We start from the raw sequence: 72,089 nt of genomic DNA, 5'->3' as shown, positions 1-72,089 counted from the left end.
GGGATGTGATTTACAGAAGAGACATTTGCTTGGATTAGGAATATATCTGGGTATCCTAAAAGACTGTGAGCCCATTGTTGGGTAGGGACCATCTCTATATGTTGCCAATTTGGACTTCCCAAGCGCTTAGTACAGTGCTCTGCACACAGTAAGCGCTCAATAAATACGATTGACTGAATGAATTATGAGTGGGATTACTCATTTTAGTACAATGCTAAGCACTAAGTACAGTGCTCTGCACACAGTAAGTGCTCAATAAATACAATTGAAAAAAATCAAGGTGCAGGGGGATTATCCCTTAAGCCATGTGGCTCAGTGGAAAGAGCATGGGCTTGGGAGTCAGAGGTCATGGGTTCAAATCCCGGCTCCGCCGCTTGTCAGCTGTGTGACTTTGGGCAAGTCACTTAACTTCTCTGTGCCTCAGTTACCTCATCTGTAAAATGAGGATTAAGATTGTGAGCCCCACATGGGACCACCTGATCACCTTGTATCCTCCCCAGCACTTAGAACAGTGCTTTGCACATAGTAAGTGCTTAACAAATACCAAAATTATTATTATTATTATTATTAAATAGTGAGCCCCATGTAGGACAGAGCGCTTAGTACTCTGTGTAGCACATAGTAAGTACTAAACTAATATTCATTCATTTCATTCATTTAATCGTACTGAGCACTTACTGTGTGCAGAGTACTGTACTAAACACTTGGGAAGTACAAGTTGGCAACTTATAGAGACGGTCCCTACCCAACAGCGGGCTCACAGTCTAAAAGGGGGAGCATATCACAATTATTGTTGTTACTATCATTATTATTATTTTGGGGAGAGAATGAAAAATCCATTATCAGTAGTATTTACTGAATGCGTTCTGAACACTGTACTATAAACTTGGGAAAGAACACTAGAAGCAAAACACCCATTTACTGCCCTCATAGAGCTTCAGTATAATTGAGAAGCTGTGTGACCTAGTGGATAGAAAGTGGATTTTGGGGTCAGAAAGGCCTGTATTTTAATCCCTGCTTTGCCACTTACCTGTTGTGTGACTTTGGGGAAGTCATTTTATTTCTCTGTTCCTCAGTTACCTCATCTGTAAATTGGGGGTTAGACTGTAGACTAACAGTCTAGACTGTAAGCTCATCTCTCTAGACTGTAAGCTCATTGTGGACAGGGAGTGTGTCTGTTTATAGTTGTACTGTACTCTCTCAAGTGCTCAGTACAGTGCTCTGTGCACAGTAAGTGCTCAGTAAATGTGGTTGAATGAATGAGTGTAAGACCTATGTGGGACAGGAACTGTATCCAAGCTGATTATCTTGTATCTACTCCAGCGCTTAGTACAGTGCCTAGCACATAGTAAGTGCTTAACAAATACCAGAAAAAAAAACCAATGGAGGAGGCAGGCAGACATAATTTTTTTTCATAGCAAGGAGCAGAAGGAAGAATGAGGATATAACTGGGCCATATATCCCTTGGAGAAAGGAAGAATACATTTCCCTGCCACACACTGTTTGCCTGTGGAAGAAGGTTTATGCCCAACTGTTCTCCATCTTAGCAAATCCCAAACCCTCTCTCTTCAACAACAGCATTGATTGCACACCTACTGTGAGCAGAGCGGTCTACAAGGAGCACAGACTATATCATTTATTATAAACCTCTCATAATTTAGTTACTGTTTTCATAATTTGAGTAGGAATGATTTAGAGTCAGTTGAGTTAGTCGTGTGCTCATATTTAATGAACAAGCCTTATCCCTGAGGCATTTGAATAAATATCACAAGTTCGTAAACAAAAGGAAAAATGAAGATCCTAAGAACACATAATCCCCTGGATATAATTAGGCTGACCATATTATTTTTGTTGAAAACCAGGACTTCAGAACACTAGTCTTAGCTGTATTCTATTTCCCGGTGACTATGAGAGCAGAACAACGGGGGGAGGTTGGAAGAAATAAAATGTGTCACGTGAGATTAAATTTCTTGCCATTGTGGGATGCCGGTACTACAAATCCCCAAATGCCATGGGACCTCAGTTTATGTGCACTGATCATACTTCAGCCTTGACCTGGAAATTCAAAAGTCAAAAGTGACTAGATTGTGAACGCATCCACTAACTCTGCTACATTGTCCTCTCCCAAGCACTTAGTAGAGTGCTCTGCACATAGTAAGTGCTCAATAAATACAATTGATTGATTGATTGGGATGTGTCCAGTCAGGGGAGTCCCAACTCTAGAAAAATTTATTTATTTAGAAGTAGCATGGCTCAGTGGAAAGAGCACGGACTTGGGAGTCTGAGGTCATGGGTTCAAATCCCAGCTCTGCCAATTGTCAGCTGTGTGACTTTGGGCAAGTCACTTCTCTGTGCCTCAGTTACCTTATCTGTAAAATGGGGATTAAGACTGTGAGCCCCACATGGGACAATCTGATCACTTTGGATCAGGTGCTTAGAACAGTGCTTTGCACATAGTAAGCGCTTAACAAATGCCATTATTATTATTATTATTTATTTTCCTAAAATTTTCAGAGCCAGTCTATAAAATTCCAAGACCACCAACACTGAACTATGACCTATCCATCCTTCTGTCTCCTTACAGAAATCAATTAGTCAATCCTATTTATTGAGCACCTGTCATGTGCAGAATGCTGCTCGCAGGGCTTAAGGAGTGCTTCCATCACAAAGCTGACCACAAATAATAACCAAACTTTTTTATTATTAGAAATTCCTTATTTTGCAAAAATTATAAAGATAATGAACACCATGTACAAAACTGCCTATCCGCTGATGGTCAGAGAATAAGAATGATTTTAATTTCTTTGGGAGGCTCAAAGAGATAGAAACAATTGCAATCTTTAGTTAAGCTCTAAATGAGTAGGTTTCTGCTTACTAGGTGAAAAGCTAGAGAGGGTACCAAGGTTTTTTGGCAACACTGCTTTTTCCTGTGTAAGCAAGGGTTGCTAGTCATAAATTAAGATTTTTATGGGTGTCCCTAAAGGTTGGTTATTTTTTCCATCGTTAACACAACTGAATCCTCTGAATCACTCTTTCCAATGTGGAAACCAATATACAGCTTTTGAATGGCTCTCCAACCAAAGTTGTGCCTGGCTGCAATTCTTTATTAACATTTGACTCCAATAATGCCAAAGCTAAAAACCAGATGCAAATTAGTAATACATTCAGGCATTTTTGAAGTATGAGTCTGGAATTTAATATTTCAGTTCTTTTGTTAAGACCTGAGTGTTGGCCAGTGAGATTCATGATCATACTCGAATGAGGAAAAATATGACTGTCCCTCCTCTTCTTTTAGACTGTAAGCTTCCTGTGGGCAGGGAATGTGTCTACCAACACTGTTGTATTTTTCCAAGTGCTCTGTACACAGTTAATGCTCAATAAATGTGATCGATGGTAGAACTTTATTTTAATGTTGAACCAACCATAACGTTAATATGGTTCAATTCTCATTAAAGGTCCAGACCAAATTTCAACAAAACTGTTTTGAGGTTTCAAAAAAAAAAGCTTTAAGCCTGAGAAGCTGATGGGAAGAACACAGGCCTTGGAACCAGAGAATCAGGGTTCTTTCTAGACTGTAAGCTCTCTGTGGGCAGGACATATATCTGCCAACTCTGTAGTGTACTCTCCCGAGCATCCAGTATAGTGTTCTCCAAAAATTAAGTGCTCAATAAATACCACTGATTGACTCTAATCCCAGCTATGTCACATGTCTGCTGAGTGACCTTGGGCAAGTCACTTTTGTTTCTTTTGGTATTTGTTAAGTGCTTACTGTGTGCAAAGCACTGTTCTAAGCCCTGGGGAGGATACAAGGTGATCAGGTTGTCCCACGTGGGGCTCACAGTCTTAATCCCCATTTTGCAGATGGGGTAACTGAGGCACGGAGAAGTTAAGTAGCTTGCCCAAGGTCACACAGCTGACAAGTGGCTGAATGGGGATTTGAACCCATGACCTCTGACTGCCAAGCCCGCGCTCTTTACACTGAGCCATGGTCTTTGTGTCTGGTACCTCATCTGTAAAACGGGGATTAAAACTGTGAGCCCCATGTGGGACATGGACTGTATCCAACCTGTTAAGTTTGTGTAATAATAATGATGGTATTTAAGCGCTTACTATGTGCCCAGCACTGTTCTACTCCAGCAATTAGTATAGTTCCAGGCACATAATAACCATTTAATAAATGACATTCATATATGATATATATTGTAATATATGCAGAATATATATAGTAATAATAATGATGACATTTATTAAGCACTTACTATGTGCAAAGCACTGCTCTAAGCACTGGATATATATATATATATATATTCTATATGTATTATATATAACGTATAATATATAGCACATACTATATAAGATATTTATATGTTTTTTTCTCAAGTTCCCCGAAGCTATGTTGGACAATACAAATCTGGACAATATGTGTCTTTGATCAGTTAGATTGTAAGATCCTCAAAGGCATTGCTCGTGTCTTTTCACTCAATTGTAGTATCCCAAGTGCTTAGTACTGTAAGCTTGTTGTGAGCAGGCAAAGTGTCCACCAAGTCTTGCAAACGCTTAGTACAGTGTTCTGCACAGTAAGTGCTTAATAAATATGGTTGATGGGTGGATTACTGTGGACATGGGAGCTACTTTGTAAGTACTACTGATTGAAATTTTTATTTACTGAAATGAAATATCTGCCTGAGACATTGAATCTGGGCAAAACAAAGATATCTAAGGAATCCATTGCTCTGGCGATGGGGACATTGTTGTTATTCTTAAGATTAATCAAAAAAAGGCAAAAAATGCACTGCCAGAGATGAAGAAAAATTTTGAAAGATACGGAAGGGCATAACAGTGAAATAAAAGGCATGCATATGGGGTTTTTTTTCCTTCAAATAGGATTTTTTATCTGTAAATATCTTAGGAAAAGGAGGATTAAACATTTGTTGGAAAATGAATATTTCTTCCCCCTAAAATGTGAAAAAAATTGCCTTTAAAAAAATCTCTTGGAGTCTTTAACCCAAAATAAGAACTTTAAAACTTCCCAAGGTCAAAAGCAGAGGAAAAATGGACTCATTAGAAGTATTTTTCTCAGGCAAAGTGGTAGTGGTGATGGCATTTAGTATTACTCAGCACTTAAGCACTATAATTATTATTGTACTGCACTTTATATCTTAGAACTGTTTTGCAATCATTTGTTAGGTGTGAGTAAATTAATGAACGAAAAAATATATTTACAAGGATATATTTTGGCTGAATCAGCCACTTGAAGAGAGGTCACCCACAGTACACATTTTTTTCATACCCTGAAATTCTAATGAGCCAAAACCTCAATTTTTCATTATTCCCAGATTGCAACCTAACTCCCTTTTAAGGTATACTGTGCCTGTGAGTGGTCGAACATTTGTTATTTGATTTTTTCAGACTTTCATTAAAGATCATTTTAATCGAAGAAATAGAACAGAAAATATAATTATAACTATTCTATAAATTGATTGCCTTAGTGCATGGTTTGGAAGCATAGCAGAACCCACTGAAATAAGTAGAAGGATCTGTAAGAGGCAGCATTGTGGTGCATCATTAATCACATGATTCTAAACTGTATTTTCCTATTGTTTCAAACAAGATTATTAACCATTACGACACTCCTCTTTAAAGTTCTTACAATAGGTAAATGGGCAACCTACTATTTCTTAAACAATACCACGAATGGGTTGTTCCTATTTCTGCAGAATATTTCCAGTTCTTCATGATCAAATTGAAAGTACAGTTTCTGTGTGAATGCATTCTGGTTTTTTTGTTTTGCTTTTTTTTTTTCTGAATACTTCAGAAAAAAAGTGCACACAAACACAGCTTCCTGAAATTACAACAATAATTATTCTACAGGGAAAATACACCGACTACTAAATTTAAAATACCTTAATGAGTTCACTGGTGTTTTTGGATGCTTGTGAGCATTTCTAGTTTACAGGACCATTGATGACTGATCATTTCATTAGCTGTATTTTAAAATATATATTTTTTTTTGCTTGGGGAGTATCTATCTCTACTACAGTCTCTCCTGAGACCCAGAAATTGTCAGCAGATCTAAATCACATGGATTTGAGCCATTTGGCACAATGAAGGAAGGAAAAATCAAAATCTATATATACTTTAATCAAGTCATTGTGCTACTGGGACAGATTTTGAGTTTTAAAAGGAGATTGTGAAAGTTGGGGCCAGACTTTGAGCCCACCTTCTAGACTGTGAGCCTGTTGTTGGGTAGGGATGGTCTCTATATATTGCCGACTTGTTCTTCCCAAGCACTTAATACAGTGTTCTGCACGCAGCGCTCAATAAATATGACTGAATGAATGAATATGTATTTTTTTTACTCCCCAGGAAAATCTACACCTGTAACATTCCTAGTTGTTTGACTTAATCATAATAATTGTGGTATTTGTTAGGCACTTACGATGTGTCAGGCACTGTACTAAGCATTGGGGTAGATACAAACTAATCAGATTGGGCAAGTCACTTCACTTCTCTGGGCCTCAGTTCCCTCATCTGGAAATTGGGGATTAAGACTGTGAGCCCCCTGTGGAACAACTGGATCACTTTGTAAACTCCCCAGTGCTAAGAATAATACTTTGCACATAGTAAGCACTTAATAAATGCTATTATTATTATTGTTATTATTATTATTGGACACAGTCCCTGTCTCACGTGAGGCTCACAGTCTCATTCTGCATTTTATAGATGAGGTAACTGAGGCACAGAGAAGTGACAATACAGAGTTATACTGTTTATTAAGTGTTTACAGTGTGCAGAGCGTTGTGCTGAAAACTGGAGGAAAATATTCCCATAGGCATTAAACATGGTCTCCATCCCTTGTGAGCTTCACAAACCAAATATCACAATGGAGTTCTATGATTCAAAAACATTCTCTTTATCAAACATCTGGTATTAATTCAGGCAAATTGAATTGATAGTTTCATCCAAATTTTTTGGGTAATTACACCTTTGTAGACCGAGCCTTCGGCCACATCTTCAACGGCGTCGACCGAGTGGCTCATCAGGAGTGAGGGATTAGTCTCAGTGTTGAAACTGCAGGACAGGGAACCAGCTTGGAGGAATTAATTCTAGTGTTAGTGGCTTGCTCAGGAACTCAACCTCTGTCGTGTCTGCTATTCATAGTCCCACTGAGGCACGGAGTTCAATAAGCGAGTAGGTAGGCATAGCCAGATCTAGAACTCAGGTCTCCTGAATGCGAGAGCAGTGATCTTTCCCCTGGACTAACAGCAGGACCTCAATTGGCATTTAAATTGTTGAAGAAATGCACAGATGCTTTCCAGACCTTTCAAGCAGGTGCATCTTGAATGCAGGGGAAATTTTGCAATGAAAATATTTTTGAAAAGACGAGGTGTCCCCTAAGTGCACAAACATGTTTCTAGATATTGCTTCCAGGTGAGCACTGACACCCGCAATCATTTTGGAGACTATTCACACCTGGAGGGGGAATGGCTGGACCTGGGAAATCATTATAAAAGAGTTGGCTATCCTATCAGCCTCGAGACAAATGGGTTCTTTTTCTGTTTTTATGAAATGATTGATAAAAGTGCTCCAGTTTTGGAGGTATGTTCAAACCTGTATGCACTTAAATATGTTAAATATATATGTACTTAAATTCAAGCTCCAAAACAGTGATTGAATTTAGAAACACAAATCCAAGTTCATAAGAAGGACTTCCTAGTCTGTTAATAGAATTAAGGGACTATTCATTTATCTAATTAGCCAGAAGCATCTATGTGCAACTGACAATCCATTTTTTATGGCAAGGTGCTAGAGATTCTTATTGTGCTGATTCATTTGCTGTTCATGAGTTTGACGCTGTTTTTCAAAACTGCAGCTTGGAATTTCAGTCTTCAAAAAACCTCTGCTCAAGGTAAGTAATTTTTTTCCTGATTGTGGCTTACTAGCAGCAGCAGTAGCATGCTCAGCAGAACTAGCATGGCTCAGTGGAAAGAGCACAGGCTTTGGAGTCAGAGGTCATGGGTTCAAATCCCGGCTCCGCCAACTGTCCGCTTTGTGACTTTGGGCAAGTCACTTCTCTGGGCCTCAGTTACCTTATCTGTAAAATGGGGATTAAGACTGTGAGCCCCCCGTGGGACAACCTGATCACCTTGTAACCTCCCCAGCGCTTAGAACAGTGCTTTGCACATAGTAAGCACTTAACAAATTCCATCATCATTATTATTATTACTAGGCTGGACTGTCTGCTGGAGTAGTCTTCCATGAGCTTACTCCATATAAAATTGTTTGGGACTATGCTTTACCTTGTCTATAAATCCTTATTCTGCTTTTCCTGCTTGCAGGTGCATCCTCTCATTTCTCTTTTCTGCAGTTGCTTGGGTAGTCATTCATTCATTCAATCGTATTTATTGAGCACTTACTCTGTGCAGCAAACCCACATTCTCCACACACATTCACCCCAGTGAAGCTGTGCTGTAGTGACCATTGCCTCAATGCTGAGCTGACTGTATTCGAATACTTCTTTGGTAGTAATCTGTTCTAATAATAGTAATTAACATAGCAGCATGGCTTAGTGGAAAGAGCACAGGCTTGGGAGTTGAAGGACTTGGGTTATGATTCCAGCTCTGCCATTTGTCTGCTGTGTGACCTTAGGCAAGTCACTTAACTTCTCTGGGCCTCAGTTACCTCATCTGTAAAATGGGGATTAAGTCTGTGAGCCCCCCGTGGGACAACCTGATCACCTTGTAACCTCCCCAGCGCTTAGAACAGTGCTTTGCACATAGTAAGCACTTAACAAATTCCATCATCATCATTATTATTACTAGGCTGGACTGTCTGCTGGAGTAGTCTTCCATGAGCTTACTCCATATAAAATTGTTTGGAACTATGCTTTACCTTGTCTATAAATCCTTATTCTGATTCTCCTGCTTGCAGGTGCATCCTCTCATTTCTCTTTTCTGCAGTTGCTTGGGTAGTCATTCATTCATTCATTCAATCGTATTTATTGAGCGCTTACTCTGTGCAGAGAACCCACATTCTCCACACACAATCACCCCAGTGAATCAATCAATCAATCAATCGTATTTATTGAGTGCTTACTGTGTGCAGAGCACTGTACTAAGCGCTTGGGAAGTACAAGTTGGCAACATATAGAGACAGTCCCTACCCAACAGTGGGCTCACAGTCTAAAAGGGGGAGAAAGCTGTGCTGTAGTGACCATTGCCTCAATGCTGGTGAGCTGACTGTATTCGAATACCTCTTTGATAGTAATCTGTTCTAATAATACTAATTAACAATAGCAGCATGGACTAGTGGAAAGAGCATGGGCTTGGGAGTCGAAGGACTTGGGTTATGATTCCAGCTCCGCCACTTGTCTGCTGTGTGACCTTAGGCAAGCCACTTAACTTCTCTGGGCCTCAGTTACCTCATCTGTAAAATGGGGATTTAAGTGTGAGCCCCACATGGGAAAACCTGATTATCCTGTATCTATCCCAGTGCTTAGAACAGTACTTGGCACATAGTAGGTGCTTAACAAATATCATAATAATAATAACAATAATAATAATAATTTGTTAATGGCTTAATGTGTCCTTAGCACTATGCTAAGCACTGTGGTAAGTACAAGACAATCAGGTTGGATGCATTTCCTGTCCCACATGGGGCTCACAGCAGAGGAGGTATTGAATCCCCATTCTACAGATGAAGACACCGAGGGACAGGCAGTTAAGGGACGGTTTTATAGATTTTTGACTTGGTATAAAATTTATTGCTCCATTATCCAATCTTTCTTTGTCCCCAAGTAGAGATGGTGGAAGGGAAAAACACAATCTCTTTAGCGAACGAAAAGCAAGTCCTAGGATTTTTCTTTTGCAATTTATCTTAGACTAAAGACTCAGAGAAGCTAAACAACTTTCCTTTCCTTTTGAATCCAGAGTCTTTCCCCTGGACCACAGTATTGCTCACTTGCTCTGTTCTCTTTTAATGTGGGGCTCATGTCCTCTAACTCTCTTGTACTCTCCCTAATAGTAGTAATATTTATTAAGCACTTATTATGTGCAGAGCACTGTACTGATTTCTCTTTTAGTACAATGCTCTGTATTCAGTAAGTGCTCAATAAATTCCGTTGGCTTGATTGCATTGTGTTCTTCCAGAACTCTGTCACAGAAAACTCACATTCCAGAGCTCACTCCAGAATGTGACTGATCAATTCTTCCAACACTGCACTGTGCTATGCCCAGGCAGGCTCTCATTTTCAGGAGAAGATTCCTAAATTCTTTCACACTCTGGCTGAAAACTCATTGTGAAAACCCCATTCTGGCTCAACTGAGAACATGCTGGCTTCTTTAGGAAACACACAAACACACACATCTGGAAAATTCTATAGTCATTTAGAACTCAGTCCCTTTTAAAGTTCACCTCTCCCTCTAGAGAAATAGATATTTTTGATAACCGTAATAACCGGACAGTACCAGAGTGATGCTAACATAGGGGGTTAAGAGCTTTCACTGGTACCAAATACTTGAAGTCAGTCAGAAAGCCATTATTATGACCTTGTGCTGACCACATTCTATGAAGTGTTACATGATCAGGGACAGGGAAGTTGCTTAATGGAAGTTATATACTAGCTAGATGTATCCTTGTCACACTTCATCTAAACTGATACATTGCAATGGTCCACACTGCTCAGACCTGACAATTACTGCCCAATTCCAATCTATTCCACACTGCCACTATAATGAAAAATAATTAGGAGCCTGAAAATGAGTTTTCACATGAAATGGTTTCAGTGCTTGGACACAATCGCCTTTGGCAGATGGCTTTGGGTTTGCTTTAATATAATAAAGACAGTTAATCATCTCTAAAGAGTGCCCTGAATGAATAAACTTTTCACACTACTTTCTATCCTGAAACTCTTATACTGATCAAATCTTTAATGCTTAGGGATTCGGGTTCCTGTGGTCGAACAGTTTGAAACAAACACATGAATCACTGCTCATGGGTATAAATTAGAGAAAAACCCAAATCAGGTCAAGAATCTATTACCTGCATTTGGTGTGACAAACCCCAATGAAACATGAATTTTAAAAATGAAACCCTTTCCCTAAAATATTGAAAATTTGTCTATTGAAAATTGTTGAGGTCTTTTCTCTGCCCCACCTACTAGAATTAGTTCTTGGGCAATTAATGGGAACAGGTAGTCTGGTGATACCGGTGATGAAGGCAAATCAAAATGCTCTGTTCACAAGACTGTATGTGAACAGTGCTCTGCACATAGTAAGCGCTTAATAAATGACATTATTATTATTATTATTATTATTATTAAATGCTAGGGCTAGGATTTAACAGTTAAAGACAGTGAATAAGTGAACATAAACAGTTATCAGCTTTCATTGATAACATGTTACAGGTGCATTAGGGACTGTCTCTATATGTTGCCAACTTGTACTTCCCAAGTGCTTAGTACAGTGCTCTGCACACAGTAAGCGCTCAATAAATACGATTGAATGAATGGAGAAATATATTGCTCACTAGAGAAATGAAACCATAGCAATATATTTTGGTAACCCAATTGATTTATTAATTGTATTCTTGTATGGCTAATCAATATGGAATTCCACTGTGGGTCAACTGTAATCAAGAAATGCATCTTGCTTGCTCCTAAGACCTTGTTCATGAAGAAAGATCTGTGTATGTCGATGACTTCGTGGTTTTATTAAAAATCTTCTTTCTTAAACCCGAAATGTTTCAGGACCCTGAGCCAGGATTCATTCTTCATATTCACATGATTTGATATTTTTGAGAAAGAACTTTGAACACCTTAATAGCATCTTTCCAACTAAATAATAATTTTAGCTTTGCAGCACATAACACACCATGCGAAAAAAAAGTTTCAGATACTCTATGAATAATAGACCACTAAGTGACCCAGAACTTAATTTTAATAAAAGCATTTAAATCTTCTTTATGTAACCTTTTTGGGGGTGAGATCACTCACTTCATTGTACTCCCTGGCTGAGCTGGAGATATTGCTACAGAAATGGTGCTTTGGTACTGCAGTTATTTCACTTTCGTAGTTTTTCACTAAAAGGTATTTAATATCACATATGAAAGATTCATATTGTTATGAAACAAATTTGAAAATGTGACTACAGATGAAATGATTAATTTCATCTCATGTTTTCCATTTTTAAAATGTTTTATTAGAATCAATTGTCAGACATCCTAGCATTTATGTTAGGGAACATGGAGTGTATTAACAAGAGTACATGACTGGTAATGTCATTTATCATTTACATTTGCAGTTCAGATTTTAATTTTATTTAGCGATTGCATCTGTTGAGGTTCTGCTTTGCTGATTTTTCAAGAAACATCAACTTTGGATCTCTGTTGTTTAGGTCATGTCTATATGAAGTGATTGTATACATATGTCTCACCAAGTAGAACTCTTATTTTGGTTTGTTTCTGGTTGTAGAAGTTTTCATTTTGACATGCTTCTGCTGATTACCCTTCTAGTCTACTAAATACCCAAGTTATGACTGTAGCGTTTTTTCCTTTCATACTAGTGCATCCCATGATAACATTAAAACCAACTTAAAGACCTATTTAATAAGGCTATTCGAGGACGTATTGATTTTGTATGTTGTGCTGACAGGCATTACTTAAAAAAAAATTTAAATGGAAGTAACAATGCAACTTCTCCTGAGGGAAGACAGCATTGCTCAGAAGTGCTTATATTCAAAGAGCCCTATCTCAGTGGATTTATGTACCTTTATGTTGGGGCAAGGAGGAAGAGAGGAGAAATTGTCCCTTGTATACTGAATTGTGTGCTACTGTATCACAACAGGCCTAAGCTTTCTGATTTATGCCTTAAAGAGGAAAAGCCCTCCCTTCAACCCTTATTCAGTCATTTGACTCTGATTCAATGAGCTCATCAATCAGTCAGTGTTATTTATTGAGCACTGACTCTTTGTAGAGCAGTCTACTAAGGGCTTGAGAGAGTACAATACAACAGAGTTTGTAGACATGTTACATTCTAGAGGGGGGCACAGACATTAATATAAATAAGTTACAGATATGTACATGAGTGCTGTGGGCCTGAGGGTGGGGTGACTATCAAGTGACCAAAGGGTACAGACCCAAGTACACAGGTGATGCAGAGTGAGAGGGAGTCAGGGAAAAGAGGGCTAACTGGGGAAAGCCTCTTGGAGGAGATGTGACTTGAATAAGGCTTTGAAGGTAGGGATAGTGATAGCCTGACATACATGGAAGGGGAGGAAGTTCTGGAACTTCCAGAGACCAGAGGGAGCATGTGGGAAGGGTGTCAGTGGTGAGATAGGCAAGATTAAGTTATGGTAAACTGGATTAAACAGGGAAAGGTACAATGCTGTCTGCTGCTGTTGAGGTTTCAGAGATATTCTGTTCTGTAATCACAGAATATACCCATTCCTTCTCCTATCCATCCCCTTAATGGGCCAAGTAGTTGGGCACAGAGGAACCAGTCTAGATTGTGCCAATGGCCCAATGCAATGGGACCTATTAGAAAGACCGTGGGCCCGGGAAGGGTGGAGGGACATGAGGGAGGCGACACTGAGGGGCCTGCCAGTGATCTTGGGTAAATCACTAAATTCCTTTGAGCCTCAATTTGCTGTAAAATAGGTGTAAGACACCTGCTCTTATTGAAGGCACATCTCCTCCAAGAGGCCTTCCCTGACTAACCTCTCCTTCCCCCTTCTCCCTCTCCCTTCTGCGTCACCCTGACTTGCTTCCTTTGCTCTCTGCCTGTTCCCAGCCACACAGCACTTTACATACATATCTGTACTTGTATTTATTTATATTACTGTCCGTCTCCCCGTCTAGACTGTAAGCTCATTGTAGGTAATAATAATTGTGGTATTTGTTAAGTACTCGTTATGTGCTAAGCACTGTTCTAAGAGCTGAGGTAGATACAAAGTAACCAGGTTGGACACAGTCAGTGCCCCACATGGAGCTCACAGTCTCAATCCCCATTTTCCAGATGAGGTAACTGAGACCCAGAGAAGTAAAGTGACTTGCACAAGGTCACACAGCAGACCAGGATTAGAGCCCATGACTTTCTGACCCCAAGGCCCGTGGTCTATCCACTAAATCATGCTGAATGTGTATGTTATATTGTTATATTAAATGCTCCCAAATGCTTTGTTCAGTGCTCTCCACACAGTAAGTGCTCAATAAATATGATTGACTGACTGACTGACTATTCTCCCTACCTGGGGCTCAGGACTGTGAGCCCTGTATGGGACAGAGGCTGCATCTGATCTTGTATGTATCCCAGGACTCAGCACAGTGCTTAGAATATTGTAACTGCCTTATAAATGGAATAATGAATTAGATCCCTAGAAAGTCTATGGGCATTTCTGCAAAGCATTTAAGAATTGGCTCCCCATAATGTATACATAGGGATAACAAGAAAATACCTAAAGATTAGCAAGGAAAACAAACCACATATTAAATATTTCCCTGTAGACTGTAAGCTTGGGTCCCCATAATGTATACATAGGAATAGCAAGAAGGTATTTAAACATTAACAAGGAAAACAAATCCTGGCTCAGCCACTTCTCTGCTGTGTGACTTTAGGCAAGTCATTTAACCTTTCTGTGCCTATTACCTCATCTGTAAAATGGGGATTAAGACTGTGAGCCCCACGTGGGACAACCTGATAACCTTGTATCTACCCCAGCACTTAGAACATTGCTTGGCACATAGCACTTAACAAATACCATTGTTATGATTATTATTATCACATATCTAGTATTTCTCTTTAGACTGTAAGCTTTTATTCCAAACTATAAACTCCTTGTGGGCGGGGAATGTTTCTACCAATTCTGTTTTATCATACTCTCCCAAATACTCATTATAGTGTTCGGCACACATTAAGCACTCAATGAATTGATGGATTCCCTTGAGCAGTAGAGTGGAAGTTCAGGACCTTAGGGGAGAAAGGGAACTGGTTGTGACAAGACTTGAGTCTCTCCCTGGCTACCAGATACTCCTTTTATCAGAGACCTGATCAGGTCAGTCCTGATGGATTCACCCAAAACATCTAGTTTGTGTCTGGTAATTGAAGTATTTCACTGCCCTCTCTAGTCAAGCCCCTACACTTGATACTGAATTAGGCTATGGAGGAGCAATCACTAGTATTCACTGAGTGCTTCCTGGATGCAGAGCACTGTACTAAGCACTTGGGGGAATGCAGCACAATAGTAGGACTGATCCCTACCTTCAGTGAGCTTACAACCTAGCCACTCTTCCGGTAATTTATAAAAAGGATGTTTCCCCTTACACACTTTGCTCTTTTTGTTCAAAGAAGGGCTCTTTGGTCCATCATCTGAAATCTTCCATTGAAGTTTAAAACAGTGCCTGGAACATAGTAAATGCTTAACAAATACCATGATTTTTTTTAAAAAAATTTTTATGTTTCATTTCCAAACCATCTGCTCCCGATGGAGAAACAGTCAGGAGATTTATGGGAGGTGATAGAGTCGATGGCCAGCTCCACACATTTCCTATTTGTTCCTCAGAGGAAGATCTCAGATGAAGAACCCTTTTAGTCTGGAAGCAATGACTTTTTAAAGATCAAAGGTCTTGCTTCCTTATTTCTAACCTCCCCCACCTGCCACCCTACCCATATCTCCAAGTCACAGTGGTAGAAGGGCAGGAGAGATCAAAGGGGCCGTCAGCTAGCTGAGACTAAAGGTGCCTCTTGCTTTGCTGGGTCTCAGCAGTGGATGCCTTTGATCTCTACTAGTACTGCCAAGACAAAGGAACAGGCAGCCCCAAGAACTGGCACGGTGAGTAATTGCATGGAAGCCATATCTGTTTTCTATTTTTTTTAACTCCACTTATCACAGCTTTTCTTAGTTCAACACACAGGTAGCTGCCAGCATCATATCCTATCAAGTGCTGAGTGAGCCAAGTAGCCATACACCTATTGGAAAGTATTTTCCGTCTTTTGGGATCCCCTTTTATCATTTATTTTTAGTTAGGCTGCTCCTTCCCTTAAATTGGTGTTATCGGTTAATTTCATCAACACATTAGGAAGATAACTGTGGCAGCCCCCAAAGCTTCTCAACTTGAAACTCACCATTTATCATTATCTATTTTTGTATTTCCCGGGCCAACTTAGTAAACCAGGCAGCAAAGTGTTGGTCCGAGGCTATGGGAATTTGTCTTCCAAGCCAGTGTTCCTGAGATGCTACTTCAAACGTTCCTTGCCTTCACCTTCCAAATTTATAATTCCACCCCGAAATGTAGACAGCTTCATCTAACGTGGTTTGGTCTCCATAGTCTAGTTGCTAATAAGATTTTTTTGTACCTAAATAAGGCCTTTAATTATCTTCCTCAAAAATATTTGCCTTGTTTATTTTAAGACTTGGGTAGTCTTCCCACCCAAATGCCTCATCCAGAGGTAAATCGAGATATTTGGCAGGGGTGATGTCTTCTCTTTCCATCTGGGTTCTCCACTTTAAATTAGCCAAAAGTCATAGAGGGTAGTTGATTCTAGCAAATGTTTAAGCTATCTCTTTGGAGAACACCGACAGACTCTCTGAATCTATTTACAGAGACAACCCTCAAACTCTCTTTTTGGGACTGTAAATCATTGCACACCCTCCTCTAGGGAATCCCTGGGGAAGTAGTTTTAATTTATTTTTATGCCTATCCCATCCCAACCTGAAATTAGAGTAGCACTTTTAATAATAATAATAATAATGGTGGCGTTTATTAAGCACACTTGCATGGGGATCATTATCTAGGAAGGAAGGAGAGCAAGTATCTTAATCCCATTTTACCAAAGAGAAAACTGAGACCCAGAGAAGCTAAAAGACTTGCCCAAGGTCACATGGTAGGTTAGCGGCAGAACCCGAATCTCCTGTCTCCCAGTCCCATGCTCTTTTCACTGGACCCTGAGGTTATGTCCTAAAATGTTGCTAGACAGTGAGTGACCTTAGAAGCAGAGGGCTACTATGTCAGTTACTGGTCTCCTGTATTTTGTGAGAAGAGATGGAAAGTCTCCTTGCTCCTCACTCTTTCTGTGATTGTAAGAACTAATAGTCAATTTTCCCAGTTCCTCATAATCTTGTTTCAACTACTCCAATTTTCTGAATTCCTCTTTTGTTCTCCCCTTTAGTGGTAATTGCTCTGGGTTTGGGAGCTGTGCTTTCTTTGGACAGATGATGCTCCTGATGGTGAAATCCCACCCACGGTTGGGGTAGGGCTGAAAGAATTGAGGTGAGATGATCGCCTTCTTCCCATTCTTTACATCTGAATATATTCTTGGTGTGCTGATCCATTTGTCCTTGTTTTGGAGCCTGGCTCATAATATACATATTTTCACAAACCCTTTGGTCAAGGACAGCAGTCCCTCTCTTCACTACTGCCTGTCAGGCTGGTCTCTCTACTGCAGTGTTCTCATAATAATAATAATTGTGTAAATTGAGGCATCTGTTAGTGCTTACTATGTGCCAAGCACTGTTCTAAGCACTGGGAAAGATGCGAGATAATCGGGTCAGACAAATATTCCCTGACCCATATTGGGCTCACAGTTTAAGTAGGAGGGGGGAAAAGATATTGAATCCCCACTTTCCAGATGAAGTAATTGGGGCACAGAGAAGTTAAGTAACATGGTTGCAGTCACACATTAGGCACGTGGCAGAAATGGGCTTATAATCCAGGTCCTCTGATTCCCAGGACAGTGCTCTTTTCCGTAGGCTATGTTGCTCCTCTTTACAGACCAGTACTATGTTGTGATGTTGGAGTAGGTGATTTGTGGTGTCTTAACATCATATATTTTGCCTTTTTAGTTTGGATGCACCCTCTTTCAGTTCATCATATAGAAACTGCCTGCAAATCCATTCTCTTCATATGTCTTAGACCAGCAGAACAGTGTTGATGTGAGCACTGTGTCCGCTTCTGAGCTGAATATGTTGCAGGACTTGGTTATAAGTTATCTGTCCCCATATTTCGGCTTGTGAGTGCTAGCACTGGTTCTACATTTAATTGCTTTCTCCAAATGCAAACCTGTCACAATTTGAAAACAGTTTCTTGCATGCCACCAGGGACTGTAGGGAGATGTCCATTGACAACTGTGTCTGAATTTGCCAAGGCACAACTGAGGCAGCAATAGTAGCTTTTTAACAGAGGGGTGAATTTGAGCATGAGCCGGACTGATTGTTTCCATTAGCACAGCTTCTCTGGTCGAGACACGGGAGGTGACTAGATGACAGCAGGATACCGTAATTTAAACTCCCTCTTGAAGTCCCCTCTACACTATAAGCTTGCTGTGGGCAAGGAATATGTCTGTTTATTGTTATATTGTACTCTTCCAAATGCTTAGTATGGTGTTCTGCACACAATAAGTGCTCAGTAAATACGATTGAATGAATGAACTGTTTTGTTTCAAGAGTCCCAGTTTTGGTGGCCAGCTACTCTCCATTCGATGTTTGGAATCAGATTTAGAGTTTCAAGTTCAACTGCAAAGGAGCTCATTTTCTAATTTACAGTTGGGTGAATGGAACTGGATGGGATACCCTAGGATTGAGGCTCTCTGACTTCTGCTTTTCAGGGCAGGAGTGTTCTGGTTGGATGTCCTGGGCATACCCATATTCTCCCACTGGCACTTCAGCATTTTTGCATGCTCTAAGAACTCGAGCACTTCCCCTGTCTAGGTAGCAATTATGCATATATAGTTATACTCTTTTTATGACCTCCTGTCTATAATTAATGTAAATGTCTGTCTTACCTGTTTAGACTGTAAGCTCTTTGTAGGTATGAATCATGTTTACCAATACTATTGAATTTTCCCATTCATTCGGTTGTATTTATTGAGCATTTAACTGTGTGCAGAGCACTGTACTGAGTGCTTGGGAAAGTACAATGAAACACTGAACAGTGACATTCCCTGCCCACTAGGAGCTCACAGTCTAGAGTTGGGGAGACAGCAATACAAGTAAATGAAATTACAGATACGTACATAAGTGCTTTGGGGCTGGGAGTGGGAAAGGACAAAGGGAGCAAGTCAGGGTGATGCAGAAGGGAGTGGGAGCTGAGAAAAAGTGGGGCTTAGTATGGAAAGACCTCTTGGAGGAGATGTGCCTTCAATAAGACTTTGAAGTCGGGGAGAGTGATTGTCTGTTGGATTAGAGGACGGAGGGGGTTTCAGGCCAAAGGCAGTCATTTAGTAGAGTGTTGTGTACCCAGGAGGTGCTCAATAAATACTGTTGATTGACTGATTGATTTAAGGAGGCTGGTTGAGTGGCAGTTCCTTTAGGTCCTATATTATTAAAATCCCAGACCAGAAATTCCCATCACTTCCTTCAGCCATCTAGGTAGTGGAAGAAAGTGGAAGAAAGGGCCAAAGGGCTAGATTAATGAAAGGAGAGTGAAAATCAAGATTGGAGGCATGAAAAGGACTTTTTTAGAAACTGACTCAGAGAGAAAAGACTACTAATGCAAATAGAGAAACGTTCATATAAAATTTTCTTTCCATTTAAATAGTAGCAGTGACTTTCAGAATTCCTTATTTGGTCTGACATGTACTTGAAACCGCTGGATCAGCTTTTAAAATGCATCTGTCTCCAATGTAATTCTGCCTCATCACTGGGATTGAATTGGGTGAAGGTTTACAAAGGGGCCATAACTGTGTTCTGTTGACACCAGAATGCAGGAAACTTTACATGCATAGCCAATAAGCATGTAATAAAATAATGGCTGGAAAATGTCAGATTGCACTGCCTATGTCCTGGCAAGGCACTCCCCTAGTCTATTATGATACTTATTAATGAATTCTATCCTGGCAAATAAGACAGAATTTGAGAGAATGAAACCAGGATTCCTATTTTCCATCTGAGTCCAAATCCTGCATAAATATCTGAAATTTTAGGATGCCCGTGTAGTAAAACATGCCTTCAACTCCTAGTGGTGTTTCAAGGATCATCAGGATTCTTTAGTCACAAAGATGAATAACCTGTTTCAGTGAGGTACTTGCATAAAGACTGGAAATAAGTACATTTTCTTTCTATCACAGTGTCTAGTTTTACGGGACGTAATTATGGCTAGTAGTGTTGTATTTCTATGGTTGTCACTTTACATATAATATCCCTACGTAACACCACCCAGCAAGAAATGCTATGCATGTACATACAGCAACATGATATGGTTTCTTAGGTTTAAAGGTTAACACTTAATTTCAAATTCCGTACGTTCAATTTCAATTCCAAATGGCTGGTTTGAGGAGAGCAAGGTCTGGGTCTCGAATCTTGATTATTTTCTGTCACTGGGCCAAAATTTCCAAACCATCTCAAGTGGACTTTTCTTTCCATATGTACAATCTCAAGTGCAGTTGAAAGAAGGGCTGAGATTATTGGGCACAACCTCAAAGGAGCGAGGGAACAGTTGACTTTGTAATTTGCCGGTTGTGGTTACAGCATTCCTGTGCCCCAGAAAATTTAGAAAAATATTTTTCTGACTAGTTTGGGTTAACATTTCACATGTAAGCTGATTTGTAGGAATAGAAGATCTCCTTTTAAAGTTGGACTGCTTAAAGAAGGATCATTAGATGTATACTGCTAAGGCATTAGGAAAAAAGGCTTACTCATTCATTCATTCATTCAGTCATATTTATTGAGCGCTTACTGTGTGCAGAGCACTGTACTAAGCGCTTGGGAAGTACAAGTTGGCAACATATAGAGACAGTTCCTACCCAACAGTGGGCTCACAGTCTAGAAGGGAGAGACGGAGAACAAAATAAAACATATTAACAAAATAAAGTAAATAGAATAAATATGTACAAATAATAATAATGCTGGCATTTATTAAGCACTTACTATGTGCAAAGCACTGTTCTAAGCGCTGGGGAGGTTACAAGGTGATCAGGTTGTCCCACAGAGGGCTCAGAGTCTTCATCATCCCCATTTTACAGATGAGGGAACTGAAGCGCAGAGAAGTTAAGTGACTTGCCCAAAGTCACACAGCTGACATTTGGCGGAGCAGGGATTTGAACCCATGACCTCTGACTCCAAAACCTGGACTCTTTTCACTGAGCCATGCTGCTTCTCTATTAGGCTTTAGCTGGTGTTTTAGAAAATAATACATTTAGCAGCAAATAAGACAGTCCTAAGGGGGAAGAACAATCAATTAATAGTATTTATGGAGCACTGGAACTAAGTGCTTGGGAGAGTACAATACAACAGAGTTGGTCGACACATTCCCTGCCCACAAGGACTTTAGAATCTAGAGGGGGAGATAGATATTATTATTATGAATGAATAAATAATGTATTTTAAATAAGTGCTGTGGGACTGAGGGTGGGGGTGAATATCAAGTACTAAAATGATACAGATCCAAGAGCACAACCGGGTCCCAAAGGGAAAGTGAGTAGGGGAAAAGTGAGTTTGAAAGGGGAAGGCCTCTAGGAGGAGATGTGATTTTAATAGGGCAGTGAAAAAGTTGTTACCACAATCTCTCAGTAATAGTACATGCCATTTCCCTACCTAAAATCCTTTGCTAAGCAACATGGCTGTCCTTTAAAACTCCACTAATGGCCTTGTCCCTTGGTGACTCCTTAGATTTTTTCAACCCCCCAATGATCTTGTTTATCTTCTCCCTTCATGTCTCCATCTTGCACAACTGCATCCATTTCCATTTTATAGTATTTTTGTGGTATTTGTTGAGCATTCATTATCTGCCAGGCACTGTGCTAAGTGCTGGGCTAGATACAAGATGATCAGCTTGGACACAGTCCATGTCCCACATGGGGCGCACAATCTTAACCCCATTTTACAGATGAGGAAACTTAAATACAGAGAAGTTAGGTGACTTATCCAAGGTCACACAGCCGATAAGTGGTCCCAGGCCCAAGCTCTTTCCACCAGCTTGTATTGCTTCCCTCAAATCAAATGTTTTCTATTCTATTTTAAGGTTTGGGGGCAGAAAAATATATCCTCTTCTTCCTTGTCATAACATGTAGAACAGTGCTCTTTGCCCAGGTACCTTTAATGAATATTGTTTCACCTGACTAGTCAGGCCCCATTGTCTGATGAGCCAACTCTTAGGAATGTTACCGATCTTTCTGAGAAGAAACTCTTCCCAAAATGAGAGAAGCACTGAACATAGAGGAAGGGCAATAAATGGGCCCCGGGGCCCTTGAAACACGTCTTCACTTCCCAAAATGTGAGCACCGTGCTTCCCCAAAGACACTTGCTCACAGGATGCCTAAGCCTTAAATCACCTTCCCCTGGACTTGTAGAACTCCAGCTAAAACAATCTTCCACCCAAGTGTTGGTTATAGTGACAAATGATAGTGACTGTGTTAATGACTCCAAGTCAAAAAAGAAAAGGAAGACTAATGATTCTATTTGACTTTCGTGGAGCAAGATTAGAGATGTCCCATCAGCCTCACCCTTGGAGATAATCTCCACCCTCCTTCACATTTCTGGATGATTAGAAAGAAAATGTGTCAAATAATACGGGAGTAGTTCTAAAGATGATGTGGTTTGATAGTCAGGAAATCCAACAGAGTATTTGGAATAATGCAGGTTATTAATGGATTATCTTGGTGGTATCATAAACTGAGCCACAGAATTTCCCAGACAGGGGGATTACCTTTGGAAATGCCTTTAAGATAATAGGTAGCTGGAAGAGAGTTTGTTAAAAGTGTAAGGGAAATATTACTTTCCCTGCTTTGAATGCTAATGTTGCATAAATATTTTAATATCGGTTTCATCCTTATTTAATTTCTAATATTTCCTTGTCCTCCCCCCCACCAAAAAAAAAGTTTGAAAGAGGAACAGGGACAGTGATAAGGGAGAAGTAATAAAAATCAAATGTACTTGATTAGCATGTGATGTCCTCAAAGAATAAAGCTCCACAGGCAAAATTAGCAAGAGTCCTATTAGTAGTGAGATTGCAGGCCTGGGAAATGAATACGTGACTAGCCTCTGTATTTGGAGAAGATAATGCTGGCAGTGAGGGTGTGGATGTGATCGCTTGTCCCATTTACAGCATTATGGCTCAGAGGAAAGAGTCCGGGCTTTGGAGTCAGAGGTCATGGGTTCAAATTCTGGCTCCACCAATTGTCAGCTGTGTGACTTTGGGCAAGTCACTTACTTCTCTGTGCCTCAGTTACCTCATCTGTAAAATGGGGATAAAGACTGTGAGCCCCCCGAGGGGCAACCTGATTACCTTGTAACCTCCCCAGCACTTAGAGCAGTGCTTTGCACATAGTGAGCACTTAATAAACGCCATCATTATTATTATTATTATTACTTGGGAGACTTCAATAGCAGTAGCAGACACAATCCCTGACTCAAGGATTTTACAGTTTAAGCTTAATTAAAATCACATCTCCTCCTCCAAGAAATCTTCCCCAAACAAGCTTTCATTTTCCCTACTCCCTCTACATTCTGTGTTGCTCTTGAACTTGGATTTGTACCCTTAAGCACTTGATATTCACCCCATTCTCAGCCCCAGTGTGAGCAAAAATCTGCAGGAAAGCAATACTGGTGGTGGTGCCTTGCTAGTCTTTATGGCCGCATGAACATTGGAGCTTGTAGCTGGGGGTTCTTGCTTCAATAGAACTGCTAGGATGTTTCCACCGAGTATCTTGCAGGTGTTTTGATCCTGCAGCACATTGGCACTAAGTTGCCTGGTTAATTTGGGTGTCATTTTTCATCATTGCTTTGATTGCTCCGATGAATTTGGAGTATAGCAGACCAAGTCAATCCAACACTTGGCTCTATGTATAGCGGAAGTGATGTGTACATCTATTAAATCCCTTTCCCAGCAAGGAGAAAGCTAATGCAGGGTTAAATTGAAGTTGAATTAGTAGGCAAAAAGGCTGGTCCTGAATAGTGGTCAGATGTGAAATAAGTTGATTTGGAATAAGGTGAGCAGTGGAAAGATCATCAGGCAATGGGGAACAAGGGATTCATTCTTTCAATCATATTTATTGAGCACTTACTGTGTGCAGAACACTGTACTAAATGCTTGGGAAATATAATTCAGCAACAAATGGGGAGGAAAAGCAGAAGACCTTCCCTGACTAATCTTTCATTTCCTTAACTATTGTTCCTCCCTTCTGCATTGCCTATGTACTTGAGTCTGTACCCTTCAAGCACTCTGATTCTCACCCCACCCCAGGGTACTTATGTACATATCCTTATACACAGTTGCTTCCCCTATTTGTAATGTATTTTAATTTCTGTCTCCTCCACTAGACTTAAAACCCCTTGTGGACTGGGGTCTACCAACTCTACTGTTTTGTGTTTTCTCAAGAGTTTAGGACAGTGGTCTGCAAACACAGTAAGATGAGATCAGTGAATTCCAATGATTGGTTGACTGGATACAAGGAAGTCAGTCATCCCTGTTTCATTCATTCAGATTTATTGAGCACTTAATGTGTGCAAAGCACTGTGCCAAGCGCTTGGGAGAGTACGGTACAACAACAGACATATTCCCTGCCCACCATGACCTCACAGTTTAGATGGGGAGACAGACATTAATATACACAAATAAATAAATAAATAATAACATACATATACATAAGTGCTGTGGGGCTGGGAAGGAGGATGAAGGAAGGGAGCAAGTCAGGGCAACGCAGAAGTGAGTGGGAGAAGAGTAGAGGAGGGTTAAGTCAGGGAAAATTTATTAGAGGAGTTGTGCCTTCAGTAACACTTTGAAGTAGGGAGGGCTTTCCAGGCCAGATGCAGGATGTGGGTGAGAGGTCAAGGCTGAGATAGACTAGACGAAGGTACATTGAGAAGGTTAGCATTAGAGGAAGGAAGTGTGTGGGTTGGGTTGTAGTAGAAGAGTAGTGAGGTGAGATAAGAGTGGACAAAGTGATTGAGTCATTTAAAGCCACTGGTGAGAATTTTTTGTATGATACAGAGGTGGATGGGCAACCACTGGAGTTTCTTGAGTGGGGAAACGTGGTCTGAACGTTTTTGAAGGAAAGTGATCTGGGCAGCAGAGTACCGTGGCTCAGTGGAAAGAGCATGGGCTTTGGAGTCAGAGGTCATGGGTTCATATCACGGCTCCGCCAATTGTCAGCTGTGTGACTTTGGGCAAGTCACTTTACTTCTCTGGGCCTCAGTTACCTCAACTGTAAAATGGGGATTAAGATTGTGAGCCCCCTGTGGGACAACCTGATCACCTTGTATCCTCCCCAGTGCTTAGAACAGTGCTTTGCACATAGTAAGTGCCTAACAAATACCACAATTATTATTATTATTATGAATTGGAGTGGGAAGAGACAGCAGGCAGGGAGGTCAGCAAGGAGGCTGATACAATAATCAAGGTAGGGTAGGATAAGTGCTTGGATTAAAGTGGTAGCAATTTGGGTGGGGAGGAAAGAGCAGATTTTAGTGATGTTGTGAAGGAAGAACTGACAGGATTTAGTGATGGCTTGAATATGTGGGTTGAGTGGCAGAGAGGAGTCAAGGCTAATGCCAAGGTTACAGGCTTGTGCCAAGCATACTGTGCTGAATATCCAGAGCCAGAATGGAGGTCTTGGTGTGGCATTGATCTGACTCACTTATGAGATTGCTCTCATTTTAATATTGCTACTAAACTGGATCCTAGAACTCAAAAATATTCACCATCTTCAAGGAGTGTATTGGAAGTGTTCTGTCATTCAGGAGGAGCGATTGTTGTCTCAGATCTTCCTCCAAATTAATGGGAACGATGACTATAATGTCATTACTCCAATTAGCATTTCAAAAGTGGGTAGATTGCTTTGAAACATTATTGTGGCAGCTAAACATGAGCATTTAGATCTACCTCTAAATTTGGCATTTGTGATGTCAAATGTTTTCACATTAACATAGTGCATTTCATGTAAATATTACTAAGGCTTCTTAGAGACAGTTACTATTATCTCAACTTTATTGTTTAATAAAATTAGTGGACACAAAAGGATTCCCAGGTAGTGGACTGGTAAAATTGGCCAGGTTCGGTTCAACTTTTTAATGGCTTTCCCTTCCTTTATTCTTTTCTCTTTTTAAAAATCTCTGCCTCTTTAAATCTTCTTCTCTTCTCTCCTCCCAGTCACTTCCTCCCCTTTTTTCATCTCTTTTGTCTAACCCTGACAATGCAGTCCCTTCTCATCTGCAAACAATCATTGAAAATGACCATTTTCATACGGCTCTTGGATATGCAAGCAGAAAAAACAAGGTGGCATCACTAATGCAGTATTATAAACAACCAGTGAACTTATTTCCCCCCTCATAAGCTTGGTTTCTTATCAAGAAGTGCAGCATATTTTACTGAAGGGTGGTTTGCTCCAGATATATCAAGGATATCCAGGACTGTGTGAAAAAAGCAAAAAAAAAAAAGACAAAAGAAGTAACAAAGCATTATGGGTATTTGTGTCCCACCTCAGGGTATACAGAAGCAATCAGTGAGGGAATAAAAGACGGCTCTGCAGTGCTAGTCAAGTAAGTGAAGATCTTGGATGTCTTTCAAATTAATATGCCAGTCCAGATATATTTTTGCATAATGAGAACATCTTTCATGTGTCAGAACTGGTTTTGATTATAACTAAATAACCGAAAGCAGGGATATGTTGATAAGGTGACCTTTATTGTAAAGTTTGGGAAGAGTTGTCTAAAGTATTTTCAGAATAGGCCCTAGTCGACGGGGGATAAAGGGAGTCATGCGGCAAAGCTGATTTTTGAGGCAGAAGTAACATCTCTTTAAAAAATTGAGAGTCTTAGGCCACCACCTAAAGAGTTACTCTTGCTCACTAGAAGTTTACTATTCAGCTGAATCACTCTTTGTTCCCACAAGCACATCTGACACAAAATAAATTATAGTAATTGGGATGACAGTTGTTACGTAGTGTGATAGCTACCTCACAGAATTTCTGTTTTCCTCTTTCGTTCTTGCCAGTTATAACCACGTGTCTGTGAAAATACCCTTGTTAATAGTCTTGCTGAGACTCCTGAAGCTGCTGCTTTGGAGAAAAGGCAAATAATAGTACATCGCAAATGGTATTCAGTTACTTCTTCTATAACAGGTGTTTTCACTGCACATTCTGGAGAGAAGGCTTTCAAGGAATTAGGGCTGATTATCCCAACAGTGCCTGTCTATCTGGACAGAACTGATACAATATTGGAAGAAACAGGTCATTTTTATGGTATTTGTTGAGTGCTTATTATGTGTCAAGCATTGTTCTAAACAGTGGGGAAGATACAGGCTTATCAGATTGGACACAATTTCTGTCCCACATGGGGCTCACAGTCTACATTGGAGGAAGGAGACTGAATTCCCATTTTGAAGTTGAGGAAATGGAGGTACAGAGAAGTTAAGTCACTTGCCCAAAGTCACACAACAAAGCAGTGGCAGAGTCGGGTTTAGAATCCAGGTTCTCGGTTCTCAGGCTTGTGGTTTTACCACTAGGCCATACTGCTTCTCAGTTATGCCTAGATGCATGGGGGTTGCTTTTAATAAGAATTTTTTCCAAGTTTGTAAATTCTGTGCTACCAAGGAACTGCTTTCATTACTTTAAAGCTATGGTTATTAGAATGACAACTGCTAATATTATTATTCTCATTCACTCATTCAGTTGTGTTTATTGAGTGCTTACTCTCTGCAGAGCACTGCACTAAGTGCTTGGGAAAGCACAATACAGCAATAGAGACGATTCCTACCCACAATAGCTCACAATGTAGAAGGGGGGAGACAGACTTCAATACAAATAAACGGACAGGCATCAATATAAATTAAATTACAGATATATACATGAGTGCTTTGGGGCGGGGAGAGGGGGGAAGAGCAAAGGAGCAAGTCAGAGTGATACAGAAAGGAGTGAGAAATGAGGAAAAGTGGGGCATAGTCTTATTCTCATATTTGGTGACTGTGAGCCCGTTGTTGGGTAGGGATTGTTGCTAGCTGTTGCCAAATTGTACTTTCCAAGCATTCAGTAGAGTGATCTACACACAGTAAATGCTCAATAAATACGATTGAATGAATGAATGAATTTCCCAATTAGAGTGTAAATTCCTCGTGGGAAAGGAATCCATCACTTGTTGATTTTGTACTGCCAGGCACTCAGTGCAATGCACAGGACCAATGGGCATTCAATAAATATTAATACTACTTCTATTGAACAACCTTTATTGTATGATCCAATATTCATCCCGATAATGATCTTTACAAGAACTTGATGATGTAAAACCATCTGGGTTCTAATCCCAATTCTGCCACTCACCTGCTGTGTGAACTTGAAGTCACTAAACTTCTCTGTGCTTCAGTTCCCTCATCTGCAAAATGGGGATTCAATACCTGTTCTCCCTAATACTTAGGCTCTGAGAGCCATGTGGGACTTGATTATCATTACCCCAGCACTTAGCACAGTGCTTGGTACATAATAAGTGCTTTACAAAAAGCACAATCATTATTATTATTATTCCCATATACTAGGTGCCACGGCCAATGATGGACCAGAAAATAAACCAGGGCTTTGGAGCAAGAGTGGCAGGGTCTTATATAGTCAGATTAAGTTTTTTGCTTCATAAAAATTTGTTTCCATCACATTGAGGGGATTTGGTACCTGGAACATGGGTAGTTCAGTAATAAAGAGAGAAGAAAGACTGGTGAAGTTATAGATGGAGCCAAAAAACCTCATGAAATAGATAATTCATCCGCAAGAGGCATCCCTATTGCTTTTCAGCTCTTCTGAATTACACAAAATGTCCTAGTGGCAAATGTTTCCAATGTAAGCTGACTATTAGAGTCCGTTAATATTTTAAACATATTGCTGTGCCCACTAGACAACCCTCACATGGAAAATGACTTCCTGAAGCTTTCGGGAAAAAAATGGGCAAGGAGTGTCCTTAAATCTTAATGACAGAAGATGTGAGGTGAAAACACACTCTAATATACACATAGCATCCTAATAGTTATTTGTGTTATCCAAGGGATAAAAATCCTGCAGCGAAGGAAAATTAAAGAACCCATCCATGTCTCCCAAGTTACCTCATTTACATGTCTCCTCTCTTTTGTCTTTTCTTGATAAATAAAACATAGAAACATCTCACTAAATTGGCATAAATGCTAGCAAGACAACATAAATTCCTGAAAAAAAAGTTTGTAACAATGGTATCTCTCTGCCTTCTCATTTAGCTGCAGCATTTATTTGAAATTTTAACTGTGGGTGAGATCAAAACCTTCATTTTAATGATAAAACCTGCCTTAAGTGGTAATGGGAAAAAGTAGTATGAAAATATCATGCCCAGATTGCCACAAATTTGGGATTAGTGAATTCCTTATTAAGGAGATTTGACTGAATCTTTGTTTTCTTTCTATGACATTCGTTCATAAAAATGCACAGGGAAATGTTAAGTTATTGGTGATTTAGATAAGAATATGGAAAAAATGCAGCACAAACCTCATTCTACCTATTCTACCCCACAAAAGCAAATTCCTGTCTCCAGTTACGTGTTCATATGGTTTTCTCTACTTTTATTTCACCTATAAAAACATTTTAATTTAAAACCTGTTGAGGACTTAAGTTCAGAGAACTCATTTAAAAGACATTTTGAACTTGTTTGACTTTATCAGTTCTAGATTACAAAGGGAGGTTTACTTTCTTCCCTGTTAAACTGACTTTGTGATTTGAAAACATGTGAATTCACCACTACACAGATGTATAATAGATTTGTAGTAATTGTAAGTGTCGGTATCAGAAGGTCATGGATTCTAATCCCAGCACTGCCACTTGTCTGCTGCATGAGCTTGGGCAAGTCACTTCATTTCTCTGTGCCTCAGTTACCTCATCTGTAAAATGGGGATGGAGACTGTGAGCCCCATATGGGACAGGGACTGTGTCCAACCCAATTTGCTTGTATCCTCTTGAGCGCTTAGTACTGTGCCTGGCACATAGTAAGCACTTAACAGATCTTGTCTTATGCTGTCGAGGTGTTTCCGAACAATAGCGACTCCATGGACACTTCTCTCCCAGAATGTTCCACTTCCATACGCAATTATTCTAGAAGTGTATCCATAGTGTTTTCTTGGTAAAATTTCAGAAGTGGTTTACAGTAGCCTTCTTTTGTGCTTAACAAATACAATCACTATTATTGTTATTATCATAGAAGCATTAATGGTAAAGATGTTTATTGAGCCCCTACTAAATGCAGCGTGGCTCAGTGGAAAGAGCACGGGCTTTGGAGTCAGAGTTCATGGGTTCAAATCCCGGCTCTGCCAATTGTCAGCTGTGTGACTTTGGGCAAGTCACTTAACTTCTCTGTGCCTCAGTTCCCTCATCTGTAAAATGGGGATTAAGACTGTGAGCCCCCCATGGGGCAACCTGATCACCTTGTAACCTCCCCAGTGCTTAGCACAGTAAGCTTAATAAATGCTATCATTATTATTATTATTATTTCTCGGTAGCCCAAGACAAGTGCTTTGTCCAGAGGAGCTTACACTTTAGTGAAGAAGAGAGACTTAGGAATATTCACAAGGAGCAGGATTGTAATAAGTGAAATGGAAAGTACAATTGAATGAATATCCATATATTCACACACACAAATGCATAAATAAATATGCAGTGCTAGAGGTGGTGGAAGAGGTGATAGGATTTGGGGAGCAGATGATCAGTTGGAGAAAGTTTGATGGAGGAGGTGAGATCCCATTGTCTTTCTGCCAATAATTCACCTTTTGTCTTGAGTTGGCGATATCTAGCTCATTCTTTACTTGTGGTTATCTCCTAATCATATCTTAGTTTAAGAGCACTGGGCATTTCGTTGACAAGTCAAAGAAAGTGACATGTTGCAGGTTAGGATCAAAGTGAATAAGTAGAAATTTGATTTTACGAGGATCATATTTTTTTGGAGATATTGAAGATGTGGCAGATCAAGGAATAAAATGGGAAACATCTCCAAATCCTGAACTTCACCAAGCTAGCTCTCTTCCTCCCTTCAAAGCCCTACTGAGAGCTCACCTCCTCAGTCTGGCCTTCCCAGACTGATCCCCCTTTTTCCTCTCCTTCTCCCCATCCCCCCGCTCTACCTCCTTCCCCTCTCCACAGCACCTATTTATATGTTTGTACAGATTTATTACTCTATTTATTTTACATATGCATATTTACTATTATATTTATTTTGTTAATGATGTGCATCTAGCTTTATTTCTATTTATTCTGATGACTTGACGCCTGTCCACATGTTTGGTTTTGTTGTCTGTCTCCTTCTAGACTGTGAGCCCCTTGTTGGGTAGGGACCATCTCTATATGTTGCCAACTTGTACCTCCCAAGCACTTAGTACAGCTCTGCACACTGTAAGTGCTCAATAAATATGACTGACTGAATGAATGAATGAATGAACTCAAAAAACAGGACCGTAGTACTGCCCCTCACCTGTATTTCCACATAAGAGTCTGGTTTGGGACCTAATTCTGTTTCCCTATTGGGATAGTTGCATCCTGACCTCTGAACTCTGATCCGAGCCATTTCTTAGGCAACATGGAAAGTGTGATCTGGGAAGAATGGCTTTTGCCTGTTCTACAGGCTGGCTTAGGCAGGTAGAACAGGACTCCCTCCTACATTTAATCCAGTCAGAGATAATCTGGGAATGGGCAGAGAAAAAAGTTTTGTTTACCTTATCCACCTCTTCAGTCTTCTTCACATTTGTTCCGGGTCCCTCTTTTCTCTATCTCCTGGTCCCGTTTTTCTTCCAGACAGGTCAACCTATTTCATCCCTTTTGGATTCTCCTGGTTGTCCTAAATAACAATAATAATGATGATAGTATTTGTTAAGCGCTTGCTATGTGCCAAGCACTGTTCTAAGCGCTGGGGGAGATGCAAGCTGGTCATGTTGTTCCATGTGGGGCTCACAGAATTCATCCCCATTTTCCAGATGAGGGAACAGAGGCACAGAGAAGTTAAGTGACTTGCCCAACGTCATACAGCTGACAAGTGGCAGAGCCAGGATTAGAACCCACGACCTCTGGCTCCCAAGCCTGTGCTCTTTCCACTGAGCCAGGCTGCTTCTCTGCAGTCCATGCAGTGACAATCCTTTGGGGTTGTATATTTATCATTCAAATTAAAAAGAAAAAAAAAAGAAATTCTCCTCTTCCCCACCCCAACATGGGTGGGAGATTTTATCACAGCTAGAAATTGAGATGCCTGGAATATGTAATTTCTGCTTGTAACAATTTATATCCAGCTTTGTGAAAAGCAGTATTTGGCAAAGCATCAATTCTTCTGCTTGTTTTCTCTTTTGTTTGAATAAAAGTAATTATGTTTACAACAAATTAAGCTTCAGATTTTTCCTTTTGGTGTGTGGTAGAGCCTTTCTTCTTCAACTGCCAGTTATATCATTAAATATGTCTGGTTTTCATTCTGGTGCACAGAAAGCCTACAATCATATTTTTAAAATTATAAATTTATAGAGTTCATAGTAGTGGATTCTTAATACAAAAAACAAGGCTAGACAAATTATAATGCTGGAAGTGATTCTGTGCATGCATCCCCAAAATAAATTTGCAAGAATAATTCAGTGGAAACTAAAGTGAACTTTAACTGAATGTAAAATGAGAAAGATAGAATGACGTTCTAATATTCCCTCTTGACAGTTCTTAAAGCTAATACTTTTTTTTTTACCAAAGTACAAATGTTCACCAATAATCATTTACAATTACCTCATGAATGAAATGAGCCAGATGGAGAATTGACCGTCTATTTTACTCAGCCTTTTCCTCGTATCAAAAACTGCTATTACTATTTATGACTGTGAGCAAACCTGCAAGGTCACATGGAATTCACAGCAACTCTTTATTTGTCATAGTTCCTGGCATTCGATTCAAAAGTGATTGTAAAAACTCCAGTTTTCCTTCAGCCAGAGCCTTTATTTGCTATCATTTTCCCAGGATCCGAAAAGGATTTTAAGTTTGACAAAGACGAACTCTGCTCTTTGGACCAAAGCATTTGTGTTACTGAAAGTGAAAACAAACGAACCCTGATGGAGTCTGGGATTTGCAGCACAATCCAACTCCAGGTCTCTTTCACCACTTCATTTTTTATTGCACAATGATATCCCTTCTACATTTTTCCCTTTTTATGGTTGAAAAGCATGGAGAATTCTGTGCTATGTTTAGTCTCATTTCAAAGTTCCCTGGTTCACCCTTTCAGGACGGTATTTAGTACTGGTGCATTCTACTTGTGTTCCAGTATCTACGTAAGTTTTCTCGGGAAGTTTTCTGATGAAATCAGCATATTTTGACTCTTCCCTTGATGGAGTTTTTTTTGCCTTGGATATAATGTGGAAATACAATGTCAATAATTATCTTTGTAGCCTATTGTATCCATGAATAATGCATGTGATATATAATCATTCTTACGTGAATTATATTTGCAGAGAAGAAACTCTCAAGCAGAAGTTTAAAGACTGGTTACAGTGTATCATGACCCAATCGACTGATATAAGCTCAGAGCGTAGATTGTTTAGAATCCTAGTATGATTATCGGTTTTTTTCCCTCTTTTGGGAACTAGGATTTCTTGGTCATTCCTAATTCTATTTGTAGTCTAATGCGCATCAGATTCTGGCTGCCAAGTCCGTGTCAGGCAATGGTATTTTGGACTACTGAATTTTGCTAGCCATATCCAATTGAAGATTCAAGACTCTACCACCAACCAAAATGAAATAGCTGAAGACTAATTTGTGTAAACATGAATTTATTTACTCAAACAGCAGTGGAATTGAGGCTTGTGTAGGGGTAGAAATTTTCATGCACAGAAGGCTCACTGTAGAATACAGGAGTAGAGAGGAAGGTAACACTATTCTGTGTCCAACAGCACTATCGTATTATACACTTCAAATCACTTAGTACAGTGCTCTGCTCACAGAAAGTGCTCAATAAATATCATTGACTGATGCTGTGGGTTGGTAGTGTCATTGGTCTCATAAAGACTCTACAATGAAGTTCCTGGTCTATTAGGTGTTTCCATTGAATCTCTTCAGGTTATTCGTTCCCATACAATTTGTTGGCTATAAATTTGTATATATTATAATCCAGGTTCTATTAGGCCTCCACTAGAATAATAATGCTGATAATTATGTTATCTCTTAAGCATTTACTATGTCTTAAACACTGTACTAAATGCTGAGGTGGAGTTAATCAGGTCGAACATAGTTCCTGTCCCATTTGAGACTCACAGGAGGAGGGGAAAAAAAGGCATTTAATTTCCAACTTACAGAAGAGGCAACTGAGACACAAAGAAGGTAAGTGACTTGTCCAAGGTCAACTAGCAGGCAAGTGGCAGAGCAGTGATTAGAACACAGGTGTAATTGTAAGTACCTAGTATGTAGGGAACCTGTCTACCAAGTCTGTTATATTGTACACTCCTTAGTGCTTAGTACAGTGCTCTGCATACAGTTAAGTACTCATTGAAAATGATCAAGTAATTGAGGTCCCTGAATCCTAGGCCCATGCTCTTTTCACTAGATTCCTTCTCCTTATTAGGCATTTATCATTGTGAGCATGGATGAAAGCAGACCTTCTTGTGTCAGCCATAGACTTAGAATTATTGGATTCTAGTAACGTGCCACTAGATAAAATTGAAAGATTTGATTGTAAATTATAGCGGAGAGATGCAACAAGTGGGGAAAACACAAGTAATTTTAATGAAGTGAATGTCAATTTGGAGCACAGCGGAAAATTTGGGGAGAAACAATTTTCAAACTTCTGCCTTGCAGTCTGAGAAGGCTCACCCATCATACCTGGTGGTAAACGCTATCATCATTTAGGTTCCTTCTAGTAGGGTGTGTATCTGTGTGGGGGTGTGATGACGGGACGGGGGAGGAAGTCTGCACTCAATCCTGAGTGATAAGATGGATGGCTCCTTTCTCATTAATTTTCCCATTCCTGGAGAGCCCGCTCTTCACTGGACAACAATGAATTGTTCCCTTGCTTCTAAGAGCACTGTTCTAAAAGTCTTTGTTGAACTCTGCATCCTTAACTCAGGTTAGAACATTCACTGCAAATAGGAAGCAGTAGGATATGTGCAAAAGAGTGGCATTTTACAAGGGCTGGTAGAATCACTGATTTTAACATGAGCTAAATTCTTGCCCTTACAATGATATTGAACGTCAGCTAGTGTTCCTCATTGCATCCAAAATGATCCTCCTATGAATTGTCTTGAAACTATGAACTTATGAATGTCCAATCTTTTTATGGAGAAAATCCTGCCACTAACTATGAGAGATTCATTAATTTCTTTTAAGAGAAATACCTTCTTTACATGCTCTCTTTAAATACGGAGATGATCATTTTACTTCAGAAAGAGAGAAAATGAGATGTCAGACCTTTCATTTAATGGAAGAACCTCAAAGACCTCAGTGAAATATCAGAAATGATAAGGTCAGATGTCTGTCTGCAGGCAAACAAAAATATGAGTCTTCCTGTCCATAGGATTATTAAAGTAGTCGGGATTATGGATTCCTGATTTTAGTCTCATTCCTAGGATGACCCTGTATTCTGGTATGGTCAGGACAGTCATGGAATTTTGAAGATTGGTTTCTTATTATTTTTAGAATAAAATCTGCAAATGTTCCAGAATTGTAATTGACCTGGCTAATCTAGTCAAACACTTTGCACCTATCCCAGAATGACTCATCCTCATTGTAATTGTTTAGATTTCCACACCCAGCCTGGAATAAATTCAGTACAGCATTGTCTAGTGGAAAAAGCACGGGCCTGAGAGTCAGAAGGACCTGGGTTCTAATCCCAGCTCCGCTGTGTGACCTTGGACAAGTCACTTCACTCCTCCGTGCCTCAGTTTCCTGATCTGTAAATTGGCAGGACAATACTTATTTTCCCTTCCAATTAAACTGTAAGTCCCTTATGAAACTAATAACAGAATAGACCTGATTATCTTGGGTCTACTCCTGAGCTTAGCACAGTGCTTGGCATATAGTAGGTGCTTCCAGGTACCCCGATTTTTGTTATTAGCAAAGACTTTTGGCCTAGTGGGATTCAGGAGACCCTACTTTTAATCCCAACTCCATCTCATACTTGCAATTTGACCTAGAACAAGTCACTTAACGTACCTGTGCCTCAGTGTCCTCCTCTGTTTTCTCTCTCAATTAGACTGTGAGTTTCATGTAGATAGAGACTACGTCTTTCTGGTTATCTTGTATCCATCCCACCACTTAGAACCCTGTTTGGCACATATTAAGTGTCTAACAAATACCAAAACTATTATTATCATTATTATTACTATGTGGTTGACACTGCTAAGAGTTGGAGTAGATGCAGGATAATGAGATCAGCAGCCCTTATTCCATATGGGGCGCCCTAATGGATAAGGAGAATAAGAATTTAATTTCCATTTTACAGGTAAAGAAAATGAGGGAAGTTGTGACTAGTCCCTGGGCATGCATAGTAGGCAAGTGGAAAAGTCACAAGTAGGACTCAGGTTTCTTGCCTCCCAGTTCTGGGCTCAATCCATGAGACCGTGCTCTTTTACAGCACCTGAAAGGGAAGGCAAGAGCCTTCAGGCAGGGATGTAGCCCTGATGTCTTAGATTTCACCACAAATCATATGGACATCCAGTTCACCAAATGATATCTGATGGCAAGGGAAATTATTCAATTAGAAGTTAATTTAACGAGGAAGGGCACCTTGGAGAATAACTTCTCATGTGCCTTGCCGGCTGGGCATTGCATTCCCGGGATCCATCACTTGGTCAATGCCAGCTGTCTCAATCAATTTCCTCCCAGCCAGGAATACGGAGACTTGCACATCTGGGAAATTTCCAGTGGTCTATTTGTGCCAGTGGAAAGTAAAAAGGCCTTTCCTGCTTCAATGGCATTTCCAGATGTTCATGATACTGTACATATGGAAGGAGCCACTCTTTTGCAGTAAGCAGGAGCTGGAGAAGAAATGTGCTAGTTAGAACTGAAACAGAATGGTGAAGCCCAGAGATTGGAGTGTGGATGGGCTCTATTCAAACTTCATTTATGATGCTGACACCCAGATACCATCACCCTGACACCTCTGGGTGAGCCAAACAGCTCCAATGTAAAAATCAGTTTCAAAGGTACTTGTGTTGTGGGGCAGGGATTCAGTGTCATTATTAGAAAACAAGTTTGCTTCTCCATAAGTGTAAGGGCCTATGTTGTAACCTAGCTCATCTGGCAAGAAGGAGGAATGTCCCAATTTAAATACTAGGGATTGTAAAGACGCTTCTTGCTTTGAACATGAAATGTGGCAGTCTCTGTTCGATGTTTGTCGACACCGAGTCTAAATTGAGAAGCAGCATGGCTCAGTGGAAAGAGCATGGGCTTTGGAGTCAGAGGTCACGGGTTCAAATCCCGGCTCTGCCAATTGTCAGCTGTAAGATGTTGGGCAAGTCACTTAACTTCTCTGTACCTCAGTTACCTCATCTGTAAAATGGGGATTAAGACTGTGAGCCCCCGTGGGACAACCTGATCATCTTGTAACCTCCCCAGTGCTTAGAACAGTGCTTGGCACATAGTAAGCACTAAATAAATGCCATTATTATTATTATTAAATTGTAACTCTGTCCTCATCTATACCATTCAGTTACCTCTTTGTTCCAATTCCTGACAGAGGATGTGAGAACAAATTTAAGGCCAGCTTGGAAGATATTAAAAGAAAAGAAAAGAAAAAAGGAAATTAGAATACTGAATTAAAAACAGTTGGAGAATAGGAAATTAAGGCCTGATCTTAGCGGGCCTTATAAAGGGAAGAATTGTGACAATTATCTGCATCATTCTGGGCTGCTTGCTTGAAAAGTACATATAATTGAAGGAATTATTTGGATAATTGCCTCAGTTCTTCATAGTATTTTTTTATTCATAGAGAATGGGTCTTAGAAAGGTGACAAGAAAATCTAAAAAAAATATTTTCTTTGCTCCTGAAGAGTAAACCATGGAAGGTAAGAGACACAGGTAATGGAAAATATGAGGAATGGGCTAATAAACAAAACTATAATCACAAACCAAGGAAAGAGAAAGGTGAGAAGTAGCGTGGCCCAGTTGAAAGAGCATGAACCTGGGAATCAGAGGAATCGGGTTCTAATCTAATGGCCTTTAGCAAGTGTCTTAGCTTCTCTGTGCCTCCGTTTCCTCATTTGTAAAATGGGGATGAAATATGTGTCCCCTAAAGTCATTATGACAAATGTGAAAATATAAACCAACTTTCTAGATTTTTCAAACAGTGATTATAGGGATGTGCTTTAAAGCTGGACAGTAATGAGAACTGGAGGTGGAAAAATAAATGGTTAAAAACTTAGAATATAAAGTTTGAACCGGGAGAAAATACAAAAAAAAAAAAAAAAAAGATGTAATCCCCTCTTCTTTGTATCCACCATGAATATCTATTTGGTCTAATTGTGTTCATAGTATTCAGAGCCACAATGATACCACATTGTTGATTTTTAGTTTAATAATTTCTATTCTGTTTCTTTGATTTCTCAAGTCATTTAGTCCTAGCAGGATGCATAGGTTTTTTTTTCTTTATCTCTCTTTTGGGCACTATTGTTCTGCAAGCAGTTGTGATGCCAAATGGATTAGAATAAATATGGTATTGATACCACTGGAATTAAGCCAAAGAGCCTATACACTGCAGATGCTTTGTCTATGTAGACTGGTTACTAGTTTCCTAGGGATCTTAAGCTGACACCAGCTTCTGTGCTTTTGTTATTATTATTATTATGAGCTCATTATGTGTCATGCATTGTTGTAAGCACTGGGGTAGATACGTGTTAATCATGTCAGACACAGTCCCTGTCCCACAGTCTAAGTAGGAGAGAGAAGAGGCATGGAAACCCCATTTTACAAATGAAGAAACTGTGGCATAGGTAAGTTTTTGATAATCAATATAATTTGTCTTTACTTAGAGAGTGAACGGAGAGGGTGGAATTCTGAATAATGTACAATTGAATATTTTCTCTCAACACACTTGAAATCCTACCACGTAAACTTAGTGGGCACTCAGTTTCTTCATCTCTTAAAAGGGGAAAAGGTACTTGACCTCCCAACTTCTTGGATTGGAGCATATGTGTGAAAGGATCTGTGTCTTAGCCGATACTGACCCATACTTATCATGATGCTTGATGCATAGTGCTTAATAAATACCATCATTAGCCGCAGTAGTAGTAGTGTTGTGTAGTTTGAGAGATTGGACAATTTTTTTTTTAGTGGATTTCCATCAAGGTACCAAGACACAAAGGAATAAGTTTAGTGCATCTGTTGAGAGTATTATAGAGGAGTACGAACATATTTCCTCTAATTCAGTCTCGTGGATGAAAAAACACAACTGAAAAAAGGGAAGTTTTTGTAAGCTCCTTGTAATAATAATTTTGGTATTTGTTAAGTGCTTACTAGGTGCCAAGCACTGTTGTAAGTGCTGGGGTAGATACAGGGAGGTTGTCCCACGTGGGGCTTGCAGTCTTAATCCCCATTTTACAGATGAGGTAACTGAGGCACAGAGAGGTGAAGTGGCTTCCCCAAGGTCACACAGCAGACAAATGGCGGAACTGCGTTTAGAACCCATGTCCTCTGACTCCCAAGCCCGGGCTCTTTCTACTACACACACTGCAGGGATAGTGTCTACCAACACTATTGTACTGTATTTTCCCAAACATTTAGTAAAGTGCTCTGCATGAAAACATAGCACTGATTGATTGTTTGATTGTTTTCCACTGGTCCAGCTCCTTTGATTCAGCTACAGAAGTGGAAATTTGAAAATGACCCAGTTTGCATCATTGAAAATTCTAGGGGCATAGTAAATAAACAAAAATTGATTGCAAACTGCAAAGGTGTAAAGCCATGTCCTACACACTTGGGGTTCAGGTTGAAGAACACCAGTCAGCTCACTTTCTACTTAGTTGGACTCCCATATGATAAGTTTTTAGAAAATTGTGATGGACTGTAAGATCACTAGGGGAAGTAACATGTCTCCTAGGTGCTTAGAACAGTGCTCTGTGCATAGTAAATCTCAATAAATACCATTGATTGATAAATTCATGAATGAGGGATCCATAATAGGTGACTATAAAGAAAGCTGGGGAAAGACTGGGGAGGTTGGATGGTTCATCCCTAAGCATTAGTTTGGGTTATTAAGAGCATCTTGTCGCCACTGATAGACTAATGAACTCAATGGACCATAGATTTTACCCAATAGTGACCTTGCTCATTTGCTCATGGTCTTATTCCATATAGTATATGAAGTATATGTGTGTGTATGTGTGTGTGTGTGTAGTGTGTACACATCATATATAATGTACTATGTATGCATGTATATATTGTATGCATATATATTGTATGTATATATTGTATATATATATATATACACACGTACATAGATATATATATATATACATATACACATATATATATATATATATATACCATTGTTATTGATGGAAAGACTTAATTCTGGTATATCCAGGCTTGCTGAGGGAATTGAAGAATTTGAAGATTTATTGATCATGCGACGGGAGACAGTTGATCCCCAAAGTTTCAGGCAATGTTCAGGCTAGTGTGAAGGCTAGACTGAAAGGGGAGATGGACATTTCAAAACCTTTCCTTAAACTAGTGAGAGATGGTCTGAGCTTTAGTTTTAATTTTTCCTTTTCATTAGTGTTTTGTTTTACCTTGACATTCACTTGGGGAGAAGGGCCAGGATGGAGGGGTTTATTCAATAATGATTACAGCCCAAGGCAGAGGACAGTGAGATCTGAAAAAAGACAATAAAAAGGGCTCCCCAAACCTATGTTATATCCTGGGTTTTGGGTCACTGACTTCCCTTTAAAGTTGTGCATATTTCAGTGCTTAGAACAATGTTTGACACATGGACGTGCAAAACAACTATCCTAATAATAGGAAGAAGAAGAAAAATAACAACCTTCCGGCAGTGGTGGGATATCAGGCAGAGCACATCTTTCTCCTAGATCGAGTGACCTTCATTATATTTTCCAATTACAACCCCTTTCAGGACCCTCTCCAGCCCTTCTAGTGTGAAGTCGTGTGCAAATTTCCTCATTTTTGCCATCTAAGTCGTTTTGCAATTACCTATTGTTCAGTGAAATGAAATCATTTAGATCCCTGCCATTACCCAATAGGCCCAGAGAGGTAGCCCTTAGGCAGACAAAGCTCTCACTGACGTCAACGGGAGTTTTGTATGCCTGAGGGCTGCAGAATCAGGCCCCAAGTCATCTATTATAAATACTTTTGACACATCAAATTCATACGCATTCGTCTCCAGCTGAACAGGTAAAAAGGCACAGACCCTCACTAGTTATTTCATGCCTTGAAGGAAGGTAGCTCCATTGAAATGATATTCCTGCCTGGCTCTAGCCTCACCAGGGAACTCAAGTCACCCCCAAAGACACAGCCCCCAAATTTGGCAAGAGATGAAAAGTGTTTCTGTAAAAGAGAAATAATTTCCCTGCTTCTTGCAGGCTGCGGGGAGAAGAGAAATGTTTTACCCGAGCAATTTATCACTGCCCCAAAAGGCTACCCATGTAACAAACAGAAATATACACATTGTTGGGTTTTCTTCTACAATTACAAAGCGGAGCTGCGTTCTTTGATGACTTAAACACGCAATTCAGAGAAAATATGGCTCTGAGGATGCCGAGGCAACTCCGGACTCATACGAACGAACACGCTTGCCATTTGCAGGCTGTTTTAATTGGGCTTTTTCTTGCTCTCAATATGCTCTTCTTTTTTGTCCCCTTCCCCTTTTAACAGAATGAATTATTAGCTGCTTTGGGAAACCAGGCAATGTCTGATGTAAGCTATCAAGATAGAAATTTTGGTGCCTCTCTCTCTCAGGTTTTTTTTTCCTCATGAGCAAAGCATCGGGAATTGTTTCAGTGAAACGTGAAGAGTTCTATAACGATGTCACAGAGGATAACAGTATACTAAAATATGACAAATGAGAATTCAGGCACCGCTCCGATTTGTCTGTTGGATGTAGGTATTTCTTATTATCTGACAATGAGGAACGTGTACAATGTTTCTCATTAAACAGTTAGCGTTTATCTTCTCTTGATGAATTTTATTTTCTTGTGCCTGTGATTCTACGTGGGAATGATAGCCCAAGGAGATCAATCCAGCCAGGAAATATCAGCTTTAGTTTTTTTTTTAACAAAAGTCTATAATAGAATTGTATTTTGGATGTCTTTATTTCTTGAATGCCCTGACTCTGGCAGTCAGCCTTAAATTACAAGTTTATATTTATTTTTCCTCTTCTCTGCCTTAAACTAACTCTCCTTTCTCATTTTTAAATGGAGAAGTGTGTGATTGGGAGCAATGAAAGTTTCTTTTGAAGTCTACAGAAACAAAATTCTTGGACAGGCATATCAACTGTAATATATGCTCCCGGGAGAAAAAATTGCCCTTAAAAAGGAAAAAAAAATTCCTTGACCTTCTAATGCTCTTATCCCCGCGTGTTCTGTTTATGTTTTAAGAACAGTTTTTTTTTCCTCAAAGGAAAATATGAAAAAGTACTTCCGACATCCTAGAAGCAAAATCCAGGAGATACCATTTTTGTGTACCCGGAATGCAGTGGGACCTATGAAACACAACCGGTAAAACACAACCGGAGTTGATCCAGCTCAGCTATGGCTGGTGTTGATTTAGAGCCTGAGGTGGTGAAATGTTTGGATCTGTGAGAATGGTTTCCAGTCATCACATCCACCCAAAATTGATGATGAATTCATTACTTGTCCTGTTTTTTTGGAAAGTTATCCTACTGTTGTATTTTTTATGGTATTTGTCAAGCATTCACTATGTTCCAGGCACTGCTCTAAGTGCTGGGGTAGGTACAAAGTAATAAGGTTGTACACAGTCCAGATCCCACGTGGGGTTCACAGCCTTAATTCCCCTTTTGCAGATGAGACGACTGAGGCTTAGAGAAGTGATTTGCTTAAGGTCACACAGCAACGTGGCAGATCCAGGATTAGGACCCAAGTCCTCCGTCTCCCAGGACCGTGCTCTATCCACTAGGCCATGCTGCTTTTCAGTTTGATCGGAAAGGATGCATATCTACGTGAGAGGCCCAAACACCTCTCCCAACCCAACTGCTGGGACCACGTGGAACCCATCAGTGCTATTTTGCTAAGCACCAACTGATTTCAAAACAGAATACTAAGCCCTTGGGATAGTTCCCTAGAAGTAAAACGCACATTCCTGTCCCCTGAAATGTAATAGAGGAGACAGAAGGACAAAATATATTTACCGAAAGTGGAAACGTGAGGAATATTGACCATATCGTGGTCATGATGCCACTTGTCGATGATCGCCCCAGACACATAGGGGAAAGTAGAGGTTCCAGGGGAAATGATATCTTAAGTATGTGCTTCCATGGAAAAAGGAAAATAGTAATGATAATTGTGGTATGATACAATGTTTAATAGCCTGAATGTATCAGGATGAGAGTTGAATACATAGTTGCATACATTTGTATAGATGCTCAGAGAGCCAGTTCTTCATTTCAAGTGCAGGGTGACCCAGAAGGCAGGGATTTTAGGAGGGGATTAATATAGGGAGGTAACATCTTAGAAGTGGTAATAAATCAGAAAATCATATTTTGGTGTTGGGGATCATTTCCCCAATAATAATAATAATAATAATAATAATAATTATAATAATAATAGCATTTATTAAGCGCTTACTATGTGGAAAGCACTGTTCTAAGCGCCAGGTAGGTTACAAGATGATCACCTCATTAGCACTAGAGAAGTGTTCGGGCTGGGTTGTAGAAAGAGAGAAGCGAGGTGAGGTGGGTTCTAATCCCAGCTCTGCCACTTGACTGCTGTGTGACCTTGGGCAAGCCACTTCATTTCTCTGGGCCTCACTTCATCTGGAAAGTGGGGGTTGATACTGTGAACACCACTTGGGAAGGGATTGTGTTAACCCCAATTTGCTTGTATTCACCCCAGTGTTTAGTATAGTGCCTGGCACATAGAAAGCACTTAACAAATGCCATTCTTCATCTTCTCGGTATTATTAGGAGGGGAAAAGGTGGTAGAATGCTTTAATGCCAATGGTGAGGCATTTTTGTTTGGTACGGAGGTGGCTGGAGGTTTTTGAGGAGCTCATGCCGGATGGTGTCAGTTTTCTTGGGCTCCAAACCTGTAAGGTTCTGGAAATGGGAAGATCCATGGGTGTGATTTGGAGTGAGGGGGAATCCCAGATCAAGGGAACACATAAGCGAGGAGTCAGAAAAAGTACAGTCAAAGGCTAGGTATGGTTAAAGGCTGAAATTAGGAGGATCAAGGAGCGCGGGCTGGGGATTAGAGGACGAAGAGAATCAATGCGTCAAGACAATGTATTTAGAGAAAGGAGCTTGTGCTTATTGCAGTAGAGAATAAGCTCTTCCAGCACAGTGACCTTTTCCTAGAAAAGTAGACATTAAATACACTTCTGATAGCCGTGAGGTTTCAGATGATTCGAGTTTTCGGTAAGGAAAGAGCAGTCTCACTTGGAAGGGAGAGAATTAACGTTTAGCAAATTATGGAAGGCGAAAACAGGGCGAACCAAGAATTGCTGTAGACCAAATCCCACGATACCGGGACAAGGGGGCATCCACTGAAGCTCGAAGGTGGTAGGTTCAAACCGAACAGACGGAAACACTTCTTCACACGGTGGGTGGTAAGCACGTGGAATCCATTAGAGGAGGAAGTCACTGCTTCTGCTGCTGCTAACGCCAGTTCTCACTTTTTTCTCTTCAGTTTTCTCTCCTCTGCTTTCAATCTCAGCTTTAACCTAAAATAAAACTGTCCTCCATGCATATTCTTTCCTTGATGGATGTTCTGTAGACTACATTTTCAGAAACTCTGCTAGTCACTGGAATTGTGTTTTTTATTTTATCAGAAAGCAGTTAGCGGTCTACTCCAATCTGAGGGAGCAATATGGTTCGGTGTCCTCTGTACTGTAAGTACCTTGTTGGCGGGGAAGGTGTTTGTCAGTTGTGTTATATCGAACTTTCCAAGAGCTTAGTACAGTGCTCTGCACACAGTAAGTAAGCACACAATAAATAGGATGGATTGACAGCGGAACGAACATTGAACTGGGAGAGAGACAACGCACTTTCTGGTCCTACTTCTTTCACTTGCCGCGTATGTGATCATGGGCAAGTCACTAAATGTCTCTGGAACTCAGTTTCCTCACCTATAAAATGGCATGTGGTACGTGCTTTCTCTACCTCAAACTGTGAGCCCCATGTGTCCAATCTGATTATTTAGTATATAATCCCGTGCCATAGCACAGAGAAAGCACGATGATAGCGTACCCCGAGAAAAGAATGAATTTAAGAGATTTAAACACAATTTCATTTTATACCTAAATTGACCAGATAATAACATTTATGATGTTACTCATTGCTCTGATCTGCCAAAGCACAGTGTTAAAAAGGATACTCCCTGTGGGCAGGGATTGTGGCTACCTATTGTATTGTAGTGTACTCCCGCAAGAGCTCAGTTTAGAGCTCTGCATACAGTAAGCACTGAATAAATTCTATCGATTGATTGATAGGCAATCTCAGTGGAGGGCAGAGGGAGGGATTTTTCCCTTTTGTATTAGGTTCTTCTACCCTTTCCAATCCTGGGCCCTCTGAGCCCTCTGAAGTATGGGATTATCAATTTATCAATGGCATTTTTGAGTACCATTATGTGCACAGAATTGAACTAAGTGCTTTGAAGAGTATAAGCTTCCAAAGAACTTAAATATTAGTGGTCTATACATAAGGAAGGGCATACATAGTGGAAAGAAGTGTGGCCTAGCGGATACAGCTTGGGCCTGGGAGGAAGAGGACCTAGGTTATAATCCCAGCTCGTCTGTAGTGTGACCTTGGGTAAGTCACTTAGCTTCTGTGTTCGTCCATTATCTCATCTATAAAATGATGATTAAGGCTGTGAGGCCCATATGGGACAGGGACTGTGTTCAACCTGATTAGTTTGTATCTATCCCAACACTTGGTACTGTGGGACGTAGTAAATTCTCTCCCCAGTGCATAGTATAGTGCTGTGCAAACAGCAAGCACTCAATAAATACGATTGAATGAATGAATGAAATGGTTAACTAATGCCATAAAACCCCCTGCTTTCTTATGAGAGCATAGATGAATGGATTCAGAAAGTTGGCATCCCTCCAGATCCCCCTCCCAGCACCTTCATTGTATAACAGAGAAAAATGATTTGGGCAGCAGAGTGGAGTATGGCCAGGGGTGGGGAGAGACCGGAGGCAGGGAGGTCAGTGAGGAAGCAGCAGTCAAGGAGGGAGAGGATGAGTTGTTGGATCAGTGTGGTAGTGGTTTGGATTGAATGGAAAGGGTGGATTTCAGCCATGTCGTAAAGGTAGAACCAACAGGTTTCATCGACAGATGGAACGGTGGATGGAATGAGAGAGATGAGTCGAGAACAACGTCAAGGTGAGGGGTCTGTGTGATGGGGTGGACGGTGGTATTGTCTACAGTGATGGGAGGAACTGGGTTTGGGTCAAAGAGATGTCCTGAAGGCAGGAGGAAATGAGAGACTGCAGAGGAGGAGAGCAATCAGGGCTGGAAACGCAGATTTGGGAATCATAGAAATGGTAATTGAAGTCCCGGGGGTGAGTGATTTCTTCAAAGGGTTAGGTGTAGACGAAGAACAGAAGGGGGCTTAGGACTGAGCCTTGAGGGACCCCCATTGTCAAAGAGTGGGAGGCAGAGGAGGAGCCTGCCAAAGAGACTGAGAATGAGTGGCCAGAGAGACATGAAGAGAACCAGGAGAGAACCGTATCAGCAAAGCCAAGGTTTGCTTCAATCTTTGAAGCAAAGTTCTTATAATAATAATAATAATAATGTCATTTATTAAACACTTACTATGTGCCATGCACTGTTCTAAGCGCTGTGGAGGTTACAAGGTGATCAGGTTGTCCCCCGGGGGGCTCACAGTCTTAATCTCCATTTTACAGATGAGGGAACTGAGGCACAGAGAAGCTAAGTGACTTGCCCAAAGTCACACAGCTAATTGGCGGAGGCGGGATTTGAACCCATGACCACAGCCCATGCACTTTCCATTGTACCATGCAGCTTCTCTTGAGAGTCCTGAATATTGACCATATCGTGGTCATGATGCCACTTGTCAATGATCACCCCAGACACATAGGGGAAAGTAGAGGTTCCAGGGGAAATGATATCTTAAGTATGTGCCTCCATGGAAAAAGGAAAATAGTAATGATAATTGTGGTATCTGTTACACAGTAAATCATCAACCATATTTATTGAGTGCTTATTATGTGTAGAGCACTGTACTAAGTGCTTGGGAAAGTACAATATAAGTAGCCTGGCCTACTGGATAGAGCATGGGCCTGGAAATTCATTCATTCATTCAGTCGTGTTTAGTGAGCACTTACTGTGTGCAGAGCACTGTACTAAGCGCCTGGGAAGTACAAGTTGGCAACATAATTGGGTGACTCAAACATAGTTGGAAATCAGAAGGACCTAGGTTCTCACTGGGGCTCCACCACTTGTCTGCTGTCCGACCTTGGGCAAATCACTTCACTTCTCAGGGCCTCAATTCCCTCACCTGCTCGTCTGTGAGTGCTCTGTGGGACAGGGACTGTCTCCAATCTGGTTAACTTGTATCTACCCCAACACTTAGTATAACGCCTAACAAATAGTAAGCAACTGTCAAATACCATAAAAACAAAAACGGAGGTGGTAGACACATTCTCTGCCCTCAGTGAGCTTATATTTACTATGTGCCAAGCACTCTACTGAATGCTGGGGATCACAGTATAAGTTCAGGGGGAACAGATATCGAAATTCGATTTTGCAGATGAAGGAACTGAGGCACAGAGAAGTAAAATAACTCACCCAAGGTCACACAGCAGGTAAGTAGAAGAGGCAGGATTAGAACCCAGGTCCTCTGACTCCCAGGTAAGGGCTCCTTCTAGATCACACTATTTCCCCCATTAGATTTATAACTATCCCCTTTCTGCTGTGTGTCTGTATGGACTGTAAGGTCCTTGAGTCTAGGGTTCATGTCTGCTGACTCTTTTACTCAGGACATATTATAATATTACCACTAAATCGATCGCAGTATGGCAAATAGGAAGGAAAGTGGCTTAGGGGGCTGATGGATCTGGGTTCCAATCATGGTTCCTGCCACATGTCTGCTGTGTGACCTTGAGCAAGTTTCTTCACTTCTCTGGGCCTCCATTAACTAATCTGTATAATGAGGATTCAGACGATGAACCCAACCTAGGACATGGATTGTGTCCAACCTGTTAGCCTGTATCTTCCCCAGTGTTTACAGCAATGGCTGGCATATAGTAAGCGCTAGAAACACACAAAAAAGAATAAAAGGAAGATTATCGGCTGACTTTGTCCTACTCCCCGCCCCCCGGCAGGATTACTGAGAGATCGATCACAGCATGACATACGAAGGGAAGAATATCTCCACGATATTCTGCGTCCCGTTGTGTCTACAGAGCAGGAACGTTCATTCATTCAATCGTATTTACTGAGAGCTTACTTTGGGCGGAGCACTGTATTAAACGCCTGAGAGAGTACACCGAGAGGGTGAAAAGATAGTAGAGAGACAAAGAAAAATGCTTTGCAAATCGGATTTATTAAAATTACTCCATGTCGGTGGGGAAGGAAGGTAATGGTGTTTATTGAGGTTGGAAGGTTTCTTTATGGCAAATAAGAAAGGGAGGGAGCTTCCCGAGGTTAAGGTCTCCTGTTCCATTCTTGCTTGTTTTTGTTGTCAAGGGTGTCTTCTGCCTGGTGTGAAGGAAAGAACGCACATCTGAAATGGGAGCGAACTCACTGAGCTGAATGACAGATTTTTCTCTCCGCGCATCGCACGAATCACAGGTAATGATGAAAATGGAGGTATTTGTTCAGTGCCAACTTTGTGGCGAGCACTTTGCTAAGTAGTGGGGTAGATGTAAGGCCACTGGGTCCCGCAGATCTAAGTAGGAGGAAGAACGGGCCCGGAATCCCCATTTGGCAGATTTGGAAACCGAGGCGCGGAGAAGTGAAGTGAATGGGACGAGGTCACGCTGCAGGGCTGGGATGAGATTCCGGATCCTCTGATTCCCAGGCCCAGGCTCTTTCCGCTAGGCCATGCTGTTTCTAATAATAATAATAATAGTGACATTTATTAAGCGCTTACTATGTGCAAAGCACTGTTCTAAGCGCTGGGGAGGTTACAAGGTGATCAGGTTGTCCCACGGGGGGCTAACAGTCTTAATGCCCATTTTACAGTTGAGGTAACTGAGGCACAGAGAAGTTAAGTGACTTGCCCAATGTCACACAGCTGACAATTGGCGGAGCCGGGGTTTTAACCCATGACCCCTGACTCCAAAGCCCCTGCTCTTTCTCTGGGCCTCTGTTACCTCATCTGGAAAATGGGGATTAAAAAAACTGTGAGCCCCCAGTGGGACAGTCTGATCACCTTGTAACCTCCCCAGCGCTTAGAACAGTGCTTTGCCCATAGTAAGCGCTTCATAAATACCATTATCATTTAGACTGTGAGCCCACTGTTGGGTAGGGACTGTCTCTATATGTTGCCATCTTGTACTTGCCAAGTGCTTAGTACAGTGCTCTGCACAAAGTAAGCGCTCAATAAATGCGATTGATTGATATACAGGTGCTGTGGGGAGCGGAAGGTGGTAAGGCGGGGGGGATGGGGAGGGAGAGGAAGGAGGGGGCTCAGTCTGGCTTGTATCCACTCCAGCGCTTAGTACAGTGCCTGGCACATAGTAAGCGCTTAACAAATCCCAGCATCATTATTATTACGTGCATTCAGTTCCTGCGGTCGGAAAGTCGGGCGAGCAGCTGAGGGGAGAAAGTTTTCGATTCCAGGTGAGCGGACCGTGATCCAGCAGACTCTCTCCTTCATTTCCTCCCTAGCCTTGCCAGGCACCGTGTTCACATTTTGAACACCAGTCCGGGATCGTTTAGGCGAAATCCCAGCCGTCGTTTCCACGACTCGTGTCTAACCATTTTCTGGTTTAGTTCTACCCTGGGCGCTGGAGAGGACGGCGAGAAATGGTGTCACTTCTTTTTGATTGAAGTCCTTTCTCTTCAGGTCTCTCCCGTCACTGTGAACGTCAACTCTGGTGCCCGCGGGTGATTTGATTGTTCGAGAAGTTTGGCAAGGATGAAGAGCGGAGTTCTCGGTTGGCGGTGAAAAAATGAGACGGACCTCTTGCAGTCTTTTTTTTTTCCAGGGATGGTGGAGAGGCTCTCCTCAGGTGAGTGCGGAAGTGATTTATGGGCTGAGGTTATCGCTTGGAAATTCAAAAGGTCCCCCTCAACCACGGCCGGCTCTAGCCGAGATACCGCACCACGCGGAGCGGAAAACCACTGGGGTCGGAGAGAGAACTCCATGGTCCAAAACAAAAAAAAAAAAATAAGGTAAGCGTCGGAGGGCGGATTAGAACCGCTGACCTCCAGCTCCCCAGGCTGGTGCCTTATCCACAAGGCCAACCTGTCACTAGCCTTCTCCCCATTAGCAGAAGACAACTTCTTTCTCCAGCCCGCTTGCAGGTGGTGTCTTCACAGGTGTGAGTCCTCAAGTCATCAGGGCATGAGCGGGCTTGGAAACAGGGGTTTCTCTCTCTTCAGGTCCCTGGATCAAGTTATGAACTGCAATGGTCATGTCCGATTTAATTATTAGAGAAGTCGAAGAAGGGTGTTCTTGGTTGGTGGTAAAAAAAGGGAGACAGTCTTTTTTTCCAGGGACGGTGGCGAGGCTCTCCTCAGGTGAGTGCGGGAGTGATTTGTGGAGCTCATGGGCTGAGGTTATCAACTAGTCTACATGCGCGCCACAACTGTCTAGTGTACGTATATGCATGCGCAACTGTCTAGTCTATGTGTGCACATGCGCGCAACCGTCTAGTCTACGCGCACACAGACGTGCACAACTGTCTAGTCTATGTGCACACCTCAGGCTCTCCTCAGGTAAGTGCAGGAGCGATTTATGGAGCTCACGGGCTGAGGTTATCAACTAGTCTACACGTGTGCCACTGTCTAGTCTACGTACGTGCACGCACAACTGTCTAGTTTGTGTGCACACGTGCGCAACCGTCTAGTCTACGCACACACAGACACGCACAACTGTCTAGTCTATGCGCACACCTCAGGTAAGTGCAGGAGTGACTTATGGAGCTCACGGGCTGAGGTTATCAACTAGTCTACACGTGTGCCACTGTCTAGTCTAAGTATGTGCATGCACAACTGTCTAGTCTACGTGTGCACATGCGCGCAACCGTCTAGTCTACACACACACACAGATGCGCACAACTGTCATGCCTATGCGCACACCTCAGGCTCTCCTCAGGTAAGTGCAGGAGTGATTTATGCAGCTCAGGGGATGAGGTTATTAACTAGTCTACACGTGCACCACTGTCTATATATGTGCATGTACAAATGTCTAGTCTACGTGTGCACACGCACGCAACTGTCTATGTGCACACAGACGCGCACAACTGTCTAGTCTATGCACACACCTCAGGCTCTCCTCAGGTAAGTGCAGGGGTGATTTACGGAGCTCCCGGGCTGAGGTTATCACTTGGAAAGTCAAAAGGTCCCCCGACCACGGCCGACTGTAGCCAAACTGGTAGGCTGTGTGGAGTGAAAGCCGGTGGGGTTGGAGAGAGAATGCAACTGTCCAAAAAAAAAAAAAAATAGAAGTGTCAGAGGGTAGATTTGAACCCACGGCCTCCAGCTCCAGAGGCAGCCACTTTAGCCACGGGCCCGTGGCCTGGCTGCTGTTTTTTTTTCCTCCCAGGAGACCACTCCTCTCTCTACCCACTCTGTAGGTGATGTGTTCACAGGTGTGGATCCTGAAGTCATCAGGCCCCGAGCCGGGTTGGAAGCAGGTGTGTCCTTTCCCTCCCCGGTTGTAAGGCTCTCCTCAGGTAAGTGCGGGAGGGATTTACGGAGGTCACGGGCTGAGGTTATCGCTAGGAAATTCAAAAGGTCCCCCGACCACGCCTGACTATCGCCGAACGGGCAGGCCGCGCGGAGCGAAACCCGGTGGGGTCGGAGGGAGAATGCAATTGTCCAAAAAAAAAGAGGGGAGTGTGAGAGGGCGGATTTGAACCCACAGCCTCCGGCTCCAGAGGCGGCCGCTTTAGCCACGGGCCCACGGCCTGGCTGCTGCTTTTTTTCCTCACGAGAGGCCACTCCTTTCTCTCTGCAGGTGATGTGTTCACAGGTGTGGATCCTTAAAGTCGTCAGGGCCCCAGCGGAGTCGGAAGCAGGTGCGTCCTTTCCCTTAGGTGCCCATTTCCCTCCCCGGTAGTAAGGCTCTCCTCAGGTAAGGAAAAGGGCGATTTTCAGGATTCCTCAGGTGCAGTTTTCACTCGGAGCTCCCAAAGGACCACGTGCCGGCCCAGCGGAGCCGGCGGGCCGCTCCAAAAAATAAAAGGTGAGGGGCCGAGGGGGGATTAGAACCACCGACCTCCGGCTCCGTGGGCGGCCACCTTAGCCACGAGCCCAACCCACGGCCTGCTTTCTCCTTCCCTGCGGGAGAACACCTCCTCTCCCGCCCGCGCCTGAGGTCGGAGTGGGTCCGTCCGGGTCCCAAGATGGGAATGTCGCCAGCGGTGAAAAAACAAGTTTTCATTTCCTCCAGGTTTCCGCTCTCTCCCTCGCCATAGAGGCGGAAAGAGCCAAGGGGCCTGTGGAGAGAGGGCAGAGTATCGCTCAGTGGTGGCGCTGCGGATTGGGTGCCGGCTACGGAGCCCGCGGCGTCGTGGGTTCGAATCCTGAGGCGGCCTGAGCACAGGATAACGAGCGGGTGGCGTGAGAGCGGAGGCTGGCAGAGGGTGTGAGCGAGGGAGAGGATGGAGGGTGAGTGGGCGGCGAGTGAGGGGCTGAGTGGGGGTGAGTGGAGGCTGAGTGGTGGAGGGGGGGAAGCGGATGAGTGGGGGGCTGAGTGGGGGTGAGTGGAGGATGAGTGAGGAACTTGGATGGCTGTTTGGACCTAATGGCTCTCTCTGGTATGTGTGTGTGTGTGTGTGTGTGTGTGTGTGTGTCCATCCATCTGTCCTTCCCTGCCAGGTCCCTTGACAGGTTTGGCTGTCTTGACAGTTGTGCATCTTGATAGAGGTTTGTGGCAGGGGTGAGATGCACAGAGTAGGTGTGTGTGCGTATACATGTGTGCCTCAACAGCTGTGTGTTCATGCACATGTGTGTACATACACCTGTTGAGAGGCACAGGCACACTCTGTGTGTGTGTGTGTGTGCACCTCAAGAGATGTGTGTAGGTGCTGTTAGGGAAGGGGAGAGCAGTGTGGACAAGACAGGTGTGGAGAGCGTGGGGAGTGGGCTCTGTGCTGGACAGGGGGAGGCACTTAGAAAGACAGTGTGTGTCTCTACAGCTGTGATGGGGGGGGCTGTTGGGAGTAAACAGCTGGGCCTTCACAGGGGGTGTGTGTGTGTGTGTGTGTGTACAGGTGTGTATGTGTAGGTGCATGGATGTGCATTTTTTTGTGGGTGTGTACAGAGTGCACGTGCAGGCGTGTGTGTGTGTGTGTGTCTGTATGTAGGTGTAGCGTGTGGGTGTGTGTGCAGGTGTGTGATCTGTTTGCACGCATGCGCATGCACATGTGTGTGCATGTACACGTACATGTGTATGTGTGCACACATGTGTATGTCTGCATATGTGCATGTACGCATGTGGGTGTGTGTAGGTGTGTGTGCTGTTTGCACACGCGTGCATGCGTGTGTGCGCATATACATGTACATGTGCACGCATGTATGCATGCACAGGTGTATGTGTGTGCACGCATGTGCGTGGGTGCACGCGTGGGCGCACGCATGTGTGTGGGTGCATGCGTGTATGTGTGGGCGCACGTGTGCATGTGTGGGTGCACATGTACATGTGCACACATGTGTATGGCTGTGTGTGCACAAGTGTATGTGTGCACGTGTGTGTGCGTGCACATGCGTGCGCACATGTACATGTGCATGTACATGTGCGTGCATGTGCATATACATGTGTGCACATAAACATGTGTGTGTGCGCATTCACGTGTGTGTGCATATATGCGTACATGTGCACACGTGTATGTGTGCATGTGTGTGCACGCGTGTATGTGTGTGTCTGTGTGCACGCATGCACGTGCATGTGCATAAACATGTGCGCATATGCATGTGCATGTCTGCACAGGCACACGTGTGTGCATGTCTGCGCAGGCACGTGTGCGATGCACGCATGTACACACACACGTGCACACACGCACACCTGCGCACAGACATGTACACACACGTGTACTTACACATGCACATACACACTTACACACATGTGCGCGTGCACACACGCACGTGTGCGCACATACATGTACACACGCGCACACGCACACGTGCGTGTGCAGACGTGCATGCACACATGTACACAGACACGCGCACACGTGCGCACAGACATGTACACACACGTGTACTTACACATGCACGTACACACATGTGTGCGTGCACACACATACACACACATGCATGTGTGCGCACATACATGTAAACACGCGCACATGCACACGCGCACACACACACGCACACATGTGTACTTACACACATGCACTTACACACACACACTTGTATACACACATGTACACGCATACACACATGTACTCATACACGTACATACACATGCATGCACGCACGTGCACATGTGCGCGCACACACGTACACACATGCATACACACACGACTTGCTCACACACGTGCACACACACTCACACACATGTACACATGCATGCGCACACACACATGTACACATACACACATGCACACATACACATGTACACATACACACGTGTACGCACACATGTACATGCACACATACACATGTACACACGCACACGTTCACACATGCATGCACGCATATGCACATGTATACACACGCATATAAGCACACACACAAGTACCCCTGTTGGTTGAGGCACACAGCTGCAGACATGCACACGTGTGCATGCGCGCGCACAAGTGCATGCATGCGCACTTGCACACACATGCCTGTGCATCACATACAGACAGACTCATGTACATGCTTGTACAAGTACACACACGCACATGCACACTCAGAATGTATGCATTACACATACACATTTTTGAGACACATGCACACAACTGAGGCATACACTCTGCACATGTGTGTCTCAACATATGCGCTTGCATGTGCACAGGCATGCAAGTGTACATACATGCGTGCACATGCACACAAAGTATGTACACACACCCCTGTCAAGACACATGCACACACTTGAGGTGTGCACACACACACACACACACACACCCACACCCTACTCTGCACATGCAGCACCACACATGTGCACATATACAGTATGTTACACACACATTTACACCCCCCCATCTACTCTGTGAATGTGTGTGCACCTCAACACATATGTGTACACATATACACACTCATCTACTCTGTGCAGCTCACCCCTGCACAACCACAAACCTCTATCAAGATGCACATCAGTCTGGACACCCATACCTGTCAAGGCACCACACACACACCCTGATGTGCATGCAGGTGCACAGCTGTCAAGGCCCACCTGTTTACTCACAACATACCCCTCCCACACCTACGCACACACACACACTCTTCCCCCCACCCCCCCCCCGTCTAGTCCACACTGCTCTCACCTTTGTCTTCTCTCACAGCACCTACACACACCTGTTGTGTGTACACATGTGCATGCACACACACCCATCTACTCTGTGCAACTCACCTGCAGCCACAAACCTCTATCAAGATGCACAACTGTCAAGACAGCCAAACCTGTCAAGGGCAGGGACTGATGGGGAGAGACACACACACACACACACACACACACACACACACCAAAGAGAGCCATTAGGTCCAAACAGCCATCCAAGTTCCTCACTCATCCTCCACTCACCCCCACTCAGCCCCCCACTCATCCGCTTCCCCCCCCCTCCACCACTCAGCCTCCACTCACCCCCACTCAGCCCCTCACTCACGGCCCACTCACCCTCCATCCTCTCCCTCACTCACGCCCTCTGCCGGCCTCCGCTCTCACGCCACCCGCTCATTATCCTGTGCTCAGGCCGCCTCAGGATTCGAACCCACGACGCCGCGGGCTCCGTAGCCGGCACTCAATCCGCGGCGCCACCACTGAGCGATACTCGGCCCTCTGCCCGCGGGCCCCTTGGCTCTTTCCGCCTCTACGGCGAGGGAGAGAGCGGAAACCTGGAGAAAAGGAAAACTTGCCTTTTCACCGCTGGCGACATTCCCATCTTGGGACCCGGACGGACCCGCTCCGACCTCGGCCGCGGGCGGGAGAGGAGGTGTTCTCCCACAGGGAAGGAGAAAGCAGGCGGCGGGTTGGGCTTGTGGCTAAGGTGTCCGCCCGCGGAGCCGGAGGTCACCAGTTCTAATCCGCCCTCGGCCCCTCACCTTTTATTTTTTGGAGCGGCCCTCCGGCTCCGCTGGGCCAGCACGTGGTCCTTTAGGAGCTCCGAGTGAAAACTGCACCTGAGGAATCCTGAAAATCGCCCTTTTCCTTACCTGCGGAGAGCCTTACAACCGGGGAGGGAAATGGGCACCTAAAGGAAAGGACGCACCTGCTTCCGACTCTGCTGGGGCCCTGACGACTTTAAGGATCCACACCTGTGAACACATCACCTACAGAGAGAAAGGAGTGGCCTCTCGTGAGGAAAAAACACAGCAGCAGGGCCGTGGGCCCGTGGCTAAAGCGGCCGCCTCGGGAGCCGGAGGCTGTGGGTTCAAATCCGCCCTCTGACACTTCCCTCTTTTTTTTTGGACAATTGCGTTCTCCCTCCGACCCCACCGGCTTTCGCTCCACGCGGCCTGCCCGTTCGGCGATAGTCAGGCGTGGTCGGAGGACCTTTTGAATTTCCAAGCGATAACCTCAGCCCGTGAGCTCCGTAAATCCCTCCCGCACTGACCTGAGGAGAGCCTTACAACCGGGGAGGGAAAGGACACACCTGCTTCCAACCCGGCTCGGTTCCTGATGACTTCAGAATCCACACCTGTGAACACATCACCTACAGACTGGGTAGAGAAAGGACTGGTCTCCTGTGAGGAAAAAAAACAGCAGCAAAGCCTTTGGCCCGTGGCTAAAGTGGCCGCCTCTGGAGCCGGAGGTCGTGGGTTCTAATCCACCCTCCAACACTTACTTCTATTTTTTTTTTTTTTTTGGACAGTTGCGTTCTCTCTCTAACCCCACCGGCTTTCGCTCCACACGGCCTGCCCGTTCGGCTACGGTCGGCCGTGGTCGGGGGACCTTTTGACTTTCCAAGTGTTAACCTCAGCCCGGGAGCTCCATAAATCACCCCTGCACTTACCTGAGGAGAGCCTGAGGTGTGCGCATAGACTAGACAGTTGTGCGCGTGTGCACACGTAGACTAGACAGTTGTACACGCACGTACATAGACTAGACAGTGGTGCGCGTGTACACTAGTTGATAACCTCATCCCCTGAGCTCCATAAATCACTCCTGCACTTACCTGAGGAGAGCCTGAGGTGTGCGCATAGACTAGACAGTTCTGCGCATCTGTGTGCATGTAGACTAGACGGCTGCGTGCATGTACACAAGTAGACTAGACAGTTGTGCATACGTAGACTAGACAGTCGCACGCGTGTAGACTAGTTGATAACCTCAGCCCGTGAGCTCCATAAGTCACTCCTGCACTTACCTGAGGTGTGTGCATAGACTAGACAGTTGTGCGTGTCTGTGTGCACGTAGACTAGATGGTTGCGTGTGTGTGTGCATAGACTAGACAGTTGTGCGTGTCTGTGTGCACGTAGACTAGATGGTTGCGTGTGTGTGCACATGTAGACTAGACAGTTGTGCGTGTCTGTGTGCACGTAGACTAGATGGTTGCGTGTGTGTGCACATGTAGACTAGACAGTTGTGCGGGTGTGTACGTAGACTAGATAGTGGTGCACGTGTAGACAAGTTGATAACCTCATCCCCTGAGCTCCATAAATCACTCCTGCACCTACCTGAGGAGAGCCTGAGGTGTGTGCATAGACTAGACAGTTGTGCGCGTCTGTGTGCGCGTAGACTAGATAGTTGCGTGCATGTGCATACATAGACTAGACAGTTGTACATGCGCGTACGTAGACTAGACGTTTGCACACGTGTAGACTAGTTGATAACCTCATCCCATGAGCTCCATAAATCATTCCTGCACTCACCTGAGGAGAGCCTCGCCACCGTTCCTGGAAAAAAAGACCGTCTCCCTTTTTTTTACCGCCAACCAAGAACACCCTTCTTTGCCCGTGCCTGACTTCCCTAATAATTAAATCGGACATGAGCATTGCGGTTCATAACCTGATCCAGGGACCTGAAGAGAGAGAAACCCCTGTTTCCAACCCCCTCAAGCCCTGATGACTTGAGGACTCACACCTGTGAAGACAACCACCTGCAAGCAGGCTGGAGAAAGAAGTTGTCTCCCGCTAAGGGGGAAAAGGGTAGTGACAGGTTGGCCTCGTGGATAAGGCACCAGCCTGGGGAGACGGAGGTTGGCGGTTCTAATCCTCCCTCCGATGCTTACCTCTATTTTTTTTTTTGGTTTTGGACCATGGAGTTCTCTCTCCGACCCCAGTGGTTTTCCGCTCCGCGTGGTGAGGTATCTCGGCTAGAGTTGGCCGTGTTGGAGGGGGACCTTTTGAATTTCCAAGCGATCACCTCAGCCCGTGAGGTCCGTAAATCACTCCCTCACCTGTGGAGAGCCTCTCCACCGTCCCTGGAAAAAAAAGACCGCAAGAGATCCGTCTCCCTTTTTCACCGCCAACCGAGAACTCTGCTCTTCACCCTTGCCAACCTTCCCTAATAATCAAATCACCCGCGGGCACCAGAGTTTGACGTTCAGAGTGACGGGGGAGACCTGAAGAGAAAGGGCTGCGATCCAAAAGGAGTGACACCATTTCTCGCCATCCTCTCCAGCACCCAGTTTAGAAACGAACGAGAAAATGGTTAGACACGAGTCGTGGAAACGACGGCTGGGATTTCGCCTAAACAGTTTATGTGCAAATTTTGGTTAAGGTCTACTTGAAAAAACGTTTTCGTTAAGTTCTACACAAAAGATAAATCCACAAAGAAGTTAAGCTATTCTCATGAAGATGCCAGCTCCTCATTGTGTCAATAGAAAGTTTCCAGAAGGTCTACATGAAAAAACGTTTTTGTTAAGTTCTACACAAAAAATAAGTCCACAAAGAAGTTAAGCTATTCTCATGAAGATGCCAGCTCCTCATTGTGTCAATAGAAAGTTTCCAAAAGGTCTACATGAAAAAACGTTTTTGTTAAGTTCTACACAAAAAATAAATCCACAAAGAAGTTAAGCTATTCTCTTGAAGATGCCAACTCCTCGTGGTGTCAATAGAAAGCTTCCAAATTGCCCTCTAGAAAAATATTTTATGTCATTCATCGGCCATAAATGGGTTAGGCCCTTAGAGATAACCAGATGATTACAAAACTCCTCCGATGTGGTATCTACGGAATGGATTTTGGTACAGTTAACTATTTGATTTGCACTAGATGGAATTTTGAGGGCAGGAGACAGGACTCATATGTTCTGAACTCTCAAGATAATTGAATTTAACAAATGATCCATTAAAATTATGTAGGAGGTATCCTGGCATTCAACCTGGGTTATGAACCGTCTCGGGGTGGGGGTGGGGGGGGGGGGGGGCTATTAAATCTGTCACCTTGGTGGATTTTTAAGCATTTAGTATGTGGTGAGAACTTTACTAAGGCTGGAATAGATACAAGATAATCAGATCTGACAGTCTATGTCCTCACAGACGAAGACAAAGGGAGATAGGCATTTTGTGCCCATTTTACAAATGAGGAAATTGAGGCATAGAGAGGTTAGGTGACTTACCCAAGGTCACAAGGCAGGCCCAAGTTTCCTGACTCCCAGTCTCATGTTCTTTTCATCGGACCACCCTGAATTCACACAAATTAATAAACGCTTGTTTTTCAAAGAATCTTCATCAGTGGCATTTATTGAGCACTTACCGTAGGCATAGGATTGTACTACATGCTTGGGAAAGTACAACAGAATTGGTAGACACATTCCCTGCCCACAATAAGCTTATGGTCTAGAATCCATTGTAGTTGGGGAAGGAAACCATTAAATGCCTCTCCATAATTCTCCCTGACTTTAGCAGCATTCCTGGGATTATCCTTTACTGTGTGGAGGATTTCTCAGATTAATTATGTTTAAGATCAGGTTTCTACCTCTTTATGGTGAATAGCTTTTCTGTTTTTTTTTTCAGAGCACACAAGGGTCAAGATAACAGACCACTTTTCCTTCTAGAATCTGAATACCACAGTTCCCCACCCACCTGAAGACTAAGTGGACCACTTACAAATCTGTCATCTGAACTTTTGGGGATGTCTTCGGGGAAATGGTAGATTCAGTTGTGAAACTGCATTGAGAAAAAATTTACACCAAGTTTCACCTCTGTCTTTTATGGCCTAGGGTTGGCACCTTGCTATTGTTTAGTCCAAAGGAGACTGAATCCTGGTCAAAGCACCAAAGACAGGTGAATCGCCATTCTCCTGTGAACCCAGCTCAGCTTTCTGCTGGATTTTAAGAACTCCGGAGGAAAAACACTCTAAGAGGAAAACCAAATTGATGGCCAGAGTGATACAGGGTTGGAAAAAGGTGAAATAGTGTTTTCTGAGAAAGATGAAGCTTAGAGGTTCTAGCCCAAACAATTCTAGGAAGGGTAAGAATACAAAATACTGAGTGGAGAAAGACACGTGGAACGGGCTCAGATTGTGATCAAGCTATCAATAACATTTACTGACCTTAGGACTGACAGCGTTGGAGTTCTGGAGATGATAAGTCTCGACACACAGAAAGCTCTTCTCCTGTGGAAGAAGTCACCTGGTGAAGAGACTAAGAATCCACACCACACTATGGATATACAAAAAACAGTCCATTGCCTAACTGATATTTATCATAAGAGAAGCAGCATGGCCTAGTGGAAGAGCACGGGCCTGGGTGGCGGAGGACCTCGGTTCTAATTCCTGTTCCGCCACATGTCTGCTGTGCGTCCACGGACAAGTCACGTCATTTCTCTGCGTCTCTGTTTCCTCAACTGTAAAATGGGGATTCGCTCCAACTCCTTCCTACTTGGACTGTGAGCCTCATGTGGGACAGGGGCTGTGTCCAACTTCTATCTACTCTAGCACTTAGAACAGTGCTGGACACATAGTAAATGCTTAACAAATATGATAAATCATCATCATCATCATCAATCATATTTATTGAGTACTTACTATGTGCAGAGCACTGTACTAAGCGCTTGGGAAGTACAAATCATAATAATAATGATGATAATAATAATAAGAAGAAGAATATGCAGTGACATACTCCTGTTTCTGTACTGTGAGGCTGGGAGAGGGGATGAATAGAGGGATCAAGTCCAGGCGACGCAGAAGGGAGTAGGAGAAGAGGAAAGAGGCACTTAGGTAAGATCCCTTGGACAGGATGTGCCTTCAAAAAGGCTTTGAAGGCCAAAAGAGTAATTGCCTGTCTGGGAAGGGAAGGCATTCCAGGCCAGAGGCAGGACATGGGTGAGGGGTCAGATGTGAGATAGAGGAGAACGAGGTTCAGTGAGAAGGACAGTAAGGGCTCAATATGATTGACTAAATAAATGAATTAATTCTATAAAGATTCTCCTCTAGCCTCTTTCTGGATTCTCTACCAGGTTTTCTTCAAAAAATCATAAACGTTATATTTATACAGTATTAGCATCTGGTGACTAATAATGACAATGATATTGATAATGGTGATGATAATAACAATGATAATAATCACATTTGTGAAGTGTTTACTACGTGCCAAGCTCTGAGGTATATGTGAGATAAGCAGGCCAAACACAGTTCCCGTCCAACCAGCCTAGGAGGTACAGAGAACAGATATTTTATCCCCATTTTATAGGCCCGCAGGATGCTCAATAAAGACATTTGAATGAATGAATGGTTAACATGTACCATAAAAAACCCTGCTTTCTTATGCAAGCATAGATGAATGGATTCAAGAGGGAAGAATAAAACCACCTGATGTTTCTATCTACGTTATTTCAAGAATGTTATAAGAATTAGATTAGATCTTTTCACAAGGATACTCCTCCATGAAAACCACTAGCAAGCCTATGTAAAAGCTAGGAAATAGATGATGATTCTTCATGTTTCAACGTAGATTCTACAGAGAGTGAGATTCTATTCATTTGAGCATGTGTGGCCGAATAGATCGATGCATAATCAAAAGAGTTCTTTCCTCATGAACAGGAAAAACAAGTGTTTCTTTATCCATCGATCTATGAACCTGCCAATCTAACAATCATCTAACTTTCTACCCATCCATCCATCTATTGAATATCCTCTATCGTCTATCTATATAGCTCTCCATCTATCAATCAATCAATCAATCAATAACAGATCTATCTATCGAGCTATCTAGTTCAGGACAGTGCTCTGGATGCACACAATAAGCTAACAATGTAGAATGAAACGACTGATTGATCTATCTAGCCATTTAATCTTTCTATTTACCAGGCAGTCCCTTTATCAATCATCTCTCCATGATCATCTATCCATCGGTCCATCAATCATCTGTTGTTCCGTCAATCTATTCATCTCCCTGTTAACCATCCATTTAGCTATTACTTATCTTATCCGTCTCTCTCTCACTCTCGCCAATAAATATTTTACTCAGTAGAATGACTAACCTCTGCCTTTATCCTTGGAATATGACTTTGATCACGTATTACTTCCCGAGGAGCGTCGGGATGCTCAAAAAGTCTTTTTGTTGCTAGGATAGTATAGAACTCTCCGAATTCATATGGCTGAAGCAGACACAATGCAAATGCGCCCATCAATCATCCTGACAGCTGTTCTTCACCTTTATCCACACAACTCCCCCAAATCCAACAATATACAAATATTTCATCCCACATTTTCTTTACAATAATATTAGGCATTTCAGAGCAAATGTTAGCTGACAGCAATCTCAGTGTTCCAGCTGTTCCTTATTCACATGTTATCCTGCGAGTGTCCCAGCGGTTTAGCTGGGAGGGCCTTTTGATATCAAGCGAGCAATTTGCATTTCGGATGGACCATGGGAATCGGGACGTTTTTTGTTCTAGGTCCAGATTCGCACTAATTGCGGCTCCTTATATCGCTCATCATGGCAGAGGGCCAATTCTGTTATACAATGAAGGTGGTGGGCGGGGGATCTGGAGGGACGCCAGACTTGGAAACAGGAAGCACAGATCACAATATCATTTCAGAATATCTGTCATCTTTTTTTTGCCCTGTAGCACCAAAGCAGTGATTTTCAACCTCTTGAGGGGGCACTGACAATCCCGTTTAAAGGCCTACAGCAGCGAAAGCTTTGATGGACTAGGGGGGAAAGAAAGAATAAAATGGAAGATCCAGGATGAAGAATTAAAATAAATTGGCAAGGACACGGCAAACAAATTCTAAGGAATTCCTTTCCTAGTTAAGAGAAGCAATTTAGAATTCCTACTATTTAAGCTCCTAGAGGGCAGGTTGTCTAGCGAGTCCATTGTATTGTACTCTCCCAAGTGTTTGGTACTTGTACATTGTACTTGTACTTCCCAAGCAACTTGTACTTCCCAAGCGCTTAGTACAGTGCTCTGCACACAGTAAGCGCTCAATAAATACAATTGATGATGATGATGATGATGGTATAGTGCTTGGCACACAGTGCACACTCAAGGCCTCCAGGATGCCTTCCCAGACTGAGCCCCCTCCTTCCTCTCCCTCTCCTCCCCCTCCTCATCCTCCCCAACTTACCTCCTTCCCTTTCCCACAGCACCTGTATATATGTATATATGTTTGTACGTATTTATTACTCTATTTTATTTGTACATATTTATTCTATTTATTTGATTTTGTTAATATGTTTTGTTTTGTTCTCTGTCTCCCCCTTCTAGACTGTGAGCCCGCTGTTGGGTAGGGACCGTCTCTATGTGTTGCAGACTTGTACTTCCCAAGTGCTTAGTACAGTGCTGTGCACACAGTAAGCGCTCAATAAATACGATTGAATGAATGAATGAACTCAAAGATAATAGTAAATAATAATAATTATTATGGTATTATTTAACCATACCAGCCAAGCACCATTCTAAGAGCTGGGGTAGATACAAGGGAATCAGGTTGTCCCATGTGGGACTCACAATCTTCATCCCCATTTTACAGATGAGGTAATGGAGGCACAGAGAAGTAAGTTACTGGCCCAAGGTCCCACAGCAGACAAGTGGTAGAGCCAGGATTAGAACCCATGTCCTTTGACCCCCAAGCCTGTGCTCTTACCATTAGGCCATGCTGCTTCTCTAAGATGCCACTGATTGAGTGAATGTCTGGTCAATCAATCAATCATAATTATTGAGCGCTATCTGTGTACAGAGCACTGTACTAAGTGCTTGGGAGAATAAAATATAACATTATAACAGACACATTCCTTGCCCATAGAGAGCTAAGGGGGCGGGCAGACGTTCATATAAACAAATAAATGATGGATATGTACATAAGGGCTAGGGGGCGTGATATGGGAGGTGGGAAACCTCTCATCAGTATTTTTTATGTACTGAGTGCTTTGCACATAGTAAGCACTAAATAAATGCCATTATTATTATTATTATTATTATTATTATTACTAGTCAGGGGGGAAATAATCAAAATACATTAAATTCAAGCACTCTAGCATCAAGGAGATTTATTGTATTGAGGTTATAAGGAGTCATATGGAGTTATAAGGACAAATAGACCATAGTTAAGTGTGAAAAGGAGACCTCTGGCTATTTCTAAGAGGTCGGGAGAGGCAGGTACCTTATCCCAATTTTATAGATGAAGAAACTGTATCCCAGAGAGGTTGTCACTTTGTACGAGCTCAGGCTAGCCAGTTTTGCTGGGATTAGAGCTCAGGTCTCCGGACTCTTTATTATTGGTATAATTATCTTGTAAAGAATTGTCATCGGTAAAGAGTTCCAGCTGCTTATCTTGTTCTTTATTCTAGATTTGGTACATTCTGAAAAGTTGTGGTTTTGGGACACGTGGAAAAAGAAAGAAAAGTCATTCTTCAAAGCAGAGTGGTATTGTTTCATTCCCTGATTGCCTTCAAACAACCCATGTTGGTTTCTTTCATTCTCGTGCCTTTAATGTTACCATCAAATAATTAAAATGTGCACATGCATTCCAAAGAATGAGAGTGGGGCGAGCCCAGAAACAGAGGCATCGTTTAAGCAAATACAAGAGAAAAAAACATTTTCAAAGGTGGAGATCAGCCCACAGAGCCCTTCACAAAGGTTACATATCTGCTCCAGGCAAGCAGTAGCAGAAATTCACCCTTAAATCCCGAACAGATCAGGACCAAATAACAAATTAAGCAATAACAACAGAAGGAGTACTCCAAGCTCTCCTTTAAATCAAAAAGCTGTGCCACCTGGATATTATCTATTGAATCAAAAAGCTTGGCATTCCCCGCTCTCCTGGGCTTGGAAGCTATTTAGACTTTTTACCGCTGTCATCAGATATGGGTAGATTCTAAATTTTTTGTTTCTAATGTGTTTTTCTTTATCCTTCATCACTGTTTTTAAAAACCCAATTAATCATGATACTTATTAGGCACTTTCTTTGCGGTAAGATCAAATAAATAAAATAAATTATGGCATTTGTTAAGTGCTTACTATATGCCAGGCACTGTACTAAGTGCTGGGGTGGATAGAGGCAAATCAGGTTGGACACAGTCCCTGTCCCGCATGCGGCTCACAGTCTCAATCCCCATTTTACAGAGGAGGGAACTGAGGCACAGAGAAGTTAAGTGACTTGCCAAGGCCACACAGCAGACACGTGGCGGGGCCAGAATTAGAACCCATGACCTTCTGACTCTCAGGCCTGTGCTCTATGTACTACGCCATGCTGCTAGGTTTCTGACCTATGTGGACTCACAATCTAAAACAGAAGGAGAACTAGTATCTTTTCACCATTTACAGATAAGGCAACTTGAAGCGCAGAGAGATTTGCCCATTACTATAGACCAGGGATAGAATATAGATTAGAACCCAAGCATTTGGACTCCCAGTATTTAGGTATTTTAATAATAATAATAATAATAATGGCATTTATTAAGCACTTACTATGTGCAAAGCACTGTTCTAAGTGCTGAGGAGGTTACAAGGTGATCAGATTGTCCCACGGGGGGCCCACAGTCTTCATCCCCATTTTACAGCTGAGGGAACTGAGGCCCAGAGAAGTGAAATGACTTGCCCAAAGTCACACAGCCGACAAGTGGCAGAGTGGGATTTGAACCCATGACCTCTGAATCCAAAGCCCGGGCTCTTTCCACTGAGTCATGCTGCTTCTCCAAGACTAAGACTTCTCTTAGTCTTTTCCACTGGGCTGTGCTGCCGTCTAATATGCCAGTATCCTGGGCTACATTGGGGTTCCTTTTCCTAATCAATCAATCGATAGTATTATGGAGTGCTCATTATATGCAGAGCCCTGCACATAGCACTTGGGAGAGTACAATATAATAGAATTAGCAGGCGCTTCCCTGCCCATAACAAGCTGTACTGTACTCTAAGCAGAGCCTACGAGTTATTTCTTCATGATCATTCTCCCCCAATTTGTATCCATCATCTACCCAGCGAGACTTAAAATGGACTGTCCAGTCCAACAATCCATTTGTTAATGAATCAATGGTATTTATGGAGCATTTAACGTAAGTACAATCAATCACTGAATGTTATTTATTAACTACAGAATGCAGAGTGCTGTAGGTTAGTAAGATGTCAGCCCTTAGAAAACCCTAAAACCAGTGTTGGTAGGCACGTTCCCTGACCACAGAGCAGTTCCAGTTTAGAAGCAGGAACCAGAATGAATCTCTTTTTGCCGGATAGAAGCTGCAATCCAGACTATGCTTGAGCACTCAAACTTTTTGTTTGATTTCAAATCATGGGTTTAGGAAGTCTGGGAGTCAGAAGGACCTGGGTTCTAATACCGGCTCTGCACTTGTCTGCTGTGTGGCCTTGGGCAAGTCACTTCACTTCTCTGGGCCTCAGTTACTCCATCTGTAAAATAGGAATTGATAACAATAATAACGGTAATTTTAAGTGCTTACTATGTGGGGTAGATACAAGGTAATCAGTTTGGTCACAGTCCCTGTCCCACATGGGGCTCACACTCTTAATCTCTATTTTATAAATGAGGTAACTGAGGCCCAGAGAACTTAAGTGACTTAACCCAAGGTCACACAGCAGGCAACTGGTGGAAACGGGATTAGAACCCAAGACCTCTGACTCCCAAGCCCATGCTCTTTCCACTAGGCCATGCTGCTATGCGCCCCAAATGAACACTTAAGTCTTCTCCTGTCCTGCAAAACAAATCCCAAGCCCCTCCAAAGGATTCACGGCTTTGAAACGGACAGAGTGAGAATGTTTTGAAAAGGAAGTCTACTTGTCTCTGAGGTGTCACCGTGTGTGTCATGTTTGACATCAGAAACTGACTCAGTGGGACAAATCCACTCTGGGTTCTGTCGGGGCCAGCCTTCGAAGGAGAAAGAAAGGCCAACTTCTGCCAGATGGTGATGAATTGGGTGGTGGGACATTCTGGGTAAATCAAAATCATATATACCTGTATATATGCATATATGTTTGTACATATTTATTACTCTATTTATTTATTTATTTATTTTACTTGTACATATCTACTCTATTTATTTTATTTTGTTAGTATGTTTGGTTTTGTTCTGTCTCCCCCTTTTAGACTGTGAGCCCACTGTTGGGTAGGAACTGTCTCTATATGTTGCCAACTTGTACTTCCCAAGCACTTAGTACAGTGCTCTGCACACAGTAAGCACTCAATAAATACAATTGATTGATTGATTGATTGATTGAATATGGTTTCAAAAATTTGACGTGTTCAAAACATCTCTGGGAAATATCTCTAGGAGAGTATAAGCCAAAGAGAATCCTTGTCCTTTTGGCAGGCAAAACCTGTTTAACCTCATTTAGCAGGACAGAGGGTTAAATAAGAAAAGAATGCATCGTCCACCTGTCTCAAACTGTTAAGCAACTACCAAGGTTTAGGGCTTTGGCTAAGCATAAAATTATGGTCACAGTGAAACTTGAAAGTTAACAAAATGAGTTGATGAATTGGAAGCTGCCTCCATATTCTGAACAGTTTAGAATTGTCTTGTGAGAGCCATCATTATGCCCATTGTGGGCAGGGATTGTCTCTCTTTATTGCTGTATTGTACTTTCCAAGTGCTTAGTATAGTGCTCTGCACACAGTAAGCGTTCAATAAATACGATTGATTGATTGATTGATTGCTGTTCTCTGAGCCCCATGTGGGACAGGGACTGTGTCCAACCTGATTACCTTCTAATCTACAGTGCTTGGCACAAAGTCAGCACTTAACTATTACCACAATAATCATTATTATTATTACAAGTATAGCACAACAGTGCTCTTTGGGAAAGTATATGAAAAGAAGCATCCTCAAACAATGATATCAAGTGCTCACTGCATGCTGAGCACTGGACTGCTAGGTTTGGGAGAGTGCAATACAACAGAGTTAGTTGACTTGTTCCTTGCCCACAAGGAATTTACAGTTTTGAGGAACAACTCAAAGAAAGCAACTCACTTACCTGGACTTCCACTTCTTTTGAGGAGCCCACAGTCTCATTGGTTCAGACTCCCCACGGATGTTTATTCCATCATGACTGGCACAGATTTCATCTGTAGGAAAACACTGCAATCAATCGGAATGTCTAGGCTGCCTCGTGACTGCGGCACGTTTCTAAAAGAATAATTTCTCTCCAGTTCTGTTACTAATACATTCCCGTTGGAATCAGAGCCAATATAGCTCTCTATTTTTCCTCCATTCAGAGTCCCAGAATGGTATTTGGTAAATAACCTGGGGAATCCCAGTGAAAAAAAGAAAAATCTAAATCTGAAATTTTCTGCTCCTGGTGCATATATTAAGCATGTTAAAGAGATACTTAAATAAACCTGCCAGAAACCTCTAATTCATATCTATTTCTGCTTTGCAAATAGCATCTGAGAATAATCTTTTCACCTGGATCTGGGAAATTGGTTCCTTAACATAATCCGTGGCCTGACTCACTGGAGCCTAAGGAAGTGGGGAGCTGTAAAGTCAATTTACAATCAATTCCAGAACTTTGATGTCACTATAAAAACCAGGTCTGCATGCCAATCAAGGATGGCAACTTTGGGTCTTTATCTCATGGCAGGTTTCAAGCTCTGTCTCTTAACTGGTGCCTGAGATTGTAACTGGAGCTTTGAGTGCTGATGTTTGGAGGCACAAACAGAAAAAGAGCCAACAGTGTTAGAGGATCATTGCCGTGATGCTCACTGGACACGGTTAAGGCTTGGTCAGAATCTCACATCAGGCATGATAGTAACCCGGAAAGTGATGAAATATTTTCTTTCAGTCTCAAATCATTGAGTCTGAGTTAATACTCCGTTAGATTCAGAACTGAATGAATGAATGAATCGTTAGCTTAAGAGCAATGTTGTTTCATTCATTCAATCATATTTATTGAGCACTTACTGTATGCAGAGCACTGTACTAAGTGCTTGGGAAGTACAAGTCGGCAACATATAGAGACGATTCCCTACCCAACAACGGGCTCACAATCTAGAAGGGGGAGACAGACAACAAAACAAAGCTTGTAGGAAGGTGTCAAATCCGTCAGAACAAATAGAATTAAAGCTATTTAGGCTGAGCTGAGAATGGGCTCTTTGTGTACAACTCCAAAGCAGTACACTGATCTGTCGTCTGTCCTCCGCACCTTTACTCCCTTTTTCTCTGAACTGTCCCCTGCTTTGTCTCTCATTATACTGTTTATGTGTTTTATGAGCAATACCACTTCGGTGGCTGATAATAAAAAAAGACAGAGATGTGCTCCACAGTTTACAGAGTGTGCCAACCACAACCTGAAAACGTACTTGGGTAGAAAGTTAAACGGTTTTCACGCAAAGAAGTTTGCTCCTTTTTCATGTGGCATTATCACCATGACATCCTTAGGGAAAGGCTTGTAATTTTTCTCATTTTGTTACATTAAAGCCTCTCCTGTTCCCACCCACCCATCACCACCGCCCTTATCAAAACCCCCACCGAAATGTGCTAACAGCTGCAGTCCTATCCTTCACTCAGGGATACGTTTCTTGGAATTAATTGAGGTTGTTTTAATATGGATGTATTCTGTGAGTAGGCCTCTGTGGATGACTAGAAATAAGTGGCGAGGGGCAAAAATGGCCTGATATCAGGGAAAAGAGCAAGATATTTCATTAATATGAAAAGCAATCAGGCCAAATTAGCTTCATCTCCTACTCTGGTCTCCTGCACATTAATGCAAGCTTTGGATACAGCGTTGGTTTTCTGTGTCTTTAAAAAAAAAAGAAAGAAAGTTTAAATTGAGATACCAACCCCCTCCGAAACAGTAATAGGTGGTTTTACCCCTTTAATTTTGCTGATGGAACAATTCTTGTACATTATCCCCATGATGGTGTCTAGTGCTATTAGGAAATCTAATTAGCTATTTAGGGCTGTATTTGCAAAGAAATGGTTTACTTAATAAAGAAAAGTAAACACTTGACAATGTGCTTTTTCAATCTGTGCCAGAAAACCTATGGATTTGATTGTAATTTACAAAGAAATTTATCTTTCAAGACTAGATAAGAGTTAGAAGTATGACACCAGAAGTTGAGTTGATGGAGAAATGGCCGTTTTCTTTTGAAAAGGCTCTATTTATTTTCTTGCTCATGAGTTCATCTTTGCTAGGTTATATATATGTTTCATAAAGGGAACCGAAGCAAATGCTAGAAAAGAAGTGGTGAACACAAGAGTTAACCACCATTAATCATTTCTTCTCCAGTTTCCTTTTTTCAATGGCATTAATTATGTTTTATAGAATTTGTGGAGAAAAAGCTCTTGAGGCCAGTGAACCTGTCTACCAATATATTGTAATGTAGTCTTCCAAACAGTGCTCGGTACTCAGTAAATACTCAATAAATACCGAATGATTGATTGTACATCATTAGAAACTCTAGAGACTAGTTTTGTATTTTGCCTTGAAGATTTTTCAGTATCCTGGGTTTGCCCCTAATCTGTCTCCTTGTGAAGGAACTGCCCAACCCCCTGCAAACGCCTCCAAAGAGCAAACAAACCAGAGTCCAAACCCGCAGGGAAATGTCTGCATTTTCTGAAGGGTTTCTTGAGGTTTCCAAAATCCCACTTGTGGTCTGGGAATATCCCTTAACCATTTCAGGGTTTGGGAATGTCTGTGGGCCTACCCAGCTATTGACTGAGCCCAGGACTCTGGAATGTAGAACAGCAATTAGTGGAGAAGGAGGGTCCTTTAATTAGGGAAGCAACTTTCCTGGAGATCTGAGTACTTACTCTGTGCAGAGCACTGTATTAAGCACTTAGGAGAGCACACTCTATTAAGCACTTAGGAGAAGCAGTGTGGCTCAGTGGAAAGAGCTCGGGCTTTGGAGTCAGTGGTCATGGGTTCAAATTCCGGCTCCGCCATTTGTCAGCTGTGTGACTTTGGGCAAGTCACTTAACTTCTCTGTGCCTCAGTTACCTCATCTGTAAGATGAGGATTGGCTGTGAGCCCCCTGTGGGACAACCTGACCACCTTGTAGCCTCCCCAGTGCTTAGAACAGTGATTTGCACGTAGTAAGCGCTTAACAAATGCCATCATTATTATTATTATTATTACAGTACGACAGAGTTAATAAACACATTCCCTTTCTATGAGGAAATTACAATCTAGAAGTGGAGCTTAGAATTTATAGAAGACTTTCTGTAAGCAAAGCACTAAACTGTTCTATATGGAGAGTACAATACAGTTCTTAGACATGATCCATGCCCTTAAGAAGCTTATAATTTGGGGGAAGAAAAGGCACTAGAGTAGGAAGAAGTAACAGAGTATAAATATAAGTACATAAGTGCTACAGGATTTTCTGAGTAACCAAATGCTTTAAGCAGCATGGAAATGCTGAAGTAAAGGCAAGAA

This window comes from Tachyglossus aculeatus, chromosome 19, assembly GCF_015852505.1.
Source record: "Tachyglossus aculeatus isolate mTacAcu1 chromosome 19, mTacAcu1.pri, whole genome shotgun sequence".
In the NCBI taxonomy this organism is placed as follows: Eukaryota; Metazoa; Chordata; class Mammalia; order Monotremata; family Tachyglossidae; genus Tachyglossus; species Tachyglossus aculeatus.
This window is presented reverse-complemented; position numbering follows the sequence as displayed.